Here is a 72,089-nt window from a genome sequence, read left to right on the forward strand (position 1 = left end):
AAAGACTTCTACACCCTCCTTCCAATTGATACGTCACTCTTTTCTTGTTAGTTATTAATCTCAAATATAATATCATATTTTAGACAACAAATTTCATAAGTTTTTTTTGTTATATATTAATCTTCATACTGTATCATAAATAATGGAGAAGGGAATATTATACACAGATTGCAAAAGCACATTGTTAGGCCACATGCGGCCATTTAATCAAAGGTAGGTACGTATTTGGGGTTGCCCAATAAATGATAAATGGAATTTTTTATATATATACAAAATTAGGATAATATTTACTCAGTTTAGTTAGATTTTTCTATTTATAAAAAGAAATTAGAGTACTTATAAGTTATATACAAATTCGTTCAAAAACTACAATTTATATACAACTTGTATATAATTTTTGATTGTATAGAATCCGATAAAAAGCTACAATTTACATACAACTTATATATAACTTGTATACAATTTTTTGTTGTACAAAATTCGGCCAAAATTTCATCCGTAGGCTCTTGCTTGAAGGCCAATATTTCATCCCGTAGAGTAGCCATATGCCCCGGAGAGAAGAACTTAGAAATAAACTATGGCGCCAATTTATCCCATGTATGAAAAGAATGATTAGGCAAGCATTCCAACCAATCCAATGCCTTCCCCCTTAGTGAGAAGGGAAAAAGCCTTAACCGTAATGCATCTTTCGAAGCATTAGCTTATTTGCTTCCCCAACACGCATCCACAAAACCTCTCAAATTCTTGTAAGTATTTTGATGCGGCGCCCTGGTGAAATAACCTCGTTGCTCGAGCAAAGTGAGCACCATATTAGTGATTTAAATATTGTCCGCTCTAATACGAGGGGGAATTATGGCACTTGCATACCTTCATTAGGCAAATTCTGGTATTGTACCGCTTGGGGTTTGTGGTGTTGGTGGAGATGAGGGAGGTGGAGGCACATTGTCTTGTTGCCCACAGCCTCAGCGATTTTATTGTTGAACTTGTGGAATTTCATCAAGTTGTTCTTCTTTACCATTCACCTCTCCGAGTGGTACGTTTTCAAGTTCGTTGTTTGCCATTAGAAACCTATAATAACTTCAACAAGTTAGAATCACAAAAGTAAAGGAAGATACCCAAGAAACAAACTCAGGTATATAGCTAACATCGTAAACTCCTCGGCAACGGAGCCAAAAATTACTCACATCCAAGTCACACCCCAAATAAGGGAATATGAGACAATCATTACAATAATAAAAATCCAACGCGAGTCGGGGTCGAACCTCAAGGAGTTTAGTATGGGTGTTATGGTAAACACTTAACTGAGAAACTTGAAATAACACAATTTAATCAAATAAAAGTGGGTATTAATTTTACTAATTAAACTAATAAGATTTGTGACTAAGCTAGCAAACAAGTAATAATTAAAATATATTTAAAATTTTATCAAATAGAGAAAAGTCTAGGGTTGTAATCTTAACCTAGGTGTAAGCCTAATGGGTAAAGTCAATTTATGCTTGCTTGATAGATCAGGGTTGTTATGACTCTCAATACTCAAGTACTCATTCAATACCTCTCGGATAAGGAGTGATTATGCACAATTTAGCTTTCTAAAGTTCAAATGGGTAGCTATAAGTGCAATTGAATATGAGTCCAAGTTAGATTATCCCTATCTCTAGTTCAAATATGTTAATTAAACTAATCAATAACTCTACTAGTTCAATTTCTTGTTAGCCAAGTTTTCCTAGACTAAGTTTCTCTTTCTCAAGTAAGAACAAGGTCAAAAAGGCATGAATCAATATTTGCAACCATCAATTCTAACTTTAAAACATAAACAAGGTTAAATAACACTAACCCAAGCAATAGCAAGCATAATATTAATAACCCATAAGATTTACACAATAGAGTTGGATCACAACCCTAGATAAAAGTCTAGCTACTCATACTAAGAGTCATGAAAAGATAAAAATAAGAAGAAGTTAAAGACATAAAACAAAAATTAAATGAAAGAGTAGATGATCTTCTCCAATTATAGCTCAAACTTGCTTCAAATAACTAAAAATAATTGACTCTTAGCTGCTACAATGAAAATATGCCCTGAAAAAGTCATAAAGTTCTATTTATAGAGCTCCCAAAATCTTCGACAAAAATGCCCTTCGGAGGATTCTGCGGCTGCACGTCAGCTTTTACGGTCTGCACTTTGCTGGATTGATATTACTTGTGCTTTCAGTAGGAGAAGTAGGGGCGTACATGGACCGGGTTCGTTCGAGTTTTATCAAAACCAAACCAAACCAATTATATCGGTTTGCATTGGTTCGCTGTTGTCGAGTTTTCAGGTTTTTTTGTTACATGAATATTATTTCAATTTTACTTTGTTCAAGTTATAAATAAAGTTTTGATAAGTGAATATATGTTTAGTAAAAATTGACAATCATATGATCTTTTAAAATATTCTTAAGAGAAAATACTTTTAGTAACACGTGATAGTTATTTTCTTAGCCGTCTAACAATAATTTTTTGTTGATGTATGCTTTCAAGGTTAACCGAATTTAATAATTAAACATAAATATCAATATGATACCTAACTAATGATATGTTCTATTTAATTTTAAATTATCGAAATACCATTTCAAATTTGAAAAAGATATAAGAAATCTTGGCATATGAATATGAAAGAACAAAGGGATGATTGATGCATTTCAATAACACTTGATAAGAAAGTGATACAAGCCATTATTTAAGGTAAATAAAAATGAATGCACTACATAGTTCTATTCAATAATATATCCCATGAGAGGATCCCAAATATTTCTAGACACTTTTTACAGAAAATTCTATATAAAGTTTTAAAAGTATAATATATATATATATATATATATATATATATATATATATATATATATATATATATATATATATATATCGGTTTGGTTCGGATTTGTTTTACTCAATACCAAACCTAATCGGATTTTTTAATCGGTTTGTTTTGACTTTTCTATTTGGTACAGTTTTCTGGTTCGGTTTAAACACTTCTAAGGAGAAGTCTGCGGTCGCACTTCAGCTTTTGCAGCCGTACTTTAATTTTTGCGGACTGAATTTGAGGAGGCTTCAAACTTGTTCAACTGCTCATTCTGATCTTTCAAGCTTGTCAGTGCGAACCTATTTTGCGGACCAAGTGCGACCGTACATTTTACTTTGTGGACCGCACTTCTGCCAAATGTCTTTGAAGCTTCAGTTCTTCCTCTACAGCTGGATTCCTTCTTTTACGGATTGCACTTGCTTTGCGGATCGCACTTGCTTTTGCGAATCGCACTTGCTTTTGCAGTTGCAGGTGTAATTTTGCGGATCACACTTTTATCATCACTTCTCCTCTTTACTAAATTTGGCTAAAACATCTCTTTTTTGAGTCATTTTTTTTTTTTGAACTTACATTTTCTAGCACACCTGCAATTCAACTATTTTTATTAGATTAGGAGACAAAATCCGTATTTTCGGACTAAAAACTATAACAAAAAGGTACTAATAAAAGGTTAAAATCCACACTTATCAGGGTCCTTCTCTGAAGAGGCTATTGGAAATTGGTAGAGTGGATCATGGTCTTTATATTCTTCACATGCCTCCCACTATATCTATTACCGCCTCTGTTTCTCTTGATAATTTAGTTACTACTGTAGCACCTATTGCTTTTGCTTTTCCATCAGTTTCTCTTAATGTCTCAAATAATGATGTGTCACCTAGCGCTTGCTCTTTACATACTAGTGTTAATGATGTTTCTTCATCTTCTGTGTTTTCAACCTCATGTAATTCTACAACTATTAATAAAAATGATATTTTGTGGCATTAATGAATGGTTACATTCCTTTTGTAAAAATAATTTCTATCCCACATATGTTTTCTAAGTTTTCAGCAAAACAATTATTTACTTGTCCAATATGTCCCATGGTAAGACAACAGGGAACACCTTTCTCTGATAGTACTACTCATTCTTCCAGAATTTTTCAACTAGTTCACATTGACTTGTGGGGATCCTACCATATTGCTACTTACAATGGTTTTAAATATTTTTTAACTATTGTAGATGGCTACAGTTGGGTAACCTAGTTTCATTTACTCTCATATAAAGGAAATGCATTTTCCACTATCAAGGCTTTCATAAATATGGTGTCCACTTATTATAGTACCATTGTCCAGACTATAAGGGCAGATAATGCTTTTGAACTAGGGTCTTTTTCTTCCTATGCTAAGTATATTTCTTTCATTGGGATGGTCTCTCACCAAACCACTTGCTCACACACCCCACAACAGAATAGTATTGTTGAAAGGAAACACAAATACTTATTGGAAACTATTAGAGCCCTCTTGTTTCAGTCCAGACTACCTACTAAATATTGGGGTGAGTGCATTCTTACTCCACTTACCTAGTTAATAGATTTCTCTCTACTGTTATTTCTAATAAAACTCCATATTAGGTGTGTAAATGGTCAACCTCCTTCTTATAATCATCTAAGATCTGTTGGTTGTTTGGCCAATGCATCTGTTCCCATACCTCATGACAGGGATAAGTTACAATTCAAAGTTATCCCTTCTATATTTTTGGGATAAAGGGATATAAACTACTCCACTTATATACTAAATCCATTTTCTATTCGAGAGATGTCTCCTTTGTTGAGCATATCTTTCCCTCTACCTCTTGTCCTTCTGTGTTTTTCCCTCCTTCCTCTCAACCTTCCTCTGAGTCTTTTGATATTCCTTCCTTCTCCTTTCCTTTTTCTTCTTTACCCCCTACTTATGCTTCCTTTCCTACTCTCCCTGGTCCTGCTACACCTTCTCCTTTTTTCCTTCCTTCTCTTCCTCCTATTAGAAGATCTTTTAGGCCTTCTAATACTCCGGTACACTTAAAGGATTATGTGTGCAACTCTGTCCCACACTCTGTCACTTCTTTACCTCACCTTCCTTCTTCTGGTTCTAATAACTCTACTGCAACATGCATGTAAGAGCCTCAATATTATCCATATGTTGTATCAAACCCTACTTGGCAGGAGGCCATGCTTAAGGAGTTGCAAGCTCTAGAGACTAATCAGACTTGGGATATTGTTCCCCTATTCCTCGAAAGAAAGCCATTCCATGCAAATATGTCTATAAAATTAAACAAAAATCTGATGGTAGTATTTAGAGGTACAAGGCCAGGCATGTCATTAGGCATGATGCTCAAAAAACTGATACTAACTATAATGAAACTTTCTCCCTTGTTGTCAAATTAACTAATATCAAGTGCCTCCTTGCTATTGCACCCAAAAGGTCTTAGATTGTTTATCAACTTGATGTAAACAATGACTTCTTATATGGGGATCATTTAGAAGAAGTTTATATAAAAGTCCTCCTTGGATTGTTTGCTTTTGCTCCTGCCACTGCTTCTTCTGGGTCTTATCTTGTGTGCAGACTCAAGAGTCGCTTTATGGACTTAAGCAAGCATCAAGATAATGGGTTTCCAAACTATCTACTGCTCTTATCTCTAAGGGATATCATTCTGGTCTCAATAACTATTCACTTTTTATTAGATCTTCATCAGTTTGGACAGTTGTTCTTGCAGTTTATGTGGATGATATATTATAGGTTGGAGATGATGTTGAGGAATTATATTCTATTATATCTTTCCTGGTTGATCAATTCAAAATTAAAGACCTTGGTGATGTGCACTACTTCTTGGGTCTTGAAGTTTTCAGAGTCAGCACAAATACACTAAGGAGTTGCTTGATGAATTTCACTGTTCAGATTGTTTTTCTATTGTGGATCCATTGGATTTGAACCGCAAGCTTAACAATGAACCTGTGGAGTTACTTTCTGATCCTTCTCCCTTTAGGAGATTGGTGGAAAAATTGAATTTTCTTCAGTATACAAGACCTGACTTGGCTTTCTCAGTTCAATATTTGAGTCAATTTTGCATGCCACCGGGTCTACACATATGCTGGCTGCTCTGCACGTCCTCATGCTAAGGGTATTCTTCTTAATAACTCTTTGGATTTCTCTCTTAAAGCTTACTCGGATTCGGATTGGGTTGCTTGCTATTCTTTTAGGAAGTCTGTTACTCGGTATTTTGTTTCTTTGGGTGGTAGCCTTATTTGTTGGAAGTCTAAGAAACAGCCTATTATTTTCCTCTCTTCTGCAAAGGCTGAATATCGAGCTTGGAGAAAAACAATGGTTGAATTGACTTGACTTGTCCGCTTATTACATATTCTTGGTGTCATTGTTTCCATCCCTGTGCCTGTTTACTGTGATAATCAAGCAGCCATTAGTATTGCTAAGAATCTTGTACAGCATGAGAGGACCAAACATATAGAAGTTGATTGTCACTTTGTACGGGAGAAGCTTACAGATGGGTTGATTTCTCTTCATTTCATTTCCTCCCCTTCTCAACTGGTTGATATTTTTAGTAAATCCCTGTCTGGTGTTCCACAATATCTTCCGTTGGGCAAGCTGGGAGTTCTCTCACCCCACAGCTTGAGGAGGGGTGTTAGCATAGATGGCTCAATTGATAGACTTGCTGAAGGCCCAGCATAGTATAGTCTTACTGTAATAGCTAGCCCAATACTGAAAAGACCCAATTATTTATTTATTTGTACTAGTTTTGTATAAGTATAGGATATTACATTTGTACAGTTGACTTTCTTCAATAATGATAATTAAGCTCATATTTTTCCTCTAAGATATTCCTCTCTCTTGAACATTCTAGGGTTCGTCCAAACTGAGATTCTTCAATTTCTCTCGTTTCATTTGCAAATCTCGCAGTTTTTACCAAATAAGGTGCCCAAAATATGGAAATGTTGAAGTCGTAGTCTTTGTATATCCAATGCCATGTTTTCATCTTCTGTTTCTGAAACATCTTCCGGATATACAAAGTACCAAAGATAATGAAAAAATGCAAGAAACTTTCCCAGTCTAAAATAAAAATCATCTTTCTATTAATTGTATATTCCTCGTACTTCCATTTGATGTTTTAGTTTTTTTTTCATAGCTAGCCTTCAAAATCTAGAATGCGGTAAGAAGAAGAGGAAGAGAAAACGAGGAAGATTGGAGTCTAATACATTACTTTGTATATAAATGGTAAATATGTATATGAAATTATATAATCTTTTTCTTTTGCTATTTTGTGGAGCTTTTTCAGCTGAAACTAATAAATTAAAGGAGTTTAACTTTCATATGTTGACAATGTAAAGTAATTTTAATACTATCGATCACTAACAAGTAATTATACATAACTGCTCATAATTAATGAAGTTAGTAACATGAAAAATAAAGTAAGTAACTTGCTATATGTAACAACTAAATTTATATTGATAGTAACAAAAATTCTTTACACTATAATTATTTATATTGATCGTGTGAAAAAACTAGGAAGAACCCCATTATATGAGACAATTCATGTTAAACCCAATTATAAACCATAAAGCGTCTTAAAAGTCGGAGCCTAGGCTTGAAATCTTTTGCACATGCTAGTGAAATCTACAAAAGAAATTTAGGAGTAGCATTGATCACCACACAAAAATTGCCAACGACAAGCCACAATCAATTACATAGAGGACTGAATTATGTCAGGTTAATTAGTCATTCGTATATGCAATAAAGTTAATGCACCTCTATATATTGTTGGAGTGAATATTTTGATCTACTACCAAACAATTAAAAGGATAATTTCAAAGTGACCAATATGTACAACATTATTCATATTTATTTTAGAGTAAAACCTCAGCTACCTATCTCAGGTTTGGTTATGGATATTGACCAATGTTTATACAAAATTTATACTAAAATGATAGAATTAACTAACACATATTGACTGTGGAATAACAATCTCAAAATCATTACCCTGAAATTATTAATCTCTAAATAAATCTGTCGGAACCAAACCACCCCTTAAGAATTGGCTTAACCTCAACATTTCTATAACTTTTTGTCTAATATATCCCTTCTGTTTTAATTTATGTGGCGTGGTTTAACAAAAAAAATATTTTTGGAACTTGCAATATTAAGCATGTAATGAATTTTTAATTGTTATAAAAGCATGCCATTAATTAAGGACAAAATAAATTAAAATTAAATTATTTTAAATATGAAATGGTGCCATGCATTCTTTTAAAATTAAATAAGGAGATTCCATCACATAAACTGAAATTGAGGAAGTAATATACTTATATAAGTTGATTTATAAAATAACTACGTATTAGCGACTGGAATATATTAACTATAGTAATATATTATTGCACTCAATAACGTTATTTTCTGCTGCAGATTAAAAATACAAAGCAACAGAAGTACCAAAAAGTCAGAGTAGTACCCAATAAAGGGGTTGAAAGTGAAGCTAGAACTACATCCGTGCTCATTGCTGAAGCAAATTGGTTGGTCATCTTAATTAATATAGCTGATCTTCATTTACAGTTGGAAAGAGGCATATTTCTTCTGAAAATTTGTTATGAAAATGTCGCGAATCACTATTCATTGACCATTATACCCCTCGACTAAAGAGACATTCAACATGTACCATGCACGTACAATTTACTCTACTCTCTATTCCTTCCCCCAAAAGTGTTACTCCTCCGTTTCAATTTAGATTTGCTTTTGTATATCGAAAGTTAAATTGTGTGAAATTTAATCAATATTTAAAGTATATTTTGTTATCATATTGACATGAGAAAATTACAACTTACAGTATTTTTTGGGTAGTTTTTAAATATCTAAATTTTAATTTTAAAATATTAAGTTTAACTAATTTAATTTAGTTTTAAAATTTAGTTAATTTGACTCTCGATAAGCAAAATAAGTTAACTAAATTGAAACAGAGGGAATATATACTTCATTGCCTTATCTTTTCTTCCCTTCCGAAAGTGTTACTTCAGTCCCTGACTCGTTTGGATTTCCTTGCAAAGGTGACTTCACCTTCTCAAATACCAAAAAAAAAAAAAAAAATTGTTATTATATTAGTATGTCTATTCATCCATAGTATAAGAGAAAGACATAATCTTTTTTCCCTCAAAATTCAGTGTTGATACTTAGCTTCTTGCTGCCCATGTAGTGAATCTGTACTAGAAAATAAGACCAGCTTTCAGTCCTACAAATTTTAATAATGGAGGTGACAACATATACATAACTACGGAAGGGATGAAAATGTTATTAAGTTTTCCGTCTTTGTAAAAACATGTCACGTTATGTTATAAGTAGGGGTGTACAAACCGAATCGAAAAATCGCACCAAACCGAAAAGTCAAACCAAACCGATTAAAAAATTCGATTTGGTTTGGTATTGAGTAAAAACAACCGAACCAACCCGACATATAAATATATAATTTTTATATATACTTCTAAGATTTTATATAGAGTTTTCTTTAAAAAATGTCTAGAAATATTTGGGATTCTCTTGCGGGATATAAATTTTAATAGAATATGAAGTGCTCCATATTTTATTGACCTTAAATAATGAATTGTATGATCACTTTCTTATTAAGTGTTACTGAAATGCATCTATCTCTTTGTTCTTCCATATTCATATCATATGTTAAGATCTATTAAATTTTTATATCTTTTTCGAATGAGTGATTATTAATATTTAGGTATCATATTGATTTTTATGTTTAATTACTAAATTCGGTTAACCTGAAAGTGTATATCAACGAAAAATTATTGCCAGACAACTAAAAAATAACTATTATGTGTTACTAATAGAATTCTTCCATAAGAATATTTTAATCGATAACATGTTTGTCAATTTTTTAATATTTTTACTAAATATATATTTACTTATCAAATATTTAACAAAGTAAGATTGAAATAATATGTAAGTAACAAAAACCCGAAAACCCGACAAAACCGAACCAATCAAAATCGATATAATTGGTTTGGTTTGATTTTGATAAAAACCGAACTAACCCGGTCCATATACACCCCAGCTATAAGGGTACGAACCACTCGTCATTTGAGATAATAGTACATCTAACATGTAAGTAGTAAATAATAAGCTACCATTAAGATTTGTGGTTATGCTTCCCCTTTAGTGGACTTTAAAATGTGCAAATCCAAATTAGCCGGAGACCAATGCAGATATTATTACCAAACAAGAATTACAAATAAAATCATCTTGTAAACAATACAATATAACCACCCAATATAATATAACCAATATACAAGACTAGCAAAATATAAGCAAAACAAGTAATCATGCCCCTAATTAAGGACAATTGAGCTCAAAATCTTGAGGTTGTTGAACTCAAAGCCTCATTGGTGAAAAGCTAGCACCTTAATTAAGTTGTAGTAGCATGCTATTATATCAAAAAATAGATACTGAACAATATAGGGTTTACTCCCCCAAAAAAAACAACCAAATGATGAAATTGTTTTATATAGCATTCACGATAACGTGGAATGGACCTGGGGTTTGACTAAACAATATATAACTAACAAAGTAAACAATTCTGAAAAAAAATGAGTCACAACATATGTGCTCTTACAGATGAGAGCTTTGCACTAAGAGAAGATAAAACCATAAAGATTAGTGAAGCATCTATCCACAACATCCTATTGGACGCTTTTGAAAGAAAAAAATAGTGTGATACATAAATTGATGAGAAGCGCTTTCTTGTTTAATGGACCTTATACATGGCGAATCGAATTAATCAGAGCCGGAGTACACTTGGTGGGAAAAATATGATGCCTTTGAAAGGAAAATTACAGTGCCCACATGAAATTGCATATCTTCCACCTACTTCACTCATATGTACTTGGGCTTGGCAACTGCAAAATGACCCCAATTCAATAAGTGTTGATAAGGCATACATCATTATCCCCTAGCACAATTGAATAGGTAGGAACTACGATATTTTTCACAATTTTCTTGCCGGACCCTAAAAGTATGTAACCTCTATTTATATCACTTGCTAACCAATATCCATGTGAAGGAACATGAAAAGTTACAATCACCAGGAGAGTTGAATTAAGCATGATTAGACGAGTGCACCTAAAGGTGTGACCTTAGTGGTCCATGACGTGGGTTGAGAATCATAAGCCCCAGGTTTAAATCTCAATAATGGTAAAAATATTAGGTGATTTCTTCACATCTATCCAAGCCTTGATGGACAGATCGAGTTATCCGATAACTGTGTTTATGGGAGGTAATAGATATCCTGTGGAATTAATCGATGTGCACGCAAGTTGGGCCGGACACATGGTTAGAAAAACAGGACTAGAAAAGTTACTAAATGGAAGGTGGGAGCACCAAATTAAACGTCTTAACTTTGCATGCCTACCCCAACACCAAAACAATGTTTGTTTCAAGAACAAATGCGGTGATGCCATGCTACAACAGCATAATTAAAGTGACTAGGAAATGAAATTTATTAAGCTTACATTAAGTCAAAACTCCTCAACTACTGCTAATAATGAAATTAACGTTAGTACAGACTTAAAAGTTTTAACACAGTGAGGAATCACAAAATAGTATGTGCCAAATTCATCACTCATAGCCTCCTCGCCAGCTGCTTCATTAAATGAGGCACTCCAATATTCAGCAACGCTTTGCTGAGGCAGTATTCCGAGTTTTCCCGGGGTTGGTAACGTCAAATGGGACCACGTGAGTCCATTGATAGCTTGTCTGACTTACTGGCCAATTCGGATATGGACGGGTTGAAAAAGATAATGCAACAACGAATAAATTATTCGACTCGAGCCATATTGAATACGGATAGAAAATGGGTTACCCGACGAATAATATTGGTATCTATATTATCCATAACTCATTGAATATGAACACTTTTGGGAGATTTCCTAATTGGCTTTTTTCACTTTTAGCCCCTGAAGAACCCCCAATTTGAATTTTTACAAATGTAAAAGTTAAACCTATTGGTTATCCATTTTTTAAGTAGATAAAATAAATCTTATCTATATTAGACACATTTTTAAAAAGTTCATTATCCAACCCATTTTTTTTAGCTCATAATATAAATGAATAACTTCTTTTAAATCCATTTTGCCACACAATTAGTGCTGATCAGTATTTTATAAAGAGTTGATTCGTATCCTTATCTGACAGTTAGCTAAGAGAGAACTGAGAAGCCGTGATTAAGGAAGGCCGCCTAGTACTGCCTGTACTCTATTAATCCTAGCTAAGGAGTGGATTTAACTAGAGCGTCTGCCTATTAGGCTTCAATTTTTATTTTTTATTTTTTTACCTGGAAGCCAGGAGTTTAGAGATTTGGGGTTATGTAAACTGTCTCAGGGACCCTTTAATGGGAAACTGGCTTTAACAAAAAATGAGAAAATCTTTGTAACATATCAAATGAAGATTGAAGAAATCCTTATGCTATATATTTCATATAGAAGATTTGTACAAAAGAAAAGGACATCCAAGATTCATCTTACGTAAGAAATGGAAGGAGGTATTTCACTAAATGACAAGTATGGGTTGTTTAGTAAATGATCCCTTAGTTCAATTCTTTGAAAGCACAACAGGACGAGTATAAAATAGACACAAGAGAGCTGTCAAAACAATCACTCGATACTTCCTGTTGATTCATGATAATACTGAACTCAGATGTTTGTTCCAATATATAACAAGGGAAACAGACTGAAAATTTGTCGATCATTACAATTTTGCTCTTACATGAGCGCTCGGCATTCTAAAGCGCTAATATGTCGCCATAAACACTGGTGGAGCATTCATCCACAACATAAAACCTGATTTTGTATTACTACATGAAACCGCAGATCCTGCACCAATATACTCAGATGTTGGCAAATACAAATACGCGCAACTGATAAATAAATAAAAAAAACATACATCATTCACCTATAACAACATAAAGCAGGAACACTCTGTTTTTCATAATTTCCTAGCCAAATCCTAAAATTATGTGATATCCATGTAAAGAACATGCAAGTTACAAAAGAGCTACCACGAGAGTTGAGTTTGGCATGACTTGACAAGTCCCAAGGAGCAAATTGAAGCAGGGAGCAGCGAACCTGTTAGTTAACTTTGGATACTCCCACAAAACCAAGAAAATCTTTTTTTTTCTTCAAGATTTACAGGGTAATGGCATACTACAACAACAGAATTCCAGGTCATGAAACACCGAATGGAACTTAGTAGCTGTCGATATTAACTTACAATAAAAATTAAAAAAACTCAACTGCTGCTAAACTTGCAATTTGACAATATTAGGAGAGTAAGAGAAATCATAAGTAAGACTCTGAGGCATCACATGGCAATCATGTGCCAGATCCATCTTTCCCAGACTCATTGCCGGCCGCTTCATTAAATGAGGCGGACAAATACTCAGCAAGGCTTTGCTGAGGAGTAGATTTTAGTGGAGCATCTGGGATTTTAGCCTTTTTTGCGCTAATGGATTTTGGCAGCCAGGAAGATTTCTCAGATTCGGGGGTATCTAAATTGTTTGATGGAGCATTTAATGGCTTCCAGATAACTGGCTTCATCTCTTTCCATGGATCTTCTACCATTGACTTATTATAATACAAATCCGGTCTAGACTCCGCTGATGTGCATCCATGGGAACCTAATCCCCTTCTACCACGTTGAACCGAAACAGGACTTGAACTATTACCCATCCATTGGCTCCTGCCTTGCGCCGAACCCTGATAAGGGCTGCCTCTGTGCCCCGGACCTTGGTAAGGGCTGCCTCTATATCCTGAACCTTGGTTAGGGCTGCCTCTATATCCTGAACCTTGGCTAGGGCTGCCTCTATATCCTGAACCAGGATTACCCCTACCTTGTCCATAATGAAAACCAGGTCTTCCACCTCGATGAATGCCAGGACTGGCAAAGTTACCACCTATTGAAGAATTAGGTGGAAAGTAGTTGTTAGGTGTGCCAAAAGAGCTACCCCACGCATTAGGGGAGCTTCTTTGTGGTGTGCCAAAAGGACTATTTTGCCCAGGGTTTCCAAGAGGATTAAAGGTATGATGGACTCCTTGTGACTGTGATCTTTGATCTAGAGAATAGTTGTCTTGAGCAGTATAAATTGGAGACTGAGGGTTTCTTGGTCCTGAAAAAAATCATGAGACAAAGGTCTTTTTATACTACAATATGTGACGAAAAATAGCACAAAGAGACAATTCAAAACGATGGCATTACCAGATCCAAGCTAATCAGAGCAAACTACTGCCACCATGATATCAATATTTTACATAACATACTATATACTCTTCTGTCTGCTATGGACAATTGGACGTATGAAAATCATCCCTTTATCAGATTGAAATCCCTAGTTGTCACTAATAGGTTGTATCTTGTACGCAATAATCGTGCAGCACACGTCTATTGTCCAGTATGGCATTAGAAGTTAGACCGGACTAGACAACCTCTATCCAACAGAAATCCATATCCAACTTAGATCTTGGTGCTCCCAGACACGGATCCCGAGATCTCTCTCTCCTACTTTCTTTTCCGGTGGATTCTTTCGCCGGAAATTAACCTTTTCTTCTTAAAATTCTTCCTATACTAGTCTTCACCCACTGTGAAGACTACTACTCCAACACCCTTTATTGTTCTTATAGCAGGAAACAAAACTTGTAATGGGGGAAAGCAGAATCTATTTTAATGCTGGTTTCAAATTCTTTGACATTACCAGATGGTATTCCAACAAAGACACGTGGTTTGACTGGGTGGAGAGTCGATACATGATGACACGATCAACAATGAGCAAAAAGATTATGGAATGGATCTGTTTTGTACTCAAAGAGGCCTCGAAAGACCAAAAGAATATGGTAAGGAGATGGAAAACAAAAGACAGGATTTCATACAATGAACACGGAAGGTATATGAGCATCCACTACAAGAGGTAGCTAAATCAGTTATTATCATACCTGAGTCAGTCATAAATGCAGGATGGAAGGATGTAGCATTCAAGATAGAAAGCTTTATTATATGCGATTCTTAATTGAATATCCCAGTACCACCCAGAGTTACTGAAGCGAACTACCCATATGCTGAAGCAGTCCAAGAGAGTAAATGGCAATCCAACACTCCCTGTGGAGTAAATGGCAACTCATTAAATGGAGTTATAAAGATTGCGAAAATACCTGGAGTGAAGGACACTGGACTTTTGAAAAGATGCATCATTGGATATTTTGGGAAGGAAGTCAGGGAGAGACCCACTTTAGCAGATATCAGGAGATGGGTCTCTGCCTCATGAAGCAAAGTCTTTGGGGTGAATATGTACGACATGACTGGGAATTTGTATCTTTTCGAATTTCCAAACAGGAACATGGCTTAACAGATCATCCAAGGAGAATGGAGATGGAAGAAACATAGGTTTTACCTGGAATGGTGGAACCCCATTGCTAGATGTATACCCAACTCCCTTTCAGTCAAGACCACCTGGATCAGAGCCATGGGAGTGCATCTGCATCTGTGGTCACAAAAGATCTTCAGAGAAATTGGAGAACTATGAGGTGGGTGGATAGCTACCGAGGAAGAGACGGAACTTAGGAATCATCTTAAATGGGCTAGGATTGAAATAGCAGGCAATGGACGGAATATACCATCTGAGGTTACCATTGAGAGAGACGGGGTAAAAAAATATATCCCAATCTGGGCGGAAAAACATACTCGTTTTGAATTAGGGTTGCCGGGGAAGACGGAGTTGTCGGAGATGCTGAAGACCATCGGAGAATACAATGGGTCGAAGCTTCTGAAAAACCATAGGGCAAAGACTTCCTACGTAGTAGGGGAGCAGGACAGTCAAACAGTGGACCACGTGGGGTGTAATGACATTTGTTTTAAAATAAATGAGAAGGCACGTGCTAGGCATGCAGATGGATTGGGGGAAGAGAAATTATTGGGCTCCTTTGGTGAAACCAACGCTGGCTCTGTAACTCCAATTGGGCTAGATTTTTCGGCCCAAGTCATTTTTAGTGACTTTCAACTAAGGCCCACGGAAGATAAAAGGATTGACTCATGTTTAGAAGAACTGGGGGCATCTTCTTACTCGAACCAGAAGGAATATCTACACAGTCAACCACTAAACTTCGAGAAAATCGAAAGAATTGGTAGTTACGCTGTGAATTCAATAATTTGCATGGGGCCAGAAGAAGAAATTGGGGCAGGGATACAGGGAGGCAAAATATGCTATGGCCATAATAAAAGTGGGGGAAGACCGGCCAAGGGACGAACCTGGGCAACAACAATTGAGCCTATTCAACTCGGAGATTAATGGTGAAGATTGGGGAGTCGAAAATGTTATTCCTATCTTAGTTCAGCATCACAATTCACTCCCAGAAAAAGGGATGAATGCAACACTTTGGGTGCACCAGAATTTAGTTAGGGGTTTGAACAATTTGGCTAAGAGGAAAATTATAAAAAGTTTAGTACTGGAGTGGAAGGCAAATATTATTTGCTTTCAGGAAACAAAATTAGAGGGGGATATAAAGAAGGTTATTAGCAAGATTTAGGGAGGAAGATGGGTGAGGTATACATGCCCGGAAGCTAGTGGTACTAGAGGGGGTATTGCAATGCTATGGGATTGCAGAGTTTGGAGAGGAGAGGTGCTACAGATAGGAGCCTACACTCTGACCTGTAAATTCAAGGCTTTTTTGCAGAATTTCACATGTCATGTCACAGGGGTATATGCTCCTAATTGCAACATTGAAAGGAGAGCTATTTGGGAGGAAATATGAGCAATAAGAAGATGGATGGAAGGGCCTTGGGCTGTATGTGCTGATTTCAATGTCACTAGGTTTCCTTCTGAAAAAAGGAATTGTAACAGAAGATCTAGAGCTATGGTGGAGTTCTCGAATTTTATAGAAGACATAGAGCTTATTGATCTCCAATTAGAAGGGGGAACCTTCACTCGGTTCAAAGGAGACAATCAGGTCATTGCATCCAGAATTGACATAAATCCTAATTTCAGAAGATTGGGATGACAGATTCAGGAACATAAAACAAGTTCTCCTCCAAAGACCGATATCAGACCATGTTCCAGTCTCATTACAATGTGGTTCTTGGGAGCAAACCAAATCCTACTTTAAGTTTGATAATTGGTGGCTGAACACTAAAGGATTTGTAGACAGGATCAGAGAATTGTGGACATCATTTGAATTTTATGGGATGCCAGACTATTTATTAGCATGCAAACTTAAAACTCTAAAGGGCAAGCTCAGAGAATGGAGCAGAAGTAGCCAGGGAAATTTGGGGTTACAAAGATCCAACCTGCTAAAACAAATGACAGTCTTTGATTCTATTCAAGAAACAAGAGCATCGACAGAGGAGGAATCTGTGAGGAAGGCATCTATCCTCATGGAATATGAGGAACACCTAAAAAATGAAGAAATTGCATGGAGACAAAGATCCAGGGCTCTTTGGCTTAAGGAAGGAGACGCACATAAGAGATGCAACAACATTGATGAACTAGTGGTGAATGATGAAACAATTGAGGAACCAGGGAGAATCAAGTATGAGATCATTGAATTTTACAAGAATCTTTATACAGAGGCTATGGAATGGAGACCTGAAGTTAACTTTGACAATTGTCCCACAATATCAGAAGAAGAAGAAGAAAATGAGCTTTTACAAAGCAATTTTGAGGAACAAGAAGTTTTGACATGTTTGAAGCTATGTGCAGTAGATAAGGCTCCAGGGCCTGATGGCTACGCAATGAGTTTCTTTACCAAATGCTGAGATGTTTTGAAGCAAGATATTATGGAGGCTTTTCATAATTTCCACTCTCAAGAATTGTTTGAAAGGGGTTTCAATGCAACATACATTGCCTTGATTCCTAAGAAGACTGGAGCCAAGGAATTAAGGGATTTTAGGCCTATAAGTTTAATAGGCAGCTTTTATAAGTTGCTTTCAAAGGTTCTAACAGAGAGACTCAAAAGGGTGATAGATAAACTTGTGGATGCACAGCATATGGCTTTTATCAACATTGTAGATGCACAACAGATGGCTTTTATCAAAGGAAGACAAATAATGGATGTTGTTCTAATAGCTAATGAAGCAGTAGATTCAAGAAACAAACTAAAAAAGCTAGGAATTATGTGCAAACTAAACATTGAGAAGGCATACGATCATGTCAATTGGAGATTCTTGCTGAAAATATTGGAACTAATGAGTTTTGGGAAGAAATGGATCAACTGGGTGAGTGTTTGTATTTCTTCGGTTAAATTCTCTATTCTCATTAATGGGTCCCCTGAAGGCTTCTTCCTTGCACAGAGGTTTAAGACAAGGAGATCCCTTATCTCCTTTTCTTTTCATAATAGTTATGAAGGGTCTTAACAATATGGTCAAAACTGCAAAAACCAATGGATGGATCAAAGGCATTGAGGTAGCAAGAATTGGAAACAACAACCTGGAGATTACACATCTTCAATATGCTGATGACGCCCTAATTTTCTGTGATGCAAAAGAGGAGCAGTTGAGGTATTTGAGAATTATTCTGGTTTTGTTTGAAGGTATCTCAGAACTCCACGTCAATTGGAAAAAGAGCCACCTTTTCCCAATTAATGTAGTACCTGAGATGGAGCTATCACTAATACTGGGAGGGGCAGTAGGATCTATTCCTGCTATCTATCCTGGCATGCCTCTAGGTGCTAAGCCTAAGTCCAAGGAGATATGGAACACAGTCATTGAAAAATGTGAGAAGAAGTTATCCAGATGGAAAGCACAGTATCTATATGGGAGGAAGACTGATTCTGATCAATCCAGTACTTGACTCACTTCCTAACTATATGATGTCACTCTTTCCCATCCCTGAAAGTGTCATTCAGAGATTGGATAGACTCAGAAGATCTTTCTTTTGGTAAGGAAACAAAGAAAAAAACGGGTTTCACTTAGTGAAATGGAAATCTCATTATTGGCAAAGACGAAGGTGGGCTAGGCTTCAGAAATTTGAAGAATCAAAGCAAGGCCCTTAAGATTCTCTCAAGAACCTCAAACCCTATGGAGTAATGTCATTAAAGCTAAATATGGAGAAGAAAACAAACCTCAAAAAGTGGTTATGGAGATTCTCTCAAGAACCTCAAACCCTATGGAGTAATGTCATCAAAGCTAAATATAGAGAAGAAAACAATTGGGTTTCAAAGGAAGTAAACACAACATATGGGGTTAGCTTATGGAGATCTATCAGAACACTTTGGCGGTTTGGCCTACAGTAAAGAGCCAATCCTACATCAAAGTGGAAAATGGCACCAAAACTTCGTTCTGGAAGGATAATTGGTTGGGATCTAGAAGTTTGATGGAACTATTCCCTGCTATGCACGGCTTAGCTCAACACCAACAAAAGACGATAGCTGAAATGTGGACTCCTCAAGGTTGGGATCTGATACTTAGAAGAATGCTTAATGATTGGAAACTGACTAGACTGACTGAGTTGTACAAGCAACTGGAAGTCTTTAAAGGCCTTCAGAATGGAAGGCATTCACTATGGTGGAAGGGCCACAACAGAGGCATCTATAAGGTGAATGTTGCATATAAGATGCTTAATCACACTAACCTACAGATTACTAATTGGCCATGGAAGCATATCTGGAAAGTCAAGATACCTTACAAGGTATCTTGTTTCACTTGGTAGCTAGCAAATGAGGCAGTTCTGACCCAGGACAATCTCATAAAGAGAGGGATCCCACTATGCTCTAGGTGCTTTCGATGTGGGGAAACAGCTGAGACAGTTAGCCATCTATTTTTACACTGCAGGATTACAGATCAACTATGGAAGATATTCATTAATCTCAGAGGTATCTCACGGACAATGCCCTCTAAGATTTTATTTTTGGTGTAAACAGAAGTGGCCAGAAGATACTGTATCAATCCTAGAAGTTTTAGAATACTGCTAGGACTGTAGTTCAGTAGTCTTTCCTTTTGTTCTCTTGTAAATATGGTTTCAGTACAACCTATGTACTGTTATATATTAATACACACAAATGTTACCTTCTCAAAAAAAAGAATATAGAGCATCCCCACATCTAATAATAATAATAATAATATCGCATGCTAAGACTATTTTACATTAGAAGCCTTTCACTACCATATTGCATAGGACACGCTCATGAAGCAGTTGAACAGACAAACTAAAGTTCAGCTGCATTACAACCTTATCCCAGATGGGGACAATCTTTTTCCATAGGTAAGCATTTGTTGCTTTTTTAACTGATCTCACCTCACCACACTGGCACACACTTTACATGAACCTTTTTCCACCTCAATCTTACATGATACTAAAACCAAAGTAAATATCCCAAAGAAACAAGGTCAGCCGCTGCCAGAGGTTCAGCCAAAAGCTTGGATAAAATAGCAATAAGTTTTAAGCTCAGTGTTGGAATTTGGAATTTGTCTTAACCAAAAATGTGAAAACAGCTAAACTTTTTCCCCGATATGGAACAGAGTTGTTTGCAACTGAGCTAATCTCTCTTGGGTAAAATATTCTTGTCTATGTTTTGGCATATTATAAAGCACTTTTCCTAAATTAACACTTATCCCTCCATAGAACATGGCCTCCTTTCGACTCGACCCCACAGACAAGAAACTGAAAAGTCACTTAAAAGGCCTATTCTAGTTGAGTCAAACATCACAAATGTGATATCTTTGGATAAGCTTAGACAAGGTGGTGATGCTAAGAGAGAAGAAGTGATGTGAAGCGAGGAATTACCATTTCATGCTTCAGAGTTCAGAGAAATGTGGCTCTTTGAACAATGGCATGAGAGTAGTCGCGATGAGAAGCATTCTATTATTTGACTCTCAATTTAAAAGATGAAAAGTAAAAGGAGGGGGAAAATGACCTTTTGCTATTCAACTCATCTCCACTTATGCTCATCATTCTCTTGGTTATAGTTATCTTCTTGTTCTTCTCAATTTTGAAATGCATATTCTAAAACTATTTACTATGTTTTACTGCTTTTGATTTACTTTTTTTTTTCCCTTCAATCAGATTACTCTGTCCTTTTTCTTCTAGAATGTAAGTCCTCTTATTTTTTGATAAGGTAAATAATTTTATCAACATTTGATTTTCCCATATGTATTCCAAAAAGTAGAGAAACCTAGACAAAAATATGGTACAAAAGTCACCCACTCATCTAAACAACCAAGAGCTCCATGGGCGCACAAAAAAGAAGCTAGAGAAACGAGACTACACCTAACATGTGCAAAATAACTGTTATTCTACTACTTTTGATTCTAGCCTTCTCTTTTGCTTCTCTCTTGTATTATTTAGCACAATTAATAAAACAATGAAAATATGAAACTGAATGCTGCAAACTAATCATTTTTATGGTAGATTAATTAAAAATTGAAAAAAACTATTTGTGATTGAAGATATCCTTTGATGGTCTAGTTAAATTATGTTTTTATAATGTTTTCTATGAGGGGTTGGATTAATATCGTCATTATTGTATATTGGATGCCAACTAGTCACTGTACTTGCATTTTAATTATTATAAGTACTAAATCCATGTATGTGCTTTTTTGCACTATTTGCTCCTAGAAAACACTGAGCTAAGAATTACAGGTTTGACAACTCTTTTAATCTGAAAATAATATTAAATCAACTATGCTTCAAACCAAATCAGCAGAGATACACCATATCTTATCTATTAAGGCAAGATTACAATCTAGTATAGTCACACAAAATTCAATAATATCCACACAAAAATTACTTCACAAAACAACAGCAACTAACCAGAAAAACATCCATCCACATATATTTTTAGCACATAAAAAATTTTAAAAGAAAACTAAGAACATGGCACTTACTTGGAGGAGTGTAACACGCTTGAGAAACTTGAGGGCTGACGTTATTCCTCTTTTTGTTAGCAGAAAAAGCAGCCATGGGGTCAGTGTAATAATCAAATCTTGGGGCAGCACAAAATTCAGCCTGTCCTGAAGGAGATTCAACTAAAGGGTTGCTAAGACCTTGTAATTGATTCTCAGTTTCATTGTAATTTCCACATTCAGAAGCTTCCATTCTCATAGCTTTTAGTCTTTCCTTTCTCTTTTCTGACTCCTCCTCCATTACCTAATGTATCTTTCTTCTAATCAAGATTCAATCTTTATGGTGTATTTGGGGGGGTTTGGGTGCTGTGAATTTGCTCGTCAAATTGGAATGGAGGAAGAAACAGATTTCTAATTCTTGAATCCCTACTGCTTTATGTTTTACAATTTTTCAGATGCCATTTTTATCCTTTAAAGGTAAATGGCGAATATGCCACCACGTTCATGCTGAGATGCTCAAAAGTTTGATGGGTATTTATGGAATTTAATTTCATGAACCTTTTTTTATAAAAAGATTCTCTAATTTTTTTGGGTAATTTTTTTTCTTCTCTAATATAGCTATTTCGGATTCCTTTATATGTTGCATCTTTAGGTGGTACTATTTTTTTAAATGCACACTCTAATTATTATTTTTTGCTATTTAGGCTCTAGGACGAAAGGTGCCTTGGAGCAAATGGTAAAGTTGTCTTTATGTGATATATAAGTTATGTGTTCGAGCGGTAAAATCAGCCACTAATATTGGCATTAGAATAGACTGTCTATGTCACACCCTTTGAGCTGCGACCTTTTCCCGGATCTTGTGCGATGCTTTATGCCCGTGCGGTCCTTTTTAAAATTTAGCCTCTAGGATATATATTTTCAACTAGCCATTTCTTAATAACAATTTGTTTCATCTTCTTATTCTCTCTTTACCGTGTCTCTACTTCATTTTCATTCAAAAACACATTATCCTCTAACAATTATGTTTCTCCAATGATTGCCTATCTTTTCTCTCTCTCAATTCTTACTATATGCACAATTACCGAAGACATTTGGCTTCCTAAATCCACCATAAAATTTGCACATATCAACATAAATTTATCAAGAGCCAGCTTTTAGTCGAAGGTTTTCATGTTCTTGTCACCATAACAATCTGCTTAATTAGGGGCTCTTATTCTTGGACAAAAAAGGAGTTGGTGTTGTTATAAAGATAAATTAAGATATGAAACATGTCCAGCTAACAATTTGTGGAGTTGTTAAAGTGATACATATTACTACAGTACAATACTTTGAACTGTGTTACTCATATTTTATCTTTTTTACAAATATTGATTGATGTTTGGGATGTAATTTTATATTTTATGATATTAATTGCCTTACATTTTGATGTAATAATAATATTTTGTACGACGTTTTCTTAATTGAGTTGATTTTGTGTAACATGTAGTGAAAAGAAATTTGCTAAAGTGATATAAAAAACGATGAAATAGAACACGAAAGAAACGACGGCGCAAAGCAGCGGAATTCCACCGTCCAGAATACTGCAATGCTTTGAAACTTCACAGCCCTGAACATCGCCTGGCATTGTCCAGGGGGCCAAGAATGCCGCCTCTCACAACGCCAGGCTGAGTAAATATGGCGCCTCTCATGAGCTAGACGATGAAACTTTGGCGCCTCAGATGGCGTCTCGCACTGACAGTCCTAAACTCGTTTTGAACGAGGGATGGACATATTTTGGAGAGCAGGGTGTCGCCGTGGAGGTTGAATTTTAATTTTTCTTTCACCAATTTTAGTAATTTTTATTATTCTTTGAATGATTTATTGTTTGGCTACCATGTCATGTCTATGAGAGGCTAAACTTCACGTTCTAAAGTTTTGGTTCTTTCATGACTATTGTTATTTGGATATTGATTTTGGTTTCTTAATTTGTCGTATTGGTTTGTTTATTCAATGTTGCACTTAATTATTTGATTGCTTGATCACCACTTGAATACTATTTATGAGTCTAGAATTGAACTTGAAAGTGAAAATTTTAGACTGCACATAGAATTGAGTAGAGTAACCGCGTGAACCTGAGCATCGTGTAACAGATATGCGGTTAGGATTATGGGTGTTAACCGGACGGGATGGTCCGGGCTGGACACGAAAAAAAAATAGCTTGTCCGGTTAGTGGTCCGGACTAGATAGTGGGTTGTCTAACCGGACTGGTAACACGTTGGAAAAATTCGGGTTAATTAGGGTTCATCCGGGTTCGGGCTTAACGGGTCCGGACCAGGCCGGGTTACTTTTTTTTTTTTTTTAGTATATTATGTTTTTCTTATTCAATGTTATTGATACTTAAGTATTTGTAAACTTTTAATACTTAGAATTAAGGCTTAGAATCAAACTTTAAACTTTAAAGTTTTAAATTTGAAATTTGAAATTTAAAATTTTAAAATTGAAAGTAAATGGCTACAAAAAATTATTTAATAAGACCAATATGTAAGGATCAAACTCCGAAAGCTTTCGTTTTATAATTTCATTGAATAATAAATAATACTTCAAATTAATTTGCAAGTTCTGTTTTGATTTTTTTATTTTTGAACTTGCAAATTAAAAGTTTACAATAATTATAAAAAAATAAGAAAGAGTACATCACATGCTTTGCATCATTTTTGTAAGCTCATCCATGTCAACATGAGATTCTTGATTTCCGGCATTGCTTGAATCGGAACCATAAACCATTATATCTCCAATTTCTTGGTCCTCCGTTTCATCGTTCTGATCTTATCCAATCTCTGAAGCACATTAGAATTTTCAAAGGGTTGCTGCCCAATGAATGACGGGTATCTCCTAGTTGCTGCCTTGCTTGGCTAAATATGCTCTCTGATGCGACTGTTGAAATTGACAAATTTAGCATGTCTCGAGCCATGGCCGAAAGAACAAGAAATTGATTTGAGTTGCTCCTCCACCAACCCAGCGGTAGAAATTTCTTTGTGCGGGGCTCTGGTGACTTTTGCAAGTAGAATTAGAGTTCATTAATATTCCTGCTACTGGTTTGTTGATGCTCTCCTAGTGTAGACCAAATCAAATAATTTTCAACACCATCATTATCCTCCAAAGTACCAGATGCAAATGTTGAAACTGAACTTGAAGGAATATTTGCATCTACGGCAGCAGAAGCATCAACGATGTTAGCATAATAATTAAATAAAGTTTGTAAATATTTGTATAGATCAGAAATACAAGTTTCAACATCAGGGATTTTAGTTTGTCCAATATCCATATAAACATATAAAGCAATTATTAATTGGCGACAAGTGATCATTTTGATAGAAGGGTTTAAAATAGCACCAATTAGGTAAATATGGGGAATTGGGTAGAAATATTTCTTAAATTTATCTAGCATAGATTCAACAATATAAGTATATCCTTCTTTCTTCTTCAAATTATGGAGTAAAAGAGAAATTTCAGCAATATGAACTAAACCATTTGCAATAGTAGGATAATAAGCTCCAGAAAACTCAAGTGTAGCCATAAAAATTTTTTGTAAATTTTTTACAACATCTTCAATGACATCCTAAGTTCTAGATGTTAACAAATGGTTAGGATCAGTGCAATGAGAATTAACAACTTCAGTTATATGCTTTTTATATTTATGACAACATCTTAAGAATAAATAAGTATAATTCCACCTAGTAACTATTTCTTCAGGCATGAGTCTTGGTTTTAGTCCATATTGTACATATTTTTCCTTAAATGCATTTAATCAAGCACTTCTATTATTTTCTTGAATTACACCAATAGCTCTTCTAACTAAAGTGATCTCATCTCTAAATAATTCAAAGCCACTCTTCACAATTAAATTATAAATATGACATGCACACCTAACATGAAATATTTTAGGAAGTGGTAGGTGTAGATGCAATTTTAATATTGTAATAGCAGAATTATTGTTAGAAGCATTATCAAATGACATACACAAAACTTTTTCTAAAAGATTATAAAATATAGCAACTTCATGGATAGTATTACTTATACAAGCACCAGTATGGCTTTGATCTTCATCATATTTAAAAGCAATAATACGTTTTTGCATACAAAAATTATTATCTATCCAATTGCATGTAATAGTCAAATAATCATTTCCATTAACAGCATGACCAATATCAGAAGTAAGAGAAACTGTGCGAGAAAAATTGGCGAACAAATAACGGATATATGTCTGATATTGTCCAAAAAGCCGAAAGATATCAACTCTACAAGTACTTCTAAGAATACCTTTAAATAAAGGGTTATAAATTCTTTGAATATAAGTAACAAGATATGGTGAAACAACAAAACTAAAAGGTAAATAACCTAAAACAATTATTTTAGCTAATTCTTCCCGATCTTTCGCTATATCGTATTTATCCATTAAACCGCCAGTACCCGGGTTAAGTTTTTGTTACCCATCTTCCTCATCAGCACCCCATGCAATAGGGTGGTTATCTACCATGTGCCTACGAAAGTGACGCATTCCCCATTACTTACCTCCGATCTCATGTTTATAAACTTCCTTACAAATTTGACATCTTACATAATTTTTATCTTCTTCTAGTCTTTCAAGAAAATTCCAACATTTACTTCTTAATCTTCGATTCCTTTTAATAGGGAGGGGAGGCCTACCTGTATTACCACGACCTCCACCCCTAGTATTTTGAGTTTGACTAGCATTACTAGGTGCAGTTGGTGGTGTTTCAAGATTATAAGGTGATTGAACATCATCTAAATTATCATATATACCATAATTTTCTTGAAATTGCTCATAATCTATATTTAAATTTTCAGGTAAACTTTCAGAAATATGTGTAAAGCTACTAGAAGAACCAGCACCACCTCTTGATCTTTTAGGAGTTTTACTCTTACTACTACCACTCTTACTAGTACACGCTTTTTTGGCTGCTCTAAATATATCTATTATGTAAATTAAATTAATAATTCTAAATAATAAAATAAAAATATACACCATGTGAGCACCTAATTTTTTTTACCATACTTGTGATTTTTCAACACTTTTTAGTATATAAACAATTTTAAGTTTAATCTATATATTTTAACCTTTATTTCATTATTAGTAGGTTTTATTTAAGAAAATTAAAATTTACAATTTTATTTTTATATGTTCTTAATTTTAAAATATTTAGCTAGTATTTTTATTTTACACTCTTAAAAGAAAAGAAAAAATATTAATTAAAGCAAGAGCCAATGAGTCATTAGAACACCTGAGACGAAAAAAACATAGAGGGGATAGGGTCTGAAGAGAGAAAACGAATTTGGGGGAACTAGCACCCGATAGACCAAAAAGAGCTAATAGAAAACGGAGAAGCAAAAACTCGGGTCTTCTTCTTTGCAAGAGGAATGCGTCAGAAGCTAGCTAAAATCTCATCCCAAGCTCCATCAAAATCAGCTTCTTTTACCCTTTAAACTACCCAAAACCAGCCCTTTTTCCGTCCATTTTTCACTCCCAAAACAGTTCCAAACTCCATTAGAAACTCACTTTCAAACACCCTTTAAACCCAATTTTCAAACATCATATAAGTCACAAAAGTCACTAATTTTCCGTCCAAAAATACGTCGGAGTCGAACTAAGGAATTCGCGGAGTTACGAAATTTCCAGCGAAGTTTTCTTTAGAGAGGTCCGTTAAAGTTTCTGATCTGATTTCGGTCAAAGTTTTCAGCTTTCTCAGTTCGAGCTCATCCGCCGTTGATTTTAGATGCTGTAAATTTTTAATCAATTGAAAGAATTTTATTTCGCTCAAAGGTTCATTTTCTTCACCTTATGCTATGAATTTCTATTTCTTAATTATTGTTGTTGTTTCTCATTAGTTAGACATTTTCATTTTATGATTTGTTAAAATATTATTTTTTTTCTAGTTATTCTCCTTTAATTGCTTTGTTTATTCTTTTGATTTACTTAGTTTATTTGAAGCTAGATTAATAAATGCTTGAAACTGTGAGTTGTTCACTTACACACTAAATGTGAGCATGATATTTCGATAGCTTAATAATTCTCTTTTCTAACCCATTTGATGATCAGGTGTATTGATACGACTATTGTGTTATTCTGATATTGGAGAGAGAATAAGAATGTCATTTAGTTTGGGAGTAGGACACTCTTTTAAGATAATCTGTTGGGTCTTGGGTAAATTAGACAAGGATTTGGGCTTAAGTTACTTTGGTTGGTTAACGTTTTATGGGTTTTTAGGCTTGAACGTATTAATCAAAACTATTCCCTTTCCTTCGTAACAAATAGTTCCGAATAGCTAAACCATAATGGGGCCTCCAACTCATTCCATGTCCATAATCTGTGACCTTACAATAATCTTAAATTAGTTTTAGGAAAATAATTTATAAACATTCGTAGCTTGCTTTAGGTGCGAATAATAGATCATCGTGACTATAGGTACGGTTCTTGTGGCATGGTCACGATATATAAATCCCAATTCGAGTGTGCATTTCATGTGACTCGACCATAACTTCAAATAATAATAAAATAAACATGTTATAAATCGCGGATGCGTTTCACGTGACGCGATTCGCAATGTGTACAAAAATAAACGAGTGCGCGACATCGCGACTTGTTCAAACAAATTTCATAAATACTAAAAGCGATTTAAGAGTAAAGAATGAACAATAGGTTTCAAATATGTATTAAATTAGATAATTAGGCCAATTATTAATAGTTGAGCGACCGTGCTAAAACCACGAAACTCGGGAGTGCCTTACACCTTCTCCGGATTAATAAAATTCCTTACCGGGTCTTCTGTGTTCGCGGACCATAAAAAAGAGTCAAATTTCCTCGATTTGGGATTTAAAATAAACCGGTGACTTGGGACACCATAAATTATTCCAAGTGGCGACTCTAGAATTAAATATTTAATCCCATTTCGATTAATGTCACTTAAATTGAAAAAACTTCTCTACCCCCTCCGGAAAAAGGAGGTATGACACACCAAAGAAGAGAATGAGATGGAACGAGTATACCGGAATTTCGGATACCGCACTAAATTTGATATCACACTTCAGTTGATATTTGATGATATTGAATATTGATACCACACTTCACTTGAATACTTAATATTTGATAATTATAATTTTGTAGTGACTAAAGTAAATATTTGATGAAACTTGAAATAATAAGTAATTGAGAATTTAAGAGCAATAAGCAATATTATCAAGAGAGAATTGAGAGAGAATTAGAATAGTAAGAAAGCAAATTGTGAGAAAAAATGAAGAAGAAGGAGAGCTATTTATAGTATTTAAAATGTTAAAATTATAATTTATAAATTATTAGGGGTGGGGGCCTATTTTCTTAAGAGGATAGGCCGAAATGGCCAAATTTGTAAAAAATAGTAGTTGCCCAACGGTCATTTTTAATAGAGAAATTATCACTTAATTATGTTTCATAGACATAATTACATATTCTATATAAATTAATTAATATTAAATGAGTATCCCTTAATAATACCTTTTTAGTTTGCTAGGTTTGACTGCACTCAGCTTACCCACCCGTTGCGTCTGAATTGTTTCAGACTTGCTCCTTCTCTCTCTCTTTGGTCTCTCTAACAATATCACAAGACGACACTATTTTCACTTTCGTCTTTCATGTTTAAAAGTAGCGGGCAAATTTTCGCCACTTTGGGGAAAAAAAACCTTTCTTCGCCATTTTTGGCTTAATGATTTCTGCCTTTTGTTTCTTTTTCTGTCATTACCCGATGGGAAAAGCCAAAAAAATGTTCAAATTTCAAACGGGTTTTGAAATCTGCCCGCCTAAATGACCACTCAAAGAACCCTAATTTTTCTCTATAAATACTCTACATAAAGTTGTGTGTATATATATATATCAAAATTGTATTATAGTTATAAGAAAATTGTATTTAAATTGTTTGATGTTATACTTGTATTTATTTTTTTTATGAGAGTTGTATATATGTATTAAAATTATATTAAAGTTGCATTATAGTTGTACGAAAATTAAGCTTAAGTTGTATGCTATTGTAGTTGTACGGAGTATTATTTTTTTTATGAATGTTGTACAAAAGTTCTAGAAAGTCTTATATAAGTTGTATATTGTATGAAACTTATACTATTTAAGTTATATGCTATTGTAAATATATAGATTTTTATCAAATTTGTATGAAACGTTTTTGCTGCGTCGTGCAAAAAGGAGGAGTAAAGAGAGGGTGTTGGTTTGGTCGGATATTAATCGAGCGACGAGAGGGAATATGAAAGAACAGTACCAATCAAAAATATGGAAGAACATATATGTAAATTAAAAAGACAAAGAGAAGGGGAATAGAACATAAATAATTGAGAGAGAGTACAACGGGCAACTGATTTCCTCCATCATCTGGTTTTGAACATACTCAGCTGATTCGATGATTCCCAAAGCATACGACAAGAAGAGCAAAAAGGAACAAGGTTATTAACTATATTCCTTTTTGAAGGTGCTAATAACGAAGAGACAATTACATTGATCAACAGCTTTTTCCTTTTTATTTCTCTTCTTTGGTTGACAACCAAAATCACAAGGCCTTAGCAATATTTGCGCAGTTAATATCATAAATGTCGGAAATACAATCACAATGCAACAACTCAATCACTCCATAGTAATATCTTTCAATTACTGCCTATTTTTTTCTCAAAGATTTCTTCAATTCAAGGCAATTATACTGATTGGAAACTGGATTATGTCATATCTGCAGCCTATTAACCAAATTTAGCAAACGGAACTTTATAATTTAGTCTAATGTATGAGTACTGGCAGTGATGAGCCTTAGGCTTCTTGCTAAAGATGAGACATGATTACAAAATTTTTGACTATTACAAATCCAGAAGTCCATTCAACATAGGTGAAAGAATAAATACATAGTGCCAAGAAGCTAAAAAAATCCCATAACTCAGGAATCACCTCAATTCTATTTCCAAGATATCTCAAGAGCTCTAAAAGGCAGTGATATGTTAAACAGATAGTGGACTTTTTTCCATCAGTGTGCACAGCTCTTACCTTGTTCTTCATTTTTGAACAAGTAGGCATCTCACACAGTCTAAGTAGGAGAGCTACAAAGACCTATTCAAATGGAATTGCTGCTATTGGCAGAGTCCATTTTAGATCCTAAAAGCATATGCTTTTACTGTTATCAGGCTCTGCTACTCATGCTCGTAAGGCGATGTTTCACTTGAAGAATCACTTTCAGATGGGGCGTTTTCTCTTGGTGATGAAGGAAGTGATTCTTGTTGAGAAGATAAACCTGGAAAGAAATGTTGGGTCAGCATAACAGTCATTGATACTCAGTAATGGTATAGCTGAAAAACTGAAGGACCCCTAAGCCACTCTAGTTGTAGCAGAGGGCATAGAATTTGACATTAGATTCTACTCATGAAAGACATAAGGCCAATATGCACAAAAGAGAAACAACACAAAGAAAAAGAAATCAGGAGATAATGTCAGGGATCCACCAACCTTTTGCCCCTCTGGGACGGAACTTCTTTGTATGCCGTCTAATCAGCTTCTTGGCCTTTGTTATGGTTAATTGTCTGGCAAAGGGAGAGAATTCCGCCTCACCTTCACTCCAGTCACCGTGTAAGTCATCTTCTTCACCCCTCATTGTCCGAAGCACGAAAGCCTTGGCCTTTTTGCGCTGGGAATTAAAAAGGCCTTTTACTGAGGTGACAAACCCATCACCTGCGCCATCAGTGGGACGCTTAGGCCAGGATAGCAGGTTCTGCTCAGATTTTTCAGCTGAACCACCATCACTATCACTGAGATTAAGATCAATATCGGCAACACCAGCAGCACTGGCTTCCTTTTGGTTGTTTGCTTTGAACTTCTTGCCCTGCATTAAAATTAATAGACATACACCATGAAGCTTCAAGAACCCCCTAAAGTAATCTAACAGTCTGGAGATATTTATCACGGAGAAAGTGAAAGAGAAGGGTGGTTGTAATGCAGCTAACACGAACCAGAAACTGAAATCGTTGATTTAATATGGCCAATAATTAGGCTATGAAAACTTAAAAGAATTTCCAGGAATTATAACCTGCATTCCTGTTACTGATTTAAGGACTCCCCAGATGATATGCTTCTTAACTCGTGAGAATAATCTCTGCCAGGTTCCAGTAAATTCAACGCGATGGAATGTATCCATCAGCAATCTCATATCACCCACAGCAAATCTTGATCCTTCATATGTAATTTGTAACTCAACCTAACCCATGCATAAATAAGAATGAATTAGTTATGGAACTAACAAATTTAAAAAACATACACATAATAACACAAAATTGACTGACTTGACTAATCTTGATATTGTGGAACTCTCTCATTCTTCGGGGCCTAGATTTTTTCTCATCATGTGCCTTCCCCACCTTTTTCTCTTCATGAGAGGAACGACCAGATTTAACTAATTTTGATTCTTTGGATTTGCTTCTGTTAGCTTCATCTGGCTGCTCAATACTTGCGAGGGGCCCACTTTTTGAAGAAGAAACACTTGATGAGTGCATTTGCAGTACAAGTTCATTAGCAACAGATTCAGCTACATTTTCTTCCCAGTTTCTATCAAAGGAGGATGTTCGTCTTAGCTTAGGGGTCACAGCAATAACATTAGCTTTTTGGTTCTGCACCTTTGATGCCTGCACATATTCAGGCATACAAAACTCATTTGGTAAAAAAGATATGATTAAAGATCAAGGAACTATACCGAAGAATTTATCCGAGTCTGTAAAATAAAATTAAAGAAAGAGGACGTGCGAACCACAGTTCACTCCTCGTCTGCTTTCATTGGTTAGCTAGATGAATAAGTAACCAACAACCAACTGAAGGGATCAGAGACTCACTAGGGATAAATCACCATAAGAGGAAGACTGAGAGTCTTTAGTTAAATGGCTACTTGAAGCTGGTGCTTCCTGCACTGAGCCTTTCTTTGCACGTTTGGCACCAGCAGTTGTTGAAACTTTCCATACTTCCTACAAACAAAAGAAATGTTATCAACATTATCTTGTCACATGGTTAAAGCATCAGGTTGCTTAAACTCATTGCACCGTAGAACTGATAAATGGGACTTGAGACAGACCTGCCGCCTCTGGGAGTCTTGTTCATCCTCTGGGAAAAAATACGCCCACATCATTCTGTACATTGACTCAGTCAGATGTATCTTTAAGGGATAAATCTCCACCTACACAAAGGAGAAATCTAAACAGGTTATAAGAGGAATTATCATAAAAGAAGCCAAAAGGGTGAAAAAGGGTTGATCTCTTACAAATGTCCTAGTGTGAAGATTTAATGAATAATTCAATGAGATAACTGTAAGTTCCTGACTTTGTGAAAACTTAACTTATTAAAAAAAAAGCAATACTATTACCTGCAACAGTTCAATGGTAGAGTTTCCATCTTTCGGAGCTCCCTGTTTAGCATCTACCCGAACCATAACTTTTCTGAAGCAATTACAAGTAAAAATAGTATGATCACAATGCAATGGAACAAAAAAAACAAAGATATTAAGCTTCCGAAGAACATTGCAAGGTAAGGTTTCAGTATTTTCGTTAACAGATTTTTTAATTTTCATCTGATGATGCTTTTCTTTTGCCGTTTTCAATAGGGGTATGTCTGATGGTGTTTTCTTCCAAGTGTCCACAAAAAAAAAAAGAATTTTAAGCAATTCTCTCTTAATGGTTTTCAGTAGGTATGCCAAAGCATGATTTGTCAAACAAATTGTTTAACACATCACTCCAGAAAACAACAGAAATTTTAACATAATAAAATGGTTAATGCGAAATAGATAAGGGAGTAGCATATATGTATCATGTGAACATTTATTTTTCTGTTTATTCTAAATAAAAGATCGGGTATTGACCAAAAAGGAAGAAATGGAAGTATTAGTTTAACCGGACAGCTATGTCGTTCTGAGTTAGTCAATAGCTGATTATTTCTCGCTTCAAGCATACCAGATCAGGGGATCATCATGCCTCATTCTCTTCATCATTGTTATAAGGAGTTGGTTCTTCTAATTATAAGTGGAGAATGAGGTAATTGTTCAGGAATTTATGGTTACAAATGCAAAGACAGGCACTAATATCCATCAGCCATCACATAATCCCAGATGATACTGCATTTTTGGGATGAGGAAATTCAAGTTTGCAAAGTAAAAGACTCCATCATGGCGCCAATCGGCAAAAGGAGAAAAGCACAAACAAGATGCATTAAATATGCATGACTAATAATGCAAGAAGTAGAACAGAAGAATAATAGGAAGTAGCCGGCATTACTTTCCCCATTCTGGAGGAGGATTCCATGCTGATAAAAGCATATCCGACTTGGCGTTGGGCAGACAGTTCCTCACAACAAAGTACTTTATTGTGAACTTAGCAATTCCAATATCTTTGTAATCCCGGTCAAAATCATATATCTGCATTGAGAAATGGAAAATAAAATATTTTGATTCAAGTGATTCCATGTGAAAGAAGCTACATTCAGTTCCGATAACTAAAAATATCAGGATTTAAGATTCCAAAGTAGCTGAGGAAAACAAGTAATCACTTTTTCCTCGTCAAACGCATTACTAAATCAAGAGAGTTGCCTCCCTAAAGAAATAGCAAGAGAATAGTCTAGCCTACGCCCTGATCTTCTTAGCCGGTACTTTACTGTTCAAATGTAAGTTTCCTGGTCTGAACTTTGCTAACTTGAACCTCATTTCTAATGCAGTTTTTTCTAGGTAAAATAGTGTAATATGTCCAGCTAAACATTGACTAGACCAGCCAAAAACGATTCGATCATTTTCTAGCAGTAAATCAGAGGCGTTAGATGAAGACTCTCACATGAACAAGAAATGATTTATTTAGATTAACAATAGAAATGGAAGGTTTTCCTTTCCAGAAATTTTGCATCTCCATATTGTGGATTGGTATGTAGTTTTTCAATATTTGCCGTTCATTAGGAGGAAAGGAGGTATTCTCATTTTGCAGAAAAGTGCCACTTTTCATATTAGAACACTCAACCTAGCATAATTGAGAGTGCAAAACCCATCAAGTGTTTACCAACACATTACCTGATTTGAGAAATTTCTAACTCCTAGAATAATCAAAAGATTTAGGTGCTAGTTTGCTGTAAAACGATGGTACAGTTTAGACTATTTGACTATCTTCTGGTTTTTGGATGGAAGCACAAAGGTGGTCCCCAAACTAATACACACAAAGAATTAGTTAAGTGAAAACAAATTCAGACCTCCAAGCCAACAGTTCCTAGAAATTGTAACTCATTTTGTTGAAGGATGTCAGTATTTCCTATCAGCTGACTAGTCTGACATAAAAGCTACTGACGAAGGATATGCATATTTTTTAACTAGTGTTACTTCAATAGAGAACCTCCGCGGGAATTTCAGCCAAGCAAAGACAACCAAACATGATGAAATTATATAGACTCACCATGTCATTTATTTCAGCTTCAGCAAATGATTTACCATCCACAAGCATACTCCAAACCACTTTATTAATTTGCAAAGAGATGCGCATAGCACAAGAAGGACTTTTGTTTTTTTCTTTCTCCATCAACCGTAGCTGTGCAGCCTTCTGTAAAGCCATTCTTAGAGACGCAGATGCAACTTTTCTAGATTTTTTAGCATTTACCAGCTCTTTCTTCAGTTTTTGCACCTGTGGACAGTCAACATAACAGGCATTCACTTTAATACACCTCCTAATTATAATTATAATAGAATCTGTACAACGTCAAATGAATCTATCAGAAATTTGTGGAAGAGACGAGGGGCCAAACACGCAAATCGTCAGAACTAGGGTAAATTCCTCAGAAAGTAGTTGCTAGGTTTCATAATGGGGCACAGTTCGGAAAAAATGAGTTTAAAGCCAGCCAGCCAGTTGTTAATAGGATTAACACAAATTGGCTGCAAAAACTTCTCATTAAGGGTAAAACAGGTAAAATGGATAGTTTAACGTTAAATATTCCAAATATAGAAATGCGTCAATTTTTTTTGGAATAGACGAATAAGGGAAGTGTCATATAAATTAAAACAGAGAGAGTAATTGTTATTTGTCTTTATAGTTACTTTTTTTTTTGCATTACATAGATATGTTTTATCTTTTTCCTCACTGCACCTTTCATTACAGAAGTTCACTCTTTAGTTCGCCTTTCGTTTAAGGCCCCAACAGACCTTGGGCACTTTAATATGCTTTTCGCATTTGACAACACTGTTATTTCACAATAAAAAAGGTACGGGACTTGTACCACATTCATAAAGTTAAAGTGCTTCAGAGAATTCCTGTCTTACCAATATGGACCTTCCACCACTAATAATCCAGAGATCACCTTCCTTTACGGGGCCCATGTCCGCGGAAACATCAGTAGAAAGAGATAATTTCCTAATATCTTCCTGGATCAACTTCTGGACTCGTTCTTCACGCTCAAGCTCCACTCTTGCTAATTCTACCTCTTCCACTCCATCAGGAACGACTTCATCAGCCTCTTCTTCATCATCTTCATCATCACCTTCTGAATATGAGAAACTAACTTTTCGAGGCCTGAATTAGCATCCCAATATAATTTAGTTGAGAGCTCAACAAAAAAATGAGGATTGAGAAGCAACTGATCTAACATCCAAGTATATTAAAGGGTTCAAAGGAACAATATGAGATAGATGCATTCACTTCCACAAAAACAAATTAAAAACAATAAGATGTTAAGATTAATGACAAAAAATTTTAATAGGTGTCTGTACTTTGGAGCCCGAGCAAGGAGAAGATTGGTCAACACATCTAACATAACTTGAAATTGACGAGACGTCATTGCTGCTGTTATGTTATGTGAATTGAATGAAAGCTCCTTCAAGGGTTTCACCTGGATAAAACATTATCATAGTTGAGAATCAAACAAAAGATAGTACACTTGTGATCCTATGAAACAATGTCAACAGGTTGTCACAGATTCAGAAACAAGGAATACCTTCAACTGTGTTGTTCCGCCTTTATGTCTAGTGTAGCGGAAATACATATCACAAGGCATAAACACTCTTTCAAGTAATGCTCCGGTGCGCTTAACTTTAGGTGAGCTTCTCCGAATTTTAGGAAGCCACTGCACTCCAGCCCCTGGATCTACATCAGTTGGGGCGACATGTGCCTGTACCTGTTCTAACATCACAGACAACTCCATGCGATTCCACGTCATTTGTGGTTGAGACTCGGGAATTTGGACACCTCCTCCACCAAGAGCTTGCTCAATCACTTCATAGCCAATGGAAATAACTGAATGGAATGAACGAGCCAAAACACGGCCACTCACAGCAGCTAACAGAAATCTACCCTGTCAAGGAGGGAGAGTTCTGTAGCATTAGCATAGATGAAAATTCAAAGCATTGCTATAGATTACACATACATAATATTTCCCCTTTCTTGTCATTGTATGTTGGATTACAAATTTCCCTTACAATGCTTACATCACAACACTCAATTGAACATCACAAGTTTGTAACAATACATTGATACTCTTATAAGAGTAAAGCAATTTCTAAGGGTCTTCTAGCACTCAATGCTATAAAGTGAATCACACTTGGAATTTGGAAGCACTTGAATAAAGCCGAATGAAGAAAATTATCATAAAATAAAACTAAAGCTGAATGAAGAAGCACAAATTCATGTAGGTAGAAGCTGTTAATAATTTACAGTTAAGTTGAGCTGCATAGAGCACAAAGTGATCAGGATGTTTCACCCGCCATCATGACAGGTTAAGCACCTCAATGCACACCTTTCGGTTTTAAGAGAATTAGTATGAGAAACAAGGGTATAAACAAAGCTAATTTCATAAAAAGATATCAGTTACTTGATTGCGTTTCCTCTCTCTCCAGCTATATTACATCCAGCGAATGATCAAGCGAGATAGAAAGAAAATAAAAAAATATTAATAATTAACTATGAATAATGATAAAAAGAAACTAGGAAATTATGACCTCGCTAGAATTAACAATTGATCCAAGAATGACTCTTTATTAACTTACATTGGCATCCTCCGAGTGAAGGTTGAATTGTGGTTCAATGACATTCACCATAAAATGGCGAGTCCCCTCCCCCTCAGAGTCTTCAGTAACACCAAGCTTTTCTGGTAATAAAGAGAAAAAAGGACAAAACACAACAATAAGCATTTAGCAGTAAGGAGTTCAAACAGTGAGAAGTCCAGCAAAAGATTCTCATGCACATCTCAAAGAGTATGTAAATGTTCATATTGATCACATGCACATGCAGCTATCTCCAGTTGGTGCAACTGATTGTCAAAATATGCCAGCAAGTAAACTGGATAAACCTAATACCTACACTTACTGGAAAAAGTTGTCCCTACTAGTCACTGTAAAATAAGTGAAATGCATAGCCTAACTTTATAGGTAGACACTTGAAACAATTGTGGTGTTAAGCATCCCTATGCCTCAGAGAAGAATACGCATTCTATGTCCAAAGTATGATAAAAATTTCAAGTTTCAGTTAGAGCTTACCAGTAGAACTCGACTGAGGAGTGTCTGCTTTAACTGCATTTGATGTCGGTGGTTCTAATTGTGATTTTGGTGGCCCTGCTTGTTCCAGAGGAGACTTATTGTTATCATCTTGACTCCTTGATGGCCCTGCATCTTGACTCCTTGACGGCCCTGCATCTTGACTGGGAGGAGACTTCTGGTTATCATCTTCATGTGATTCAATACTATTAATTACCTTACTTTCCTCCAGCAGCTTTCGTTGTGCATATTGCCTAGAGGGAGATGGTTTTGAAGGTTCAAAGGCTTTAGATAATCCAGCTACCCAGGACCGAACAGCATCTCTTATTTCAAGTGTCCACAAAATCTTAAGACCATAGACAAAGATACGTTGACAATTATCTGCTATCACTACATTGTATCCATCATCGTCACTTGGGTCAGATCTTGTCCTGTCCTCACTTTCACTCTCATTATCAACTTCAGACTTAACGCATGTCGTCTCAATATTTCTTCTACCAGCTTCTTGCCATGCCAATAACCTTTCTGGGTCAGCCTTTGGGGATTGTTTTCTGATCGTGAAGTACTCGGATGATAAAAGAAAACCGTCATCTTGATGTCTGTCCATGCTGCCACTCATACTGCCAGGTTTATCATTAGCAGACATATCCAAAACTGCAGTTTGTGATTCTTTTCTAGCCTTTTGAACTACTTTTGCAACACTAATGCTATCATCTCTACTGATAAATGCCTTTGGAATGTGAAGGTCAATACCTTGGTACACAAGTTCAAGAGGGTCTCGTACACTCTCAAATGTGTACTTTTGCTTACCCCGGCCTAAATAAATTTCAAATTTTAACTTTGTCATTGTAAATGCCAGCCCCTTAGCCGGGTCATCATCATATAAAGGCATATGCTTTATACATGTTGGTGTTGAATCAATTCTAAACATAAATTCAGTCATTACTCTGTCCAATGACAGATTGCCAGATCTAGGAATTCTTGGAACTCCAAAACGGGGCCATCTTGAAAAGGTCCGCAACTTCTGAGGAGGAATGTAGTTTAAGTTCCAAAATTTGATTAGCCATGCCAAATCATGAGGACCAACCTGTATTGTTGGTGAATTGACTGCCCCGGTATCTTTCTTTTGAGCACCAAAGGCAGCAGTGCTCGAGAGACCCTGATTATCCGCAGAGGGTACCTCTGACTGATTATCATGGAAGGGAAGAGAGGGCCTAAGCAAAAGATTCCACCGTAGGGACAGAAAAGTTGATCTAAAGGGATCATAAACTTTTTCACGAGGCACACCTTCATTTGGAAGAGCAAATAAATAATGGTTTAGAGGATTTCCAGAATCACAATCCCATTCCATGAACACTTCAACACTAAAGGCCGGGGCTTCTAGGAAAGTGCAGGAAAAGCCAGTTGGATGTTTTAAGTCAGTGTTCCTCGACAAGCTATCCAAACTGCTTAATAGAATCTTGAAGTCCTTCGCAAAAGCAAAAATACGACCATCTGCCTGCTGGATCTCCATATACCCAGATGCTATCTGAAGCTTGTTGGACTTTTCATAAGGATCTGTACTGGAAAGAATATTGACTTGAGACTCATCGAAATATAAGGTGGAGCTCCCATGAATGTAGTGTCTCATTTCATCCCACCATGGCAAGCTCTTTTCCTTTTTAGGTGGAGGAGGATCCGGATTTGGATTTCTGATGCTCAAATTGGCCCTACGAAGGGCCACAGTGAAAGCATAGCTGAGATCAGTCAATGCAGGTTCAAAACCAACTCCATACGAAATTTCTGCTTTCTGAAAGTGTAAGGGCAAATCCAAATATGTTTTCATTGGTGGAGTTGTCCCACTGACTGATCGAAGCAAACGGACCTTCCTCCATCTCCCAATGAACACATTTTGCTGCATTTGGGGCTGAAAAGGTGTTGCCTGCAGTTAATATGGACGAAAAAGGTTCACCAAAATGCCAGTGGGTACATTAAAAGATTTCCATACATTCAAAAGGTAACTCATGAGTAAACCTTTTCAAAAACGCTGATAAATAAACTTCTCAAGAAAAAAAGGAAAAGTTAGACATCTAACATCTTCTGCTTTAGGATTATCCAATCCCAAGGTGCAAAGATAAACATAAATTTAAATGGTATTATTATCTCACCGAAATTATTTCACCTAGTAGAATTTTAGTAACAGCTTATAAAATCTTTGCATTCGGATATCATCAGATTGATACAGTCGAATTTAGTAGTCTTGTCAACTTCAGCATACTGATGGAACTTGGCAGCAAGAGTTATATATACGCACAAATCAGGAGTTTGTTGAGCATTAAGTAAACTTACCCACAGAGTAAAAATAGAAGCAGTAGTACTTGTTCGTGTTGCCTTAACAGTTAAACAATAGAAAGTGAAGTTTGACATGACAAAGGCAACACTAAAGACTGCACTATTATGAAAATAATGTTTTGATTTGTTCCTTATAGCGTAACATTGTAGTACTAATATCAAAGCTGATAGCTATTTCATGATGAATTGACTGGGCAACCATATTCATCCGTCATGATTAAGTTTTCAAATAGTATGGGTCCTGCTAATATTTCCAGTATTAAGGCAAGTAAAAATGGTGCTTTGATAGGCAAAGTTCAAATTATGTCTAGTCTCTTCAATGTATTAGAATGACCAAATAATAGCAAATTGCAATAAATTTGGGAGGAATAATTGAAAACTATTAGATGGAGAATCTCCTACTCTCTACATTATGAGAAGCAGCAATTTCATTTTCACATCATACAGAGAAAATGAAGCACATACAAGTATTGCAGGATATCCAGAAACAAAATCAAGCAGACAGAAAATGCAGGAAAAGTTATTGCCTTCTCATGACCATACATATTCAGTAAAAGCCATCAGGGTTTGGGGGTTTGAGGAGGATGAAAAAAACAAAGAACTAAAGATTGTACCTGCTGAGCCATTACAAGACGGCCTTCACATCGGCCTGAATTAGCAGCAAGAAGCGGAGATGTGTAGTTTCTTATCCGAACAACAAGAGAACCTGTACGCAAATTGATGTTACTACCATATAATCGTGAAAATGGGATGCTATGTGCACGACATACTGGATCAAGCTTTTGCAGAAGCTCTATCATCCCTGCATCACCTCCTTCAATTTTTGTCAAGCTTACATCTAATTCGGTAGCAGAAATTGAAAAAAGAGAAGTTCTTGCAGTGCTAAGCTTGAAGCCCGCTTGAAATCCTTCATTACAGGCCCCAGAGCCTTCTGCCAGAACAAGCTTTTTGCATGCCTGGTAATATGACCTGAATGACTGCTTGTAGATCTCCTCCCGCAGTTTCTGAATGGCTGAAGTATCCTCTACATCAATCTCTTCTCCATTAATATTGATCTTGCCATCATCAAGAGGATCATTTCCTTCAGCGGAACCTTCACATTTTCCGCCTTTGGAAATAAGTTCATCAAGAAAGTTTAATCTGACCGCTGATTCACAGGCCCCATTCTTCCATAGCTGATAATGTTCCTCAAGCCATCCCTGTATTGGTTCTTCTTCAATATCAGCTGTGAGCTTCTTTATGCAGAATCTGACTCGACCAATTTTTGTTGAACTAGTCTTTTTAGCTTCCGGTTTCTCTTCCTTATTGGGAAACATAAGTTTAGTCTTTGCAGCAGTTACGAGCTTTAAAGCTCGAATCATTTCCTCAACAGAATCATCTATTGCACGCAATTGCAACCTGTATGGCATGCATATATGAACATCAAGGGCTTGAATTACCCAATCCCATGTTGTGCCATTCTCAGTTTTTTCATTTGGTGCGCTGCTAGAGGGGTTGGGAATACGAGATATTTGCATCCTACTGCTTCTAAATAGTCTTGCATTGTTGAAGTTGAGCATGATCCCTTCAAGAAGCATACCTATCCGAGCATTTTCTGAAAAGATCGACTGCACCTGAACAGCTGTCTCAACGCCATCTCCAACTTCAGCAGATATATTAAGCACTTCCACATCAAGAGCAAAAACTGATTCTCTTTTCTTGTGTTGTTTCTCCAGCTGTAGTGATTCTTTGGAGGTCTCTTTGCCCTGCTCATTATTTTTAAGATCTCCTTCTTTAGCAGGTTCTTGAAGCTTCTGATTGTGCATGAGCAACTTCAATTGCAGGCCCAGCTCAAACAATGCTATATGCGCATCAGGCTCCCATCTAACTGATATATCTCTGGCACTAAAGAGAGAGCACGTCGCAATCTCTTTAAGGCCACCAGATCGTTTCACAAACTTTGTATTCTGCATATCAAGCAATGTAACTTTAGTGCCAAGGTTTCTGTCTTCTAAATGTTCTTGAAAAATAGATTTGGCTCTTTCAAGCTCCACTTGTGTCGATTGTTTCTCCTTGTTCATACAGAATTTTAGGTGGAAAATATCAAGGGACACAGAGTACTTCACTTTTTCTAATTTATCTGAAGCTGTAGATATTATATTTGCAGTGCGGGGGGTACCATCAGCTGAAACACTAATCACAATACGACCACCCTGAGATCCATAATTGACCCGTTTCGGGTCAGGAACAACAGCATTTTCCAAGCCCACCTCTCCAATTATATTTAAAGAGCACTGTTGTAGATTAAATTTTATTTCTTGAATCCCTTTTCCTGATGGCTTGGATGATTTCGTTCCCTGGGTATTTGGTTTCTTACCAGAGACAGAGAAACTCTTCAGGAAACGTTTGAAAGAGAAAGCTGCTGATATCAGGGATGCGAGGCGCCTATAGGTCAAGTATATACCCATGCCAGGAACATCAACAGAGAGAACTTTTTTACAGTTAAGTCCCTCTTCAAGTGAATCCAAATCTTTCCTGCCCATATCAAGACTGACTTTTGCTATATGAATTAGTGAACTAATGTTTTTTTCAACCCCAAACAGGTCCTTCATGCATTCTTGATGCTCGTCAGACATGTTTAGATTGAATTCAACAATTTCCGTTTGCATTACTGCGCCTGCACTTGATGTATTATTGGAAAAGACATGTAAAGACTGAGAACAAGCCTGCAATATACAGATGACAAAGGACGATGCATCATATTTCTTTGATAACGAAGTAGATGCATCATATTTAAACAGGAGGATGAAATAACGTTTCTACTACAAAAGTATTCTACAGACACCAGCTGACAACCTAGTTATCCATGCTAATATTGATGTAACATTTTTTGACTACTTCGAATAGAAAGGGAAACTCATTGGCAGGAGAAACTAAATGTCTAGAACGCAGAATGTCCTTGATTACATGGAAAAGGCAAAGAAATCAGTTCAAGCAAAAGGTCACCAACTCCGTGAGTCCCTTGTAGCTGAGAGATGCAAATTATAGGATCAAGACCAATAGCTTTACTATGTTGAAGCCAAACTACCATCTTAATCCATAGAGTTTAAGCAGATCTATACTCGGATATTTAAGCATTGTATTCTGTCTAAAACAACAAATAGCTTAAGTAAAATCATGCAAAAACCAAACACATTTTTTTTTGTGAGCTTGGATCACTAAATGTTTGTGCGAAGTAAAGACACCAAAGATTTGAGAAGGAATAAGAGAAGAATTTCATGTAAGGGACAACATCTCAAACAAGAGTCAAAGATGTCCACAGGATATCAGAAGTCTTACATGACACAATGGCAAGCCATTCAGATCATAGACCATTATGGTCATTTCAGGGGCCGAAATAGTGGCGGTCCACATAATGGCTTTATGATCAGATGACTTTGGTTTTTCACGAGTAGAACTTTCTTCTCGGAGTACCATCTTCTTTTTCTTTGAAGCATGAAGGCGCATCCAAGGATTTAATCTTGTAATTATGAGGTTGCACCGCGTACCTCCAAGCTTAACACCAATTTCAGATCTGATAGGTGAAGATGGCTGAAAGTAAAATATTATGTATGATCAAATTGCAGGAGAAGAATTGACATAATTAAGACATACAAAAATAATGAATGCCAAAGGGGAAGCATGAAAAAGATGATATACAGCAAAAGGGGAACATGTCATGGATAGAACATTAGTTCAACTTATATTCATCCTTATAAATGATGCTGGTAGAGGAGCGAGCATATTGAGGTGAATCCTTAACAAGCACAACATCTGTTACAGGAGTAACATGCAAAATCATGCAAACCTTTCAATTCCTGATAAAGAAAATAGAAAGCATGAATAGTAACTAAAACCAGGAATATTGAGGAAAAGAGAGACCCTAACCAATGCCTACATTGCAGCAGTGCCACCTAGACAACTCGACTACATACAAGAATTACGCTTTGGCAGTTAGCCACTAAGAAAGCCTCTCTTAAATTCCTACGCTGCTATTACCCCGCAATAACCATGGAATTGGTAAAACATTCATGTGTAATGGTCTCAATTGGTATATAAATTATAGGCATACAATCGTGTATAGCCGACAACATTTTCCAAATTTTGCTTCCATCATCCTTACCCGTCTCCCAGAAATAGCCTCTCTATCCCTTCGGGGTAGGGGTAAGGTCTGCGTACACTCTACCCTCCCCAGACCTCACTAGTGGGATTCTACTGGGTTGTTGTTGTTGTTGTTGTTGTTGTTGCATCCTTACCCATTTCGCACATAAATGAAGTCTGCACCCACCTTCTCCATTTCATCTCATATTAAACCATAATTTGAGCACTTATAGCACATTCTATATTTAAAACTAATTCTCTTAAATTTCACATATACAAGTTTTTATATTTCCATTACACAAAAGAAATATTCATTTTTCCTGTTAAATGAAATTGAACAAAAATACATAATATCATGCACTGAATTGGTAGATCCAACTAAACTAAAAAGATGGGCAATTCAAGCATGGTATGTTGGGGAAGGAAAAATCTATTCATCTTAATTACGGTATCAATTTAGAGAACTTCACTGAGGTGAATATAGTATGTCCGAGTTTGCCTTCTCAACAGTGAAAGAAGTAACTCTACAACGTGATACAATGCTAAATGTACAGCAGTTTGCCAAAAATAAGAAAGCTAAGAAAATTGGTGCAGCTAAAAGCAGGCAGCATTTTACCTCAAGTGGAATATAAACTGAAGCAATGGTTTCAAGTTTTGATATCTCGACAATTGATGTGCCGGCATCTTTAAGTAGCTACAGCATAGTAAAAAATCAATCTTAAGATAAATACTTGGCAATAGAAATTTTATAGTAAAGAGGAGTTTAAAGGAATTGACCATGCGAACATACATGAATTTCACTGATCTCCAACTGAACATGAAGTTGCGTGCTTTCTCCAACATCTTCAATAGATTGAGTTTTTGAGCCTTTTAGGTGGATGCCCATAATGCTATTCTCAACCATAAAACCCTCTACCCGGTGCACAAACTTCACATCCACTTTGGGTAAAGTGAAGCTAAGCTATCAAACAAAATACAGTAAGTATATCAATCAAATGCAAGCACCACTACCTATATGTGTGCTATTACATAACAAGTATTGGGTATCCCAGTCCACGCAGTATATGTCGATCATGTGTTTTTTACCAAGCATTGCACGAGATGATGCCTAATCCACCAGTCACTCCTATTTCAACTGCTTGACAAAAGCTGTTACCCTAACTGCACCTCTTTTACCTGATATCTACTGTGCCAACTGCACTCAGATCATGATTTCCATTTAATGTTTCAACTGTGAACAATAATGAAATTTCTTCAAGTGATGGGAAAATAAGTAAGCTTAAAGTGCCTCACATAGGACTTCTCGCCCAAAAAGTTAAAGAGAGGTTACAGACCTAGCAGACCAGTTCTTCTAAAACTACACGAGGAAGAACTAGTCTAGAAAGGAGTTAATTTTCAACTGCATAGGAAAATGCATATAAGATTTTCAGTCAATATTCTTGATATTCAGGGTTTAACTGAATGTGCCGAATCCAATTAATTGGAGCATGTTTCACACATAATGGGTATTTAAAGAACACTATTGTAAATTGGGCCCTACTAACTGATAAATTACATTTACAATTTATGTAGTCTAGTCTAGTATTTCTTGTGATTGTCCGGAAGAAGTAAGAACAATGTTCAACAGCATCATCTCCGTGCTATTGAACCTTAATTTTCCAGTCTGTTTTTATTGCTGTTTCTTCCTAGTGGTAATCGACTGCACATACCATCAATTAAGAACCTTGCCTTACAGTAAATTGCTTTCCATGCTGTTGTGCATGCAATGAAACACATGATCTCTATATGAACACTCCTTTTCTATGTTCATCTCACATACAGGTACATGTGACCACGAGTGAGATTTTTGCTAGCATAGTTTGACCCAAATGCCATTTTCTTCACACTAGGCAGATTGTACTCTTCAACATTAAACTCTTCTACTTCTCAGTTTTAAGTTTTTTCTAATAGTTGATAAAATCCAAGAATTCCTTAACCTGCTCTTGTCCTCCTAGCTACTTGCATTTCTATTCAATGCTAGACAATATAAAAATAAAGTGCCCTCCTTTTGAACCCCTAGAATGACACACCCTAGAAATTTTAGGGATGTCACTCTTTTTCCTTAATAAAAAGCATGACATCCCTACAATTACTGAAATCCCAATAATTCTTTCCCATCCATGTTGAAACCCTTATCTCCACCCACAGAGAATCTATATGTTATCTAGTGGTGGCGGAACCAACTAAGATGCATGTTATCTGACCCGCCTGCAGACATCTTCAATGCCTTCTTCTTTCCCTCTTCTACATCCTAACTTTCTGAAATGCTCCCATTAATCATCCATCTCATCATGACTGACCAACTCGTACTTCCTCGTAAACTGCATATCCCAACTGAATGTCATTCCCCCTTAAATCACCATCCAAGCCGCAAGGTAGCAGTAAAATTGTCAATTGTTTGTATTTTGAAGATATTGAGTTTCAGCTCAATTATACAGTTCTCCCATTCCTCCTTCTACCTCTATCCGTCCCACCTTATTAAATTTCCATCTCCTTCCTTCATCAGAAAAGGGTAGCCATTTGGGTGAAGTATAGTATTATTTTTGGGTGTGGAGGCCACAATTGGTTGGAAATGTCATCAGTTGTGCATTGGTCTTCCCTCACACACTGATCCTCCCCCCTTTTGCTTCGCTTGTTCACTTCACTAGTCATTCCTTCAGTATTCTCTATAACCTATCATGGAAGATCATTCAACTTTTGATGGCATATTTTTAGGTTCAGTTAAGCTTTTGGTCTTGGTTTGGGTTTTGGTTGGTCAGAGGCTGATTATGTTGTTACACTTAGTCTCGGTTTATGTTTATTGTCTGTATCGATTTGTGGTTTTTTTAAGTGAACTTGGGTTTGTACTTTTTAAGTGAAATCTTTGGTTATAAGGAACAATCTGAAGTCCTGGGCGTTTCCTAGCAGGTCTCTCACTCACCATGGTACAGTCGAAGGCCTGCTTACTCAACTTCATACTGGATGGCCCCTAAAATTTCAGGCGTTCTGTTCTCAAACTCCCAAACTTAACCAATAATTCACTAACTGTTGCACTAATGGTTGTATATTGGCTTCGTCTCTCCATTGTTCCTAGTCCCCATTTAACCTTTGAGTGCATCTTTCTTTTACATTGGACTTGTCATAATTTTCTGGACCCGCCTTCAACTGTCTGACCCATCTTACCTTTGATTTAAAGTGATCGCCCTGTAGGCCAGTCCCATATGCAATATGTCTTCGTTCTTGTATATGTTTCTTCTCCGACATATTAGTAACAGCAAAGAATTTCATTTGCAGCTTCTTCCATGGCTTCAAATGATAAGGCTCTCTCCTTCACTGGGAACTCTATTTCTCCTTCACAATTGCATTAAGATTTGATGGATTAGGGTACAGCTCTATCTCTTTTTCCACTGGCATGCAATGCAATATAAGACTTGCTTAAGATGCGCTTAAGCTCTAAACTAAGCAAGCAGAGCACAAACTGTACGCTTCATCTTTGATTATTCGGCGCTTTAGCATAGTTACCAAAGCATCAAGGAGGATAAATATATATAGTCAAGCACATTAGAAAAGATGAGAATAAGGAAATAGCTGACCTTTTCTGGAAACATAGAGGCATATTTTTCTCTCATAACAGCAAAAGCTGCTGGTTTTTTCTCTGTTTTTTCAGTAGTGCCAGATTCATTAATCGGCTTTATAGCTACATGTGAAGTATCCACACTTTTCTTTTTAAGAAGCAGCTCCTCATTCAGATTAACTGAAATTTCACCATTTCTGATATCCACATTCCTAACAACCACTCCTGCTTCCCTATATGAAAAGAAACAACAACGAAAAGTAATGAGGCACAGTCAACATCAGACTAAAAGATGAAAAATTGCTTTCACTAAGATCAGATTACATGAACGCATTTGAATAAGTCACAACTGAAAGGATCTAGTATTTTTGTTTCCTTTCTCTTTTTTTTTTTTTGGGGGGGGGGGGGGGGGTGAGGGGTAAGTAAGGGCAACACTGTTATCCACAATAAGCAATGATTTTTGTATCAAGCACATGCCTACGGTATAAAGCAAAGAATAGTAGCAAACAGGGTCTGTTGGATGATATACTTCCCGTCTCATCTAGAAATGAGAATCGAGAAGAGCTAATTAAGTTGCTCTTTTTAATGCCACAAAATATTGTTGTTTCGAATAGCATAAAACAGAAAGCCGGTTGCTGTTTAAATAGCCGGTAAACTTTTCAACTAGCAAAGGCAAGAAATACTTGTCCCCTTCACGCAGGACATATTTAAGTTAAAAGGTGAAATATTGTTCACGGTGACATTTTCATGTTCACTGTTCAGTGATATAGCAGCTCTAGCTCAAACCAGTTTACGATGAAGTAAGGTTATTTTATTCACAATAACAGCACCAGGCAAGTGCTATTGTTATAGAGCACCAAGCAACTCTAACTCAAATATTTACATCCACACAATTGTGTTTTTGTTTTATTTCAGATATCTACTATCAATCCAATTCCAAAAAGTTGTGGAACTTCTATCTTACTGCCTTCTGTTTTATTTCTTGATTGACAAGCTACCATCCTAGTTTTCCTATGAGTGGGGTTTTTCAACGTATCCTTTTCCTATATAAATATAGGTGCTACATCTTTATAAACAGCAAGTTCTCTTCTCCTCAATGAAATTCGTCTCTGTACCTCACGATTTATCAAAGAACTTTTATAGTTTTGCTCAATCAGCCCCTTTTGACATATCCATGTTTTCCATCAAACAAGATGACATGATCTAAGAAAGTTCCTTCTGCTCAACCTGTGTAAGCTCAACATGCTCTTTATCTCAAAATCTTATTGTAGTTAGATAAGGAAAGGGAGCTGTTAAACTATCACCTCAACATATATTGCATATCAAATAGCTGTTTTCTTAATGTATAAGCTGGGACTACTCGTTCTTTACATAAGAACAACTTTTTGAAGGTTTGATTGGACAAAATGACTTGCTTTATGAGAAATTAAAGAAAGCTCTAGTTTAGATATTTGTGTTACTTTTGTACAGCATATTGGGGGATACAATTACTTAGTTAATATAAGGTATCTTATGCTGTTGTGGAGGAGAATTATTTTCCATCTTTTGGAAATTTAGCTGTATGAGATGCTTGAGGGCTTCAACTTCCAAAGAAAACTAAACCAATTTGGTGCACATATTAAGCTTATAAGTTATAACCTTTAAAATTTCCAAAGAAAAGAAAAAAGCAAGAAAATGTAGTAGTTGAGCCAACTGATTATCTTAGAAAAGGTTCCCGTGTTTAAAACATCAAAGGTAATAAGACGGCCCAAGCTGTTAAAAAGTTGTAGGAAGAAAATAATGGCATGGACAGTAACGGCACTCCGAAAGCTTAGATTCTGATCTAACACAACTATCAGAATGCACCGGAGAAAAATCTATTTATTAACAATGATACAATGATCCCTATATATAATACATAACTCCTACTACATATGGGACTAGGACATATTCTACTCCTACTACATATGAGACAAGGGCATATTCACACGTAACTATGTAACACTCCCCTCAAGCCGGTGCATACAAATCATATGTACCGAGCTTGTTACATATGTAACTAATACGAGGACCAGTAAGGGGCTTGGTGAAAATATCTGCAAGCTGATCATTCGACATACAAGGCCACTAGACTCCCCGAGCAACAAAACCAGGTGGTTGTTGATAAACAGAAGTTAGCCGAAAAGTCACCGGAAATATTTGAAAATAGTGAGACTAAGCCTAATTCCACACTACAAAATAGGTTCTAAAACACCACCAGAAAACAGAAAAATTTCCGGAAATTACTGTTCACGCCGGAAAAAATCAAAGTTGTCAGAATTTGATGCAATTTATATGGGTAGGCTCCGAATCATTGGACAAGTAAGTTGTCCTGAAGAAGTTTTGTCAAAAAGTGGCCGAAATGGTTCACGCACAGGAAAAATTACTGTAGCTCGCAGGAACCCTAGTTTTGGCGGTGCGTGGAGGCGTGTAAGGGACTTTCTGCCGGAGCGATTGACTAGGGTTTTGTCGCCTGACTTTTCCGAACAATATGGTAGTGTTGGTTTTCACACAACACTTACCGATGAAAAGATAACGCAAATCAATCTTGATTCGTCAACCGGAAAGATGCACGATGACGGACTTTTTTGTTCCGATGGGACTGGAATTTCTGGAGTTTGGTCGCACAAGGGTTTCAGATCTGATGGTGGTACTGGTATATGCACAGTACCACTGTAGCAGTGATGAACCCTGGAAACAAGACAAAGTTGCCGGAAAATTGCACGACGATGAGATCTTTCTTCCCGGATGTCGCTAGAATGACGCACAACGATAATTTTATCACTGAAGCTATGATACCATGTGGGAATACACGAGAGAAAAATCTATTTATTAACAATGATACAGTGATCCCTATATATAACAGATTCTACTCCTATTACTTATGGGACTAGGACATATTCTACTTTTACTACATATGAGATTAGGACATATTCACACATAACTATCTAACAACAACCAGCAAGTATATTACAATGTATGGGCTACAAGAGAATTAACTAGGATTTGAATGACCAGAGGAGAGGTCCCATAAATTGTCAGTTACTGAATAAATTAAACTACATAATGAACTTTTCTTTAAAATGAAACAATTGAAAAAGGTATACCTATCATGGCCAAACTCACACAAGAGAGAAACTTCCTCACAACCGAAAGGGGCAGAGGTCCTTTCCGCCATGGTTAGTATTGCACGGTTGGCAGGAAAAGATCCGCTGTGCATTGATGATTGACCAGAACTGATTTGTGATTCACATAAGTGAACAAGAATAGAAGTAACGTGCAACTTGACATACAAGGCTGGCTCTGATCCACTATCTTTAGATATATCAAGTGTCATTTCTTTAACTTCCAAACCAGCTTTTGGTGTCTACAAAATTTAAAGAGACAATTAACATGCATAAGAAACATGATACATGAGGGGAAAAAAAGCTACCTAAATAAACAAGAACATAAGCATCACAAAGGAAAAAAATAACATGTGTTTACGAACATATTAGGAACATACTTTGGAACAAAATGGATGTCCTATTAAGAACAACTTTATCTAGCGATCATTGCATTAACATACTACACTATGGCTATAGGTCATTGCAGGACAGAAACTAATTTTGTACAATTCCATTACTTTATGGGTAATGAATTTCCATCCACATAACGCTTTAATGATATTCCCCAATACCACTAACTAATGGAGTACTCCTAATTATTCTCCTCTTGGTAGTGCTTCTTAGTTCTTAATGATCTGTATCCAAAAGTATAAGAAGAGTCTATAATATTTTTTCCAGTTTCCCATATATAACTTTAAAAAAGAAATATAAGAACACGTTTTATCTTTTGATAGGTAAGATAACTAAATTAAAAGCACTCAAAGGGGAACCTAAGCACACCAGAGTATACCAATAAAAATAGAATATCCAAACCTCAAAAATATCTATCCCCCCAAATACCTCAGAGTAGTGATTACAACTCATTAACCCCTTCAAAAAATAACACTCCACTCATTGAGGTTTTCGTCATTTTACTTTCTTGATATACTAACCATGTCGTTCACACCAACTCCAAGCTTTTTTGGCTCCATTTCTTGTTCTTTGTTTGTTCCCTTTTGTTCTTGCCTGCACTCTTAAAGCTACTTCCCTGCCAGCTTTTCTCAATGTACACCGTCTGAACATTTACCTTCACTTCATATCGTCCCACTATAACCCCAAAAAGTGCCCAAAGTCTTATAATGCTGCCCTTCTAAATCTGGTCTGGCTACGTCCCCAAAGAGCATGTTACAATGGAATTTGTACAAATGCTTAAATATTATCTATTAAGATGCAGATTCCTTTATTTTGATTAATTTTAGTAGGATCTCTAGTTTCGCATTTATTGCAAAATCAGTTAACACAAAAATTAATATGTTCCCATCAGTCAATCATATACTTCTAATTTCCTTTGTTTTTTTAAATAATGATGCTGCCCGGGCCATCTTTCGCACACTCGGCTATTCCACTGGGTACCTGCTACCTCCTACCAGCACAGGTACCGGGTAATTCTACCCACCAAGGCTTAGGCAGATGGGAAAAAATCACATACTTTTTGTCCCCATTAGGATTTGAACCTTGATCACCAAGGTATACTTCAACTGGTTTCTTGTAAGCATTAACCTACAATTCAAATCCTTCTATGTATAAGTTGAACAAACTCGGAAGTAGTGCACTGTACAAGCAAAAACAATTAAATTCCTTGTTTAGTTATTTCAGCTCACACATAAAGTAAGAATCTCAGTGAATCAAAAGATTATTCAAATATGTTTTTGTAACAAAAATCTTCAGCATGCACAATTACAAACAGTAAAAAAACTTGACAAAAAAGATAAAGAAAGCAACATCCGTCAGAGAGTCTGGTGCATCGGTACGATGGAAGAACTGGCAAGTCAAACAATAATCATAAACACCCAAAAGATCAAGTGTAATAATTGGAACCAGGCTTACCTTAACAACCGTCTCAGTCATAGAAACTGACAAAAACCTGGCTATATTAGCTACAACCATCCACTTCCCTCTACCTAATTTCCGAGATTTACGAGATCTTGTTCTCTTTGAGCTTGTTTTCTTTGAGCTTTTACTTGAAGCCCTCATTACAACTTTTAAACCGCATATTGACAGCTGTAGTTTTGGATCTCTCGAGATCAACCCAGCCCCGAGCTTAACCAAGGACTGTCGTATACTGAGTCTGATTTCACTGATGAATATGCTCTCAACAGCACCCTGAAAATTATCAGTTCTAGTGATGAGAACAAAGATTAAAGTAGTTCATGACCCAGCATAAATAGAACATCTTGCAGGGAATTGTTGCTTTGTCAAGTAAACAATCACAAACTTTCAAATCAAGGGCAGAACAGTTAGTTACAGCAACTTAAGAATTCCCTTAAGTGGAGGACCAAGCTAAATCATTGTGCACTTCAGACCTTGGTGTAAAAACAACCCCAAGTACAGGAATAACATTTTTTTTTGATAAGGTAAATTGTATTAATCAAAAGGGAGAGAACTCCCGTATACACGAAGTATACCAAAGACGTAGAGAATTTACATCAGAACATGATTCTCTACAAAAAACGCCCAATCTTCTATACAAGTAGGGGCTAAATGAGTGCACCAAAAAGCGATCAAAGATAAAAGACGAATAACATATATTACCACGACATTAATTTCCATTCTGGACCTCACACACAAAAATGGCAAGAGTAATTTTTTAGATTTAGATACCAAATTTTGTTGAATAAAAGGTAATGCTTGATAACAAGGACTCTGTTCTAGTCAGTTCATATCCTGGAACCCAAAAGATCTGATGCCAAGAAGGCCAAAGTGTTCTTCCACTTTTTTAGTTGATCTAAAACCAAAAAGCTTGCTGCCATGGCCAAAGCTAGTGAAAGTGCACAGCACTCTAAGCAATGGATAGTACTTGAGACAATGAAACACACAGAATAAGGACAAACGTAATATCACCATTATAGAAAACAGTTCTCTATAGCTTAAGACAATTTTCAATGACATCTTCGAAGGCACTGGAAATAACCAATACTAATGGTTTTTCCAAATGAGAAGGTTTTGCCCACAACCTTTCATGATTCAACTCGAGCTAGATCAAAGAAAGTTCCACCTCTAAATTAGCTACATGATTTTTGGCATGCTTTGCCAAGGAGGAGTAGGCACCAAGTGAACATGTGCCAGTTTGGAAACATGGTGGATAACAACACTGTTTCAATCAAGATCTTCACAACTATATTATAATGTATTAGCCTAATACCACATAAGTTGAGTTGTCTCCTGTACCTCTACCAATACACTTGGCTTGCAAAGAGAAAATGCTTTTCCAGGGAAAAGAAAGTAAAATTTCTAACACTAGGACAAGAAGTAAAGCTTTAACATAATCTGAAAGAATAAGAGTCACATTTTAGATCTTAACAAGACAAACAAGGTACAGGAAGGAGAAGCTCTATAGGAGTCACATTTACTCCAAGAATCATACCGTTACAGTCAATTTGGATCACAAGAAACTAAAGCCTTAAGTCCTAAAGTAATATTAGATATGTTTACAAATCCTATAGTAGTCTTAATCAGGACATTAACCTAAGATGAAAAGTAAAATCACTAATAATCTTGTATATTGTAAAAGCCAAGTGTCAAGACTAACAAATAAACTTCCTATTACTTATTTTCTAACCAACTACTTAAGTAGTACATCAACTGTAAAGGTTGATACAAAGCAGTACATAGTTGGAAAACGTATGCAGAAATTCAAACATAGTCAGCCAAAAAAATGACAGGAAAAAAAGCAAAAAGTAGTAAATTTAGTCTATTTAAAAACTGTTCCATGAAACAAAGACAGCATCAAAGAAAGTTCATATCACTCCCTTAAAGCTATAGATCAAACTGAAATAGAAAAAAGTTATTAAAAAAAAGACTACCTTGTTGAACTTCACCGCCACATCTCTCAAGCAATTACATCCTCCCACACGGAATGAAACGGAGGCTTTCATGACCCGGCTTAAAATCCATTTAAACAACCCGGAACCAAATCTGAGCAAGAAATACATAGTGAGCACGCACTAATAATAATTCAACGAATGAGAAAGGAAAAGGATATAGAAGAAAAAACAATTGCTCATGGTTTCAAGATTGACCAAACGAGACGCACAAATGTTTTAGCTAACAAATTTCTCTAGATAGAACTAAACTTTTTTAAAATCGTTAAGCTCAATAGAACTAGACTGCTTAATGCTGACAATAAGAAAAATGGAAACTTTTCTGCACCAACACTTTCTCATCACTAGTAAGACTCAATGTTACATATGACCTACAATAAACTTACAATTAATATTTTGCACCAAATAGAAGCAGTGAGGACAAGCATATCACTAAAACAAGCATATCACTAAAACATGAGTCTAATCCAATTAAGTTAAGCATTACATTCTACAGAACCACTCTATCAAATCAATATAGAGAAGAGAATTGTGAATGGATTGAAAATCTTTCTTATCTGCTACATGCACTAGTGTCTAATTTTATTCGAGAAAGCATTAGCACAACCGCTAAAGTTCAACTAATAATGAATAATTCTCCCTCCATCCATTTTACATGACATTATAATACTTTTTTTTTTCAAAAAGAATACGATTTCGCAGTATTAGGGTCAATCCATTCAATTTTCCATCTTAATACGGACATTAGTTCCTTCATTATACAAAAACAATTTAAATTAGCATAGTTTGAACTATTGAGAGTACAATAAGTTATATAGTTTTATATTTGAAATATATTTTGCAGTTTTCTCCCCTTAAGTCTTTGATTCAGTGATAAAGACACAAGGCGGGATGTGTACATAGGGCGCACAGAAGTTAGCAGCTTATATTAATCCATAACATCAGTCAGAAGTACAGAAGAAACAGAAGCCTCATTGACAACTCAAACAGGGAAGCTATTGTACCATGAACCTCATTTACCAGAGAAATAGCAAACATAGCTAAACTTATGACTACAAGTATAATACTTCCTACTTATATACACAAAAGTATAGGCCGCACAGTTCACCTAACAACTAAGTGAGAGCAAGATAGAGAGCCGGCCCATACTACTGGGTTGCTAACTCGGAAGAGATCTCTAGTTATTAATAAAAAATATTCTCTCCTTTCCAATTTATGTGACACTATTTACTAAAAAGTAATTCCTCTTTTTTCCAATTTGTGTGACGCTATTTACTTATTAATCCGTTCCAAAAAAGAATTACATTTATATATTGGAAACGATTTAACTTTAAACTCTCATTTTACTCTAATTGTAAAGCTTTTACAACCACATAAATATTATACCATGTTTAAAATCACAAGTTTCAAAAGTCTCCCTTTGTTTCTTAAACTTCGTGGCGTCAAATTACATCAGATAAATCGTAACATAAAGAGTATATTATAAGAATATATGAAAATCCTTGTCAAAGAAAAACTATTTTGGGGGAGTGTCACATAAAATGGAATGCTGATTGTAAAAATCCTAGTCAGGGTAATGATTGAAAAAATAGTTTTATAGATAAATAATCTGAGAATGTCCCAAAATTGAAAGAGTGTCATAAAATTGGGAGCTTAGAACAATTAATAGTTGCCATAGAAGTGTAAGCGAGAGCGAAGTATTCATTATTCACGTGATATACTAACAATTGCTAAATACTTGAACTGCAATTGACTTACTTGATTATACTCCATAGTATTGCCGAAACAACAAAGAAACCCAACATATACTTCGCCAGAGAAGCAGCCATGGCGGTTGGCAAAAGAATGCGCCGATCCTATTGATATATTGTCTCAGTGATAAACCATTTTTCGAAGCTAAAAAATAAATCAATCCCTATACACTAATTTTCTGCACACCTTCTTCATGTGAAGAGAAAAAAAAACTAAGGAATTTCTAGTTCCCTATGGTGGGGAGTAGTGAAGAAGAATACGTGAATTGTGGAGGAGAAAGTGACAGAGAAGAGGAAAGAAAAGGGAAATAGGAAATGGTCAAGCAGTGGGAAGGGAGTGATTGTAGGAGAGGGACGTAAAATGAACTGTGTTCGATCCGCCATATTTGCTAAATCAAAGAGCATACGAGAGAGAGAGTGCGTAAAACAGAGAGAGACGCCTGTTCGGTTCACTTGGCTTAACATAAGAACCCGTTTAAACTTGCCTCAATTTACAACTTGCCCCACTTAATTTCATGGATTTAAGTTATATATACATACATTTTCATTGAATTTTGAAACACGAGACATTTTTTAAAAAATTAAATAATTTTTTTCTTTTTTAAACTCATGCATTTTTGGAGCCATTTTTTTAAACTCAGGTTTGTAAAATGCTTAGTCCAACTCTATTTTATTCCTGCAGAGTTACAGTTCTAAATTGTAAACACGTGAACGTTTTATTTTTAATTATGTTACTTTTTCTGTTTAAATTTGTATGTTTCGGGGAAATTTATTTTTGGGATCTTTACACAAATAGCCGCCCACATTCATTATTTACTTTTTTTTTTTAGCTATATACATAGATTATACATTGATTATACACAACTATACATATATAATACATAAATTATGCATATATTATACATTCACCGGCTATTATTAGTTTAAGTTGTTGGGTGGACGACTATTTGGGTTAATTTTTCTTTATTTTTCTTGCCAGATTTGTTAACAAGCTCGGCGGAAACTTCATTCTTCCAACTTTCTACATTACTATAAACAATTGTTCCATTAATCATTTTACTTGAGAAGTTACCTCTATTAAGATATCAACTTAGAAATGTCAAACATATTGTAAAATAAAATTTAATAATTTCACTTGAGAAGTTACCTCCTTGAAAAATATCAACTTATAAGAAATGTCAAACATAATACTAAAAGAGAATATACCAAAAAAGGGTGTTTAATGTTACCCAAGTTTAATCACTCCTGGTCTTCTTTCTTTAGTTCGACGAGAATATCTTTGGAAATCAAATTTCCCAATTTTAATTCCTGGTGCCAATCAAAGAATCACCTCTTACCATGGTGGCTTTTCTTTCGTTTATATATACCATTTCACTTTAGGGTTTAAGCCTCCTATTAATCTAGTGATCATCGAGTTTTGTTGCTATTTTAATGTTTGCCTTGGCCAGATTGGTCCCATCGTGTGGAGGGTTATGGCATGCCTTCGCTATTTTCGGATTTGGTTTCCGCTCTTTTTACCTTCCGTCACTTACTTCATCTTTAATCTCCGAAGTTGTTTCGTGAATGGGTCTTTTCCCTCGTGGCTAGAAGTAAAAAGGGTTTTAGTTAGCCCCGAGGATGACCTTGACCGTGGCTAGTATACCCGCTTTGTTGCTTCTCCCACTAATGGGTTAGTGGGTGAAGAAAATATTTTTTCAGAAAAATGGAACTTTGCACGTAAGTGTTTTTTTCCTTGTTGCCTTGAATTCCTTCATGTAACCACATATTCATTTTTTCAGCAACCATGAAAATCTTCGAAGAAATTTCTTTCACATAAATTTGGTTGGAAAGTGAAGACTCACGGTACTCTTTATATTTCCAGTTCCTCTCCTCCTTTACTTGTTTATACATAAAATTTTCACCATTCCCCCATTTTTATTAGGGTTTGCTATTCGTGGCATTAGCCCCACATCTGTTCCATCAACCGGGCTTTCTGTAAGTCTTGCTCAAGAACGTATTTTGAGTGCTTCTTCGTCCAAGAGGAAAACTGTCGAAGCCCGTAGGTCTAATGATGAAGAGGATGTAGAAGAAGGTTCTTTGGTGAGAAAACCGCGTGCCAGGAGACGTGTGGTTTCTGATGATGAAACTTTTGTCTCTCATGATCCCCCATCAAGTTCAATTCCATTCGGACTCATTGATGAGCCAAAGAATGCCCCTTTAGAAATTTTTAATAAAGACGCTGGTAACACAACTAATCCCCCATCAAGTCCTGTTGAAAGGTTATTCTCCCATGACTTTGAGGGGGAAGAAGGCCTCGGGCATGTTTCTGAAGAATTTTCACTTGCTTCCCTTCCAATTTTATCTATTGTTAACCCCCATGTGTCTTTTCCTGGTGTTACTCTAGTGGTTGCTTTCGCTGTTACTTCTCATGTAGAAGTTGAGCCTTCCAGTAGCAGGCGGAAAATGAAAAAGATTGTGATTGAAGTCCCCGAGGGTTGAAATTTATTGAGGAAATTTTGGACAAGCTCACGTGTGGTTGAAGACATTATTAGGACCCGTGGAGAAGAAGAAGTTAGAGGGTCACAGTTCCTTGACCTTAATGAATGACATTGTTCATTCTTCTCTTAAGGTATAAATTTACTTACATTCCCTTCCTTCCTTTTCCTCATTCATAACTCTCCTTTTTTTGTAGATTAATTTGATAGGCACGAAAATTATGAAAAGAGTCTCTTGGGCTAATCAGCAACTAACTTAATTTCGTACTGAGGCTGATAACTGGAGAGAACAATTTGAAGGTCTTCAGTAGGAAAAGGACGTTCTTGCAGAAGAGAAAGAAGCTTTGGAACAGCAAATGAGAATGGTATCTGCTGAATTAGAGGTTCTAAAACCTTCTTCTAGTCAAGTTGAGAAGGATAAGGATATACTGAAATCTTCTTTTGCTGAACAACTTTCCAAGGCTATTGAAGAGATAAGGGGTTTGAAAGAGCTCCTCAATCAAAAAAAGGTTTACATGGGTGAATTAGTTCAAACGCTTACCCAAGTTCAGGAAGATCTCCTCACCTCTACAGATAAAATTCAGTTCTTGGAAAGTTCTCTTGCTCCTTTGAAGACAACTTATGAAGCCTCAGAAGTAGAAAAAGAAAATCTGAGAGTTGAAATTGATCAGTAGGAGAAGGACTATGAAGCCCTCGAGGATAAGTCATCGCTGGATGTTAGTTGGACTTTTTTGAACACTCACCTCGAAACTTTAACTGAAGCTAGCCAAGAAGGTTTTGACATTAACGCTGAGATTGCTAAGGCCAGATAAACAATTGAACAAACTCAGCAACGTCAAAGCTTTTCCACACCTGAAGATGAAGGTTCTAAGGGTAATGGAGATGGACTTGTTCCTGGCGAAGCTGATGTTCAACCCTCTTCTCCCCAAGTTCATCCTTCTTCTCCTGTTGATGATGCTCCTTAGCTTTTCCTCTTTTTCAGACTTTTTGTCGAAAGTGTTTGTTTGTTGGTTTTTGCTTGGAACTCCTTTATGTTTTTTGGACAACCTTTTTGGAAGGTTGGTTTTTGCTACCCCTATCTTTTTGGGGTTATGATATAAATATCTGTATTGCTTTTTCCGCATATGATGCTTTCTGCCCTTTAAGTATTTGAGCTTTCTCTTACACTTAAAAATGCTTTAATAGACTGTGACTTCGATATACACATTTTTTTTTAATAAAAGAGGGCCCTTATATATTAACAACACTGATGAAGATGACGTCTCATCTTCATATTGGTGAAAATATATGAAACATGAAGTAGACATGAAAAGAGAAATAATTTGAGGAAGTTTTATGTTTTGAACTTTCAAATAAATAAATTCCGTGCATCATTTTCATAACGGTTCATACAACATATTCATAACTGCTTTCATTGTAGCAGGTTTATAAATTCGGGTCTATTCTCCTGTGGCTAAATTTATGGCCTTAACCTAGAAACTCGTGGGAATATCTTGCATCTTTTTTGCAAGTTCGAACTCCTTTAAAAAAAATTCAAGGAGTTGATGTAACGACCCGGCCAGTCGTTTTGAGAGTAATAGCCCTGATCCCCTATTTACTGCTTCTCCCATATCTATTTCTGCTATTGTGACTTGCCGGGAGGTTTCGTTTTAGTTTTTGGAGTGTTTTGTATCACTCAGTCCCTAAATGGAGGTTTAAGCCTTAGGATTTGGACTGTAGTCAGAACCATATGAAGATGACTCCGGAATAGAATTATGTCGGTTCCGTTAGCTTCGTTAGGTAATTTTGGACTTAGCGGCGTGTCCGGATTGTGTTTTGGAGGTCCGTAGCTTATTTAGGATTGAAATGGCGAAAATCGAATTTTTGGAGATTTTGACCGGTAGTGGACTTTTTGATATCGGGGTCAGATTCTGATTCTGGAAGTTAAAGTAGTTCCGTAGTATTGAATATGAATTGTGTGCAAAATTTGAGGTCAATCAGACGCGGTTTGGTTGGTTTCAGCATCAATTGTCGAATTTGAAAGTTTCAAATTTCTTTAAGTTTGAATTGGAGGGTGATTCATGATTTTAGCATTGTTTGATGTGATTTGAGGGATCGACTAAGTTTGTACGGTATTTTATGACTTGCTGGTATATTTGGTTGAGGTCCTGGGGGCCTCGGGTGTGTTTCAGATGCTCAACGCATCATTTTGGACTTTGGAAAGATAGCAGATTTTTCTGGTTTTTTGTTGCACAAGTTTGTTCTTCGCGTTCGTGAAGAAGAGCTCGTGTTCGTGAAGGTATGGGCAATGGAAGCATCGCGAATGCGAGGAGAAGGACGTGTTCGCATAGAGGAAATATGGAACAGCTAGGACCCCAAGTATTTGTTCTACGCGTTCGCGTAGAGGAGAACGCGTTCGCGAAGTGTCTGGCAGGTGAAGCTACGCGTTCGCGAGAGGACTCTTGCAGTCGCGAAAGAGGAATTTCAATGAGTGGATTTTTGTTCTACGCGAACGCGAGGAGATGGCCGCGTTCGCGAAGAAGGATTTCCTGGGCAGTACTTAAACATTCCAAAAACGGGTGGTTTTGCCATTTTATCAAAAACTTGAGTTGGGAGCTCGGATTTGGACGAGCTTTTGAGGGAGTTTCAGAGATATCGATTGGGTAATGATTCTACACTCCATTTTGGTTATATTCCACTAATCTATCATTAATTTACTTTTTAATTTCCGATTTGAGGGTTGAAATTGGGAGAAAAATGGAAGAACTTCTTCTACAAAGATTTCGAGTTTTGAAAGGGGATTTGTGGTTGGATTTGAGTAATATTTAAATGGTTAGACTCGTGAGTGAATGAGAGTTCGTATTTTGTGACTTTTACCAGATTTCGAGACGTGGTCCCCACAGGCGGTATTTGAGTTAATTTCGGAATTTTTGTAAAAGTGTTGATTTAATTAATTAAATGAGTCTATTATGGTTGTATTTATGATATGTAATTGCTTTTTGACTAGATTTGGGCCATTCAGAGCCGGATATTCGTGGGAAAGACATTGTGACCAATTGATTGAGCTTGGTTCGAGGTAAGCGATTTTCCTAACTTTGTGCGGGGGAAAACTCCTTAAGAATTGGAACTATTGTGATATGTGAGCACCGAGTTATACCATTTTAATGAGTATTAGTCTATTTTCATTCTTAATTGAGTTATTCCAATATGTGTAGCTATTATGTTTAGTCTAATACAACATGTCTACATGTCTTAACTGCTTATGTGAACTCTGTGCAGCATGCTTAGTGAATTTTCCGCTTCTTCCTTGGCTGGTACTTAGTCTAAATCGTAAGATTTCATGATGTAGTTGTAATTATATTGTTTGCACTGCATATTTACTTTGGGACTACAGAACGGTATTTTGGGAGATCCCCCTATACTGCATATTTACTTTGAGGCTACGGAACGGTATTCCGGGAGATCCCTCTGTACTGCATATTTACTTTGGGGCTACGGAACGTTATTTCGAGAGATCCCCTGTACTGCATATTTACTTTGGGACTACGAAACGGTATTCCGGGAGATCCCCATGTATTGTATACTTACTTTGGGACTACGGAACGGTATTCCGGGAGATCTCTCAGCACATTTACGTTTGGGACCAAGAGACGGTATCTCGAGAGATCCTCTATTATATTTCTGTTTATTGAGGTGTTACCTTCTATAAATTATTTTTTGTTAAATTTCAGTCTTTATTTTGCTATAGTATTTCATTTTTGCATTGCTTTATTATCATATTCCAGTAGGGCCCGGACCTGACCTCATCACTACTCTATCGAGGTTAGGCTTGGCACTTACTAGATACCGATTGTGGTGTACCCATGCTACTCTTCTGCACATGTTTTGTATGCAGATCCAGGTACTTCTTATCAGCCCGGCTACTAGCTGAGAGTTCTTGCTGCTGTACGGAGACTTCAAGGTATATCTACCGCATCTGCAGACCTCGGAGTCCCCCTCTATTCCCTTCCATGTCATTTACCTTCCTTACTTCTGTTATTAGACTCTGGTGTATAGAGATACTAGTTTTCTTCTGTAGCTTGTGACTTATGATATTCTAGGTTTTGAGATTACTGTGTATTTTGAACAGTTAGTTGTTTAATTCATGTTTTCATTTCATTATTTCACAAATGTTAGGCTTACCTAGTCATAGATACTAGGTGCCGTCATGACATCATACGGAGGGAAAATTAGGTCGTGACAAGTTGATATCAAAGCCCTAGGTTCATAGGTGTCGTGAGTCACAAGCAGGTTTATTAGAGTCTCGAGGATCGATACAGAGACGTCTGTACTTATCTTCGGGATGCTATGGAACTGTTAGGAAAATTTCACTACTTTGATTCCTTGTCGTGCGAAAATTGTTGACTTGAAAAAAATTCTAAACTTCTATATTCTATTCTCTCACAAATTGTGAGGACAGGTACAAGCGGATCTGATGACCAGGCACCCGCGCCCTCTGCTAGAGCCGCGAGAGGCCGGGGCCGGGGTAGAGGCCGAGGACGTCTACGTGGTGCAGCCAGAGCACCCACACGAGCTGCTACAAAGGAGCCCCTAGTAGCTTCAGCTGGAGGCCAGACACCTGAGGTACCTGTTTCTGCACCAGCCCTCCAGGAGACTCTAGCCCAGTTTCTGAGCATGTTCAGCACCTTAGCTCTGGCTGGATTGATCCCACTTGCTCTTGCCACATATCAGGCCGGGAGAGGAGCATAGACTCCCGTCGCCGATACTCCAGAGCAGCAGGTTCAGGTCGACCAGGTTCCAGAGATTGTACCAATGCAGCCGGTAGCTCCAGCTCATCCCGAGGTTAGGGCAACAACTTCTGAGGTAGAGTAGCTCAGACTTGAGAGGTACAAGAGATGATGCTCAAGGTTTTCTAGAGGAGTGTCATCATATTCTCCGTACTATGGGCGTAGCGTAGACGAGCGGAGTTTCTTTTACTGCATTCTAGCTTAGAGGAGCAGCCTATCAGTGGTGGAGTGCTTATGAATTGAGTAGTGCGACTGAGGCAGCTTCACTTACAAGGACTCAGTTCTTGGACATGTTTTTGAGAGAGTATGTCCCTCAGAGCCTCAAGGACTCATGGCGCACAGAGTTTGAGCAGCTATACCAGGGTGCTATGAATGTGTTAAAGTATGCAATTCGCTTCAGTGATTTGGCCTGACATGCACCGGCCTTGGTTGCCACAGTTCGAGAGAGGGTTCGACGGTTTATTGAGGGACTCTACCCCAGCATCCGGATTAGTATGGCCAGGGAGTTGGAGATGGATATTTCTTATCAGCAAGTTGTGAGTATCGCCAGGAGATTGGAGAGCATGCTTGCCCGGGATAGAGAGGAGAGGGAGGCCAAAAGGTCTCGAGAGACTGGTTCTTATTCTAGTGCTCGTGCCCCAGCAGCTAGCCATGGTAGGGGTTATGTGAGTCGCCCCATCCATTCATCTTTTCCAGCCGCCAGTGGTATTCTGGTCCCTTCTAGGCCCCAAGAGCCTTATTATGCACTGCCAATATCTAGTGTGCCTCCTGCACGGGGTGTTCCTAGCGGCCAGTCCAGCAGATCTGGCCAGATCTAGTCACAGCAGCCACGCCCTCCCAGAGTTTGTTTTAGTGTGGCGACACTCGCCATATGGTGAGGGATTGCCCCAGATTTAGGAGGGGTGCACCTCCACAGACTTCTAAGCCACAACGTGCCCCACCGGGTCCTCAGGCCATGATTACAGTATCAGTTGCCACCTCACCTGATCAGCCAGCTCGAGGTGGAGGTCGAGGAGGTAGAGGTAGCCCTAGAGGAGGAGGCCAGGACAAATATTATGCCCTTCCTGCTAGTACAGAGGCAGTCACTTTTGATTATGTCATTACAAGTATTATCCCGGTCTGTCATAGAGATGCGTCAGTATTATTTGACCCAAGCTCTACATATTATTATGTGTCCTCTTATTTTGCCCCGTATTTGGGCGTGTTTCAGGATTCTTTGAGTTCCCCTATTTATATGTCTACTCCTGTGGGAGATTCTCTTGTTGTAGACTGCGTGTATCGGTTGTGTTTGGTTGATCTTAGTGGTTTTGAGACCAGAGTCGATTTATTATTGCTCAGCATGGTGGACTTTGATATTATTTTAGGCGTGGACTGGTTGTCACCCCATTATTCTATTCTTGATTGTCACGCCAAAACCGTGACGCTGGCTATGCCAGGATTACCACGGTTAGAGTGGAGAGGTACCTTAGAGTATACTCCCAGTAGAGTTATTTCATTTCTTAAAGCTCAACGAATGGTTGAGAAGGGGTGTGATGCGAATCTAGCTTATGTGAGAGATGTCAGTATTGATACCCCTACAGTTGAGTCAGTTCTAGTAGTGAGGGACTTTCCAGATATATTTCCAGCTGATCTTCCGGGCATGCTGCCCGACAGAGATATTGATTTTGGCTTTGATTTGTTGTCGGGCACTCAGCCTATCTCTATTCCTCCATGTCGTATGGCTCCTCCTAAAATGAAGGAGTTGAAGGAGCAGTTACAGGAATTGCTTGATAAGGGCTTCATTCGGCCCAGTGTATTACCTTGGGGTGCTCCTATCTTATTTGTGAAGAAGAAGGATGGTTTTATGCGGATGTGTATTGATTACCGCTAGTTGAACAAAGTCACAGTGAAGAACATGTATCCATTGCCTCGTATTGATGACTTATTTGATCAGTTACAAGGTGTCAGAGTGTTTTCCAAGATTGATTTACGTTCCGGCTATCATCAGTTGAAGATTCGGGAGTCAGATATCCCGAAGACTGCCTTACGGACTCGGCATGGTCACTACGAGTTCCTTGTGATGTCTTTTGGGCTGACCAATGCCCTGACAACTTTTATGCACTTGATGCACAGTGTGTTCCGTCCTTATCCTGACTCATTCGTCATTGTGTTTTATTGATAAAATTCAGGTATACTCCCGGAGTCGGGAGGATCATGAGCAACACCTGAGGACTGCGCTTCAGACCTTAAGAGAAAAGAAGTTATATGCAAAATTTTCAAAGTGTGAGTTTTGGCTAGACTCAGTGGCATTCTTGGGTCATATAGTATCGAATGAGGGGATCCAGTTGGATCCGAAGAAGATTGAAGCAGTGTAGAGTTGACCCAGACCGTCCTCAGCTACACAGATCCGGAGTTTACTTGGTTTGGCGGGGTTTTACCGTCGATTTGTAGAGGTTTTCTCATCTATTGCAACACCTATGACCAGGCTGACCCAGAAGGGTTATCTGTTCAGGTGGACAGAGGAATGTGAGAAGAGCTTTCAGAAGCTCAAGACAGCTTTGACTACAGCCCCAGTATTGGTATTGCCTACAGGTTCGGGGTCTTATACTGTATATTATGATTCCTCGCAGATTGGTCTCAGCGCGATGTTGATGTAGGATGGTAGGGTGATTGCCTACGCGTCCAGACATCTAAAGGTGCATGAAAAGAACTATCCTGTCCACAACCTTGAGTTAGCAGCTATTGTTCATGCCTTGAAGATTTGGCAGCATTATTTGTACGGTGTTCCTTGTGAGATTTACACCGATCATCGGAGTTTGCAGCATCTGTTCAAGCAGAATGACATTAATTTGCATCAGAGGAGGTAGTTGGAGCTACTTAAGGATTATTATATCACCATTTTGCACCACCCTGGGAAGGCCAATGTGGTGGCCGATGCTTTGAGTCGCCGGGCAGAGAGTTTGGGGAGCTTAGCATATCTACTAGAAGCAGAGAGGCCCATGGCATTGGATGTTCAGGCCTTAGCCAGTCAATTTGTGACATTGGATATTTCTGAGCCGAGTCGAGTATTGCCTTGTGTGGTCTCTCGGTCTTCCCTTTATGATCGTGTCAGGGAGCGTCAGTATGATGACCCCCATCTACTTGTCCTTAAGGACACGGTCCAGCACGATGATGCTAAGGAGGTCACTATTGGAGATGATGGTGCATTGAGGATGCAGGGAAGGCTATGTGTGCCCAATGTGGATAGTTTGCGTGAGTTGATTCTCCAGGAGGCTCACAGTTTGCGGTACTCTATTCATCCAGGTGCCGCAAATATGTATCAGGACTTAAAACAATATTTGTGGTGGAGGAGGATGAAGAAGGACATAGTAGAGTATGTGGCCCGATGTCTAAATTGCCAGCAGGTGAAGTATGAGCATCAACGGCTAGGTGGGTTGCTTCAGAAGTTGGAGATTCCGTAATGGAAATGGGAGCGAATCACTATGGATTTTATTGTTAGACTCCCACAGACTTAGAGGAGGTTTGATGCAGTTTGGGTGATTGTAGATAGGCTGACCAAGTCAGCTCATTTCATTCCTATGATGACTACCTATTCTTCCGAGCAGCTAGCTCGAATCTACATCCGTGAGATCATCAAGCTTCATGGTGTACCAGTATCTATCATCTCTGAACGGGGTACGCATTTTACATTACGATTTTGGAGAGCTGCACAACAGGAGTTGGGTACTCGGGTTGAGTTGAGCACATCATTTCACCCTCAGACGGACGGACAGTCCGAGCGCACTATTCAGATACTGGAGGATATGCTCCGCGCTTGTGTGATAGATTTTATGGGTGCTTGGGACAAGTTCTTGCCACTTGAGGAGTTTGCTTACAACAACAGTTATCAGTCCAGCATTCGGATGGAACCATATGAGGCTCTGTATGGTAGGCGGTGTCAGTCCCCAGTGGGTTGGTTCGAGCCGGGCGAGGCCAGATTATTAGGTACGGACTTGGTTCATGTTGCCTTGGAAAAGGTTAAGGTGATTCAAGATAGACTTCGCACAGCCCAGTCCAGACAGAAGAGTTACGTAGACCGAAAGGTTCGCGATGTTGCATTCATGGTTGGAGAGTGGGTCTTGCTCCGGGTTTCGCCTATGAAGGGCGTTATGAGATTCGGAAAGAAGCTCAAGCTGAGCCCAAGGTTCATTGGTCCTTTTGAGTTGGTGCGGCGTGTTAGGGAGGTTGATTATTTGCTTGCCTTACCTCCCAGCCTAGTAGGAGTTCATCCGGTATTTCATGTTTCGATACTCCGGAAGTATCACGATGATCCGGCTCACGTATTGGATTTCAGCTCAATCTAGTCGGACAAGGATTTATCTTATGTTGAAGAGCCTGTGGCTATTTTAGACAGACAGGTCAGAAAGCTAAGGTCAAAGAACATTGCTTCTGTGAAGGTTTAGTGGAGGGGACATCCAGTCGAGGAGGCGACTTGGGAGATCGAGCAGGATATGCGCAACCGTTATCCTCATTTATTTACCATTTCAGGTATGTCTCTATACTAGTTCGAGGATGAACGATTGTTTTAAGAGGGGGAGGATGTAACGACCCAGCCGGTTGTTTTGAGAGTAATAGGCCTGATCCCTATTTACTGCTTCTCCCATATCTATTTCTGCTATTGTGACTTTCCGAGAGGTTTCGTTTTGGTTTTTGGAGTGTTTTGGGACACTTAGTCCCTAAATGGAGGTTTAAGCCTTAGGATTTGGACCGTAGTCGGAAGTGTGTGAAGAAGACTTCGGAATAAAATTTCGTCGGTTCCGTTATCTCAGTTAGGTGATTTTGGACTTAGGGGCATATCCGGATTGTGTTTTGGAGGTCCGTAACTTATTTAGGTTTGAAATGGTAAAAATGAAATTTTTGGAGATTTTGACGGGTAGTGGAATTTTAGTCGGATTCCGATTCCGGAAGTTGAAGTCGGTCTGTAGTGTTGAATATGACTTATGTGTAAAATGTGAGGTCAATTAGACGTGGTTTGGTTGGTTTCGGCATCGGTTGTCGAATTTGTAAGTTTCAAGTTTCTTTAAGTTTGAATTGGAGGGTGATTCATGAGTTTAGCGTTGTTTGATATGATTTGTGGGTTCGACTGAGTTCGTACGGTGTTTTAGGACTTGTTGGTATGTTTGGTTGAGGTCCCGGGGGCCTAGGGTGTGTTTCGGATGTTCAACGGATCATTTTGGACTTTGGAAAGATAGCCGATTTTTTTGGTTTTTTGTTGCAGAAGTTTGTTCTTCGCGTTCACGAAGAAGAGCTCGCATTCGCAAAGGTGTGGCCAGTGGAAGCATCGCGAACGCGAGGAGTAGTACGCATACACATAGAGGAAAATGGAACAGCTGGGACCCCAAGGATTTGTTTTACGCGTTCGTGTAAAGGAGAACGCGTTCGCGAAGTGTCTGGCAGGTGAAGCTACACGTTTGCGAGAGGACTCTCGTGTTCGCGAAGTGTCTGGCAGGTGAAGCTACGCGTTCGTGAGAGGACTCTCGCATTCGCGAAAGAGGAATTTCGATCAGTGGATTTTTGTTCTACGCAAACGTGAGGAGATGGCTGCATTCGCGCAGAAGGATTTCCTGGGCAGTACTTAAACATTCCAAAAACGGGGGTTTTGCCATTTTATCAAAAACTTGAGTTGGGAGCTCGGATTTGGACGAGATTTTGAGGAATTTTTAGATATATCGATTGGGTAATGATTCTACACTCTATTTTGGTTATATTCCACTAATCTATCATTAATTACCTTTTTAATTTCGGATTTTGGGGTTGAAAATGGGAGAAAAATGGAAGAACTTCTTCAACAAACATTTTGAGTTTTGAAAGGGGATTTGTGGTCGGATTTGAGTAATTTTTATATGGTTAGACTCATGAGTGAATAAGTGTTCATATTTTGTGACTTTTACCCGATTCCGAGATGTGGGTGATTTTTGAGTTAATTTCGGAATTTTTGTTAAAGTGTTGATTTCATTAATTAGATGAGTCTATTATGGTTGTAATTATGATATGTAATTGCTTTTGGCTAGATTTGGGCCATTCAGAGCCGGATATTCGTGGGAAAGGCATTGTGACCGATTGATGGAGCTTGGTTTGAGATAAGTGGCTTGCCTAACTTTGTGTGGGGGAAAACCCCTTAAGATTTCGAACTATTGTGATATGTGAGCGCCGTGTACGTGAGGTAACGAGTACGTACACGATCTAGTTGTGGAAAAAACCCTATTTTCTTACTAAGCAACAACCTGTTTTCCTTTTATTTTGAGTTATACCATTTTAATGAGTATTAATCTATTTTCATTCTTAATTGAGTTATTCCAATATGTGTAGCTATCCTGTTTAGTCTAATACAACATGTCTACATGTCTTAACTGCTTATGTGAACTCTGTGCAACATGTTTAGTGAATTTTCTGCTTCTTCCTTGACTGGTACTTAGTCTAAATCATAAGATTTTGTGATGTAGTTGTATTTCTATTGTTTGCGCTGCATATTTATTTTGGGACTATGGAACGGGATTCCGGGAGATCCTCTTGTACTGCATATTTACTCTGGGACTATGGAAAGATATTCTGGGAGATCCCCCTGTACTGCATATTTACTTTGGGGCTATGGAACGGTACTCCGGGAGATCCCTCTGTACTACATACTTACTTTGGGACTACGGAACAGTATTCAGGGATTCCCTTGTACTGCATATTTACTTTGGGACTATAGAACGGTATTCTGTGTGACCCCCCAGTCTTACATATTTACTTTGGGACTACGGAACGGTATTCCAGGAGATCCCCCAGCATATTTGTGTTTGGGACTTCGAGACTGTATCTCGGGAGATCCCATGTTGTATTTTTGTGTATTGAGGTGTTACCTTCTATAAATTTTTTCTTGTTAAATTACAGTCTTTATTTTACTGCAATATTTTATTTTTGCCTTGCTTTATTATCATATTCCAGTAGGGCCCGGACCTGACCTCGTCACTACTGTACCGAGGTTAGGCTTGGCACTTACAAGGTACCGATTGTGGTGTACTCATGCTACTCTTCTGCACATGTTTTGTGTGCAGATCCATGTACTTCTTATCAGCCCCACTACTAGCTGCGAGTGCTTGTTGCTGTACAGAGACTTCAAGGTATATCTGCCGCGTCCGTAGACCTCGGAGTCCCCCTCTATTCCCTCATATGTCATGTACCTCCCTTACTTCTATTATTAGACTCTGGTGTATAGAGATACTAGTTTCCTTCTGTATCTTGTGACTTACGATGTTCCGGGTTTTGGGATTACTATGTATTTTGAACAATTATTTGTTTAATTCATGTTTTCATTTCATTATTTCGCAAATGTTAGGCTTACCTAGTCATAGAGACTAGGTGCCGTCACGGCGTCATACAGAGGGAAAATTGGGTCGTGACAGTTGAATACACTGTTAGGACCCGTGGAGAAGAAGAAGTTAGAGGGTCACAGTTCCTTGACCTTAATGAATGGCATTGTTCATTCTTCTCTTATGGTATAAATTTACTTACATTCCCTTCCTTCCTCTTTCTCATTCATAACTCTCCTTCTTTTTTGTAGATTAATTTGATAGGCACGAAGCTTATGAAAAAGGTCTCTTGGACTGATCAACAACTGAATGAATTGCACACTGAGGCTGATAACTGGAGAGAACAATTTGAAGGTCTTCAGTTGGAAAAAGGACTTTCTTGCAGAAGAGAAAGAAGCTTTGGAACAACAAATGAGAATGGTATCCGCTGAGTTAGCGGTTCTAAAACCTTCTTCTAGTCAAGTTGAGAAGGATAAGGATATACTGGAATCCTCTTTTGCTGAACAACTTTCCAAGGCTACTAAAGAGATAAGGAGTTTGAA

At 37.2% G+C, this 72,089-nt stretch overlaps 2 protein-coding genes across 4 annotated transcripts; both read right to left on the minus strand.

Moving 5' to 3' along the window:
- Window positions 1-13,008: 13,008 nt before the first annotated feature.
- LOC104101664 (protein SICKLE) lies at window positions 13,009-22,109 on the minus strand. Of its 2 annotated transcripts, XM_009609152.4 has the most exons (3): window positions 21,718-22,109; window positions 13,700-14,020; window positions 13,009-13,669 (listed from the first exon to the last, which is right to left on the minus strand). In XM_009609152.4, the coding sequence occupies exons 1-3, from the start codon at window positions 21,974-21,976 to the stop codon at window positions 13,227-13,229; spliced, it is 1,023 nt and encodes a 340-aa protein (XP_009607447.1). In that variant the 5' UTR covers window positions 21,977-22,109; the 3' UTR covers window positions 13,009-13,226. The 2 variants fall into 2 exon arrangements, with proteins under 2 accessions (XP_009607447.1, XP_009607446.1); XM_009609151.4 differs by having other exon boundaries at window positions 13,009-14,020.
- Window positions 22,110-30,537: 8,428 nt separating this feature from the next.
- LOC104101663 (protein SABRE-like) lies at window positions 30,538-57,438 on the minus strand. 2 transcript variants are annotated; one of them, XM_009609149.4, is made up of 23 exons: window positions 57,002-57,438; window positions 55,226-55,337; window positions 53,250-53,525; window positions 51,384-51,643; window positions 48,278-48,491; window positions 45,457-45,627; window positions 45,283-45,360; window positions 43,866-44,117; window positions 41,162-43,252; window positions 38,220-40,137; window positions 37,731-37,831; window positions 36,683-37,039; window positions 36,459-36,577; window positions 36,012-36,261; window positions 35,155-35,379; window positions 34,000-34,139; window positions 33,096-33,168; window positions 32,808-32,909; window positions 32,572-32,700; window positions 32,029-32,367; window positions 31,776-31,943; window positions 31,199-31,571; window positions 30,538-30,986 (listed from the first exon to the last, which is right to left on the minus strand). In XM_009609149.4, the coding sequence occupies exons 1-23, from the start codon at window positions 57,070-57,072 to the stop codon at window positions 30,886-30,888; spliced, it is 7,920 nt and encodes a 2,639-aa protein (XP_009607444.1). In that variant the 5' UTR covers window positions 57,073-57,438; the 3' UTR covers window positions 30,538-30,885. The 2 variants fall into 2 exon arrangements, with proteins under 2 accessions (XP_009607444.1, XP_009607445.1); XM_009609150.4 differs by lacking the exons at window positions 51,384-51,643; window positions 53,250-53,525; window positions 55,226-55,337; window positions 57,002-57,438 and having other exon boundaries at window positions 45,457-45,622; window positions 48,278-48,450.
- Window positions 57,439-72,089: the final 14,651 nt, after the last annotated feature.

Source organism: Nicotiana tomentosiformis, chromosome 12 (genome assembly GCF_000390325.3).
Source record: "Nicotiana tomentosiformis chromosome 12, ASM39032v3, whole genome shotgun sequence".
Classification (NCBI taxonomy): domain Eukaryota; kingdom Viridiplantae; phylum Streptophyta; class Magnoliopsida; order Solanales; family Solanaceae; genus Nicotiana; species Nicotiana tomentosiformis.

Bases quoted from the DNA above. Each gene is read 5' to 3' on its own strand.
- LOC104101664 (XM_009609151.4), bottom strand. From the start codon at position 21,976: ATGGAGGAGGAGTCAGAAAAGAGAAAGGAAAGACTAAAAGCTATGAGA. The intron at 14,021-21,717 runs GTAAGTGCCATG...GATTTTTTTCAG, and splicing joins AGCGTGTTACACTCCTCCAA to GACCAAGAAACCCTCAGTCT.
- LOC104101663 (XM_009609149.4), bottom strand. From the start codon at position 57,072: ATGGCTGCTTCTCTGGCGAAGTATATGTTGGGTTTCTTTGTTGTTTCG. The intron at 34,140-35,154 runs GTGAGTCTATAT...TTCTCAATGCAG, and splicing joins AAGCTGAAATAAATGACATG to ATATATGATTTTGACCGGGA. The intron at 31,944-32,028 runs GTCAGTCAATTT...TGCATGGGTTAG, and splicing joins ACAATATCAAGATTAGTCAA to GTTGAGTTACAAATTACATA.